Source organism: Anser anser (genome assembly GCF_964211835.1).
Source record: "Anser anser genome assembly, chromosome: 2".
NCBI classification, from domain to species: Eukaryota; Metazoa; Chordata; class Aves; order Anseriformes; family Anatidae; genus Anser; species Anser anser.
Window position 1 is genome coordinate 130,277,767 of NC_139721.1, and position 62,912 is coordinate 130,340,678.

The 62,912-nt window shown below is 38.0% G+C and overlaps 1 long non-coding RNA gene across 1 annotated transcript; it reads left to right on the forward strand.

Annotated features, from left to right (window-relative positions):
* Positions 1-10,532: 10,532 nt before the first annotated feature.
* On the forward strand, positions 10,533-41,185 carry LOC310895893. Its single transcript, XR_014581034.1, has 3 exons — positions 10,533-10,574; positions 12,761-12,950; positions 40,705-41,185. It is a non-coding gene; the product is annotated as an uncharacterized lncRNA (long non-coding RNA).
* The last annotated feature ends 21,727 nt before the right edge of the window (positions 41,186-62,912 follow it).

Genomic DNA, 62,912 nt, shown 5'->3' on the forward strand with positions numbered 1-62,912 from the left:
CAAAGGATGGATTCTATAACTGCATCTTGTGCCAGCAATGGTGGTAGAGAAAGCAATACTCTTCCAAAGTCCAGGCAGTTGAATTCCAAAAAACAGACTTAGTGAGAAATGAAAAACAGCATAGCTGACATATTTATTCTGGGAGCATGAAGTTAAATTTGTCCACTTATAGGAAAAAGAAACAACAGGCAGTGTATTTACATAAAATAACAAAAACCTGTGTGCAATTAACATTTGTTTCTGTGTGTGCATTTGAGCAAAGTATGTACAAGTCTGTAACTGTACAAGAACACAAACTCTAGTTTGTGTTCTAGACCACCTCCACTAGACCACCTCCTTAATCCGTTTTTTTAAATGTATTATTTCTCTATGGCCACCGCTATTGTCCAATGCTATCTGAAGCACATGCTGAGTGGTCCCCGATTCATTAATCTGAGGGAATTAGTCACCGTGTTCCACTGAGGTTGTGTATGGTTAGCATGTCAGTCGTCTCTCTTCAATTCAGCATACCTTTCTGAAAAGGCATTTCCTAATCCCCAGGCTATAATCTCATTAGCACTGCCTGATTCTAACCAAATAAATAGAAGTAAAGACTGATTGCCTGGTCAAAGCACTGTAGCTCAACTCATAAGCCAAGGGTTTCAGTTATTAATTTACCTCAGTGTAACTGTACTGATTTACATCAGCTGGAAGCAGGTTGCGGAAGCTGTCATTATCTGAGGTCCATATTACATTACACCAGAACTGGCTCGAATACCAGTCAGTAGCAGCGGAACACAGCATGGGCTAATTTTATGCAGGAAAAGCCAGGTCTGATAATTAAGGGGCACCAAGTTCTGTTTATGTACCCAAGCAAGCTCATTAAAATTAGCTCATGTACTTTGGTGCAACTCTGCAGTGAAGTATAAAGTCCAATTTTACTTTGGTAAGTGTGAATATAGTACTCCTGAAAGCAAGAAGTTAATCACACTGGCAGGAGAACCATGTAATACCCAACCTCCCTAACATCTAGACTTCCTGTCTGAATCTCAAGTACACTGAGGCACCTTTGTGCTTCTCTGTACTCGCAGAGCCATGCTAATTCCTGCTTGGCAAGCCACTGGAAGAGTGGGTAGAGGAATCCTCAATTTTTAAATCATTATGGAAGAAGCCGTTCCAAATGCTACACTGCTACTGTTCTCATGATGTAATAGAGTGGTTTTAAAGCTACCCCTTGCAACCGAAGCACAGTGTGCTGAGGTATTCTCGTGCACAACTCTTCCCTGGGATCTGGCTTGCAGTCTTAGATCTGTTGATCCCTGTGAGTATTTTAAGTTGCCAAGGGACAAATCTGAAGAGTGGTCTCCAAAGTATAAGCGGAAGGTGAGTACAAACTTGACTTAAATCTGCCTTTGTGCCTTGCAGCTAGAACAGCACTGAGTGCTTCTGGGCTATTGCCAATTATCTGGCCCTCAAATCAGTACTGATATGTCATATGCCTAACAGTCCCAAAAGCAGAACTGCTCATTTTGTTGAGCTGTGTAGTGGCTTTGTGAGGAATCCTCTTTCATTTATTTATTTATTTAATTATTTATTTACTTATCCTTCAGGGATTGTGATTGGGCCACCAGACTTATTTATACTTGTAATCTATTCAACACTGGAAGTTGTGTCACTGGAACTGAATAGCTTTCACGCTATGTTTGCTGTATGATGAAACTGTAGTAAACAAACAAAGAAATTGTGTGAAGATCAGGGAAATGAGTTAATTTCTTTTGTAAAGAATACATATTGCAGCATATCTTGGATCAGACCCTCATTCACCCTCTTACATCACTCTAACAACATGAAACAATCTTTATACAAAGGATTCTAGTGCCATTACAGATGTATTTGCCCTCACTATGAGACTCTGTTACAAGTTTTTTGTTTACGATAAAATATGGAACCACATTTTTTACCATATCTCCTCTTTAAGTTGCCTGTTTTCCCCCAAAGTTCTTCATCTGACGCTGTATCACCAATTCCACTACAATGACCCATTGTAAATAGAGAAATTTACACAAACCAAACCTTTCTATTAATAAGAATTTAAAATAAAATGTAAATTTGTGTCTCTGTACTTGTTTTTGATAAGGGCATTCTAAAACCCACCAGCACAGAGTGTTTTTGTAATAATTATTTAAAATAGGAAGCAGTTAAATGAATGTAATCCACCCTTTCCAGTTAACATTATACCATTTCATTTATTAAACAGGCCAGGTTTGTTATATTTATTCTCCATTACTACATGGAAGTTGTGGTTTTAACATTTACACATTTCAGAATATTATTTTTTAATGTTTAAACATGTCAAGTGATTTTGACCAGACCAAAATCCCAAATTCTCTAACAGGTACAGATTTGCATTTTCTGGATGCTTAAACTAAGTGTTGAAAAGAGCAGGTAATCAATGGTACAGAGTGCTGATGTTTTATTCTAGCATTTTATTGCAGAATTAGGTAATAAATCTCTCAAAAGTGGATATTTCCATTACTTAAAGCTAACCTGAGGCAAACCAAGGTCTGCATTTAACAGAATGGTCTCCACTGAAAGAGTGGTAGGAGATGCATACTAGTCATCAGTACATTCTTCATCTAATGCTATGTTTCCTTTAGGAGTACCTGTGTGTCCTCCATTGCTTCCTCTGCTTCTACACAAAGATGATAGATGGAATTTCTCAAACATCCCCTAGAGAGAACTCAACACAGTACTAGTTAATTGCTGTACAAGGAGAACAGACTGCCTGGAAAGTTGCAAGCATTACCCTTGTACATGAGTATAGTTGAGAAGTAAGTCCACTGCAGCCATCAGTGGAGTAGAAGTAGGCAACAGAAAGATTAATCACATCCTGAGGGTGCGCCCTTAGTCAGAGACTGTGCCTCCAAAGGTGTGAAGATCTGAACCTGAAAGCACAGACTGTCTACTCTACCAGGGCACAAGACAGTGAAAGTTCAGTACATTTCTTTTTTCTTCCTTCTCTCCTATTTTGCTTCTTTACTTCCTTCTTTCCTAGTGATTCTGCGACCTCTAAGTGCCTATTTTTTAAGTGTCATCTTTTTAGCATCTGCAGTTCTATTAGAAATGTTGACATTGACTTCCTTTTTTATTTTTTTTTAAACTTGGGAACTATTTGATCTATTAATTAATAGGTCTTTAACCAAACACTGTAGAAAAGGGAACAATTGGACTAGCTTTTGCATTTGGCAGGAATCTTTAAGACTCACTTTGAACAGCTGGACTCTTTACAGTCCTTGTGATGCAGATTAAATGAAAATAATACATGGCAGAAAACGGCTAAATCATTTGAACTTCGCAAGTTATAGCCTAGAGCCATTTCACTACAGCTCATTAGGGAGTTTATGTTTATAGTGTAATGCCTTTAAATAGATTTGATTTTTCTAAACAGGGTTTTGTAAATTAGAACTTTCCCAGGGGGCTAACACAGTGCAAGCTGTTCCAGTTGTGGGGCACATCCTGACTGAAGAGGCAGGACTACAGCAGAAACAGCTTGCTTAAAAATGTAGTCCTGTGCTTTGTAATTACATGAGGGTTTAGCAATGTCACAGTCATCTGATGTATGAATAATGCCCATCACTTCTGGGACACATTTACAGGGTTGCCAACCTCTCCTACTTGGAAACAAGAATTGTGCTCCCCTCAGAACTGAGATGGTTTTAAAAATCATGAGATATTAAGGATAAATACGGTATTGTTGTAATTTGCTTTTCAGCTATGAAGTCATTAGTTGTTATGCTTTTCAGTCTTTTATTTTGGTAATAAGAAAAGTTTGTAATTTTTTTTCCTCATAATAAAGACTAGAGATTTCCCTGTATTCTCCTGAATCCAATTAGCAGGGCCTAAAGAAACAGTGAAGTTTTAACTATGATAAAATTGCAGGAGTTGGTTACATGGTGTTAACACTGAAACCACTGTAAAATAAATTAATAAAAATGATCATTTTTTCAATACTCCTTAATAAAAGTCAGGAGTTGAGCTTTTGGAAACAGGAGCTGAATTTGATGTGAAATGTCAATATTAGAAACATAGGAGTTGTTTCAGTCTTCCCTCTACTTAGATTCTAGGAACACGTTTCAGAAACTTATTCTATACTGATTTTGATGTAATCACAGACTTTTCCTAGTGTTATTTTTTTCTTTCTTTTAACTAACTTTCTTTTATTCCTTCCTTCCTTCCTTCCTTCCTTCCTTCCTTCCTTCCTTCCTTCCTTCCTTCCTTCCTTCCTTCCTTCCTTCCTTCCTCATATATACTTCAAGCTGTGAACAAAACACAGGTCCAGCCCTGTTCCCCTTCAGTATCAATTGATATTGAAGAATATGTATCATTTTTGGAATATTTTCACAGTACTTGATGCACATTACAGTATTTGCATTGCTTTCACTGATAATTAGTTTTCCTGGATTTTTTTTCTGTTTCATCAGCTGTAGCTAGATAGGTCTTTATTTTTCTTTGTTGATAATTTCATGTTAAGTTTTAGCAAATAAAAAATATGTCTTTAATACAAAATTACACAAAAATAAAGTGAGAAAGACACCACCAACACCAACAATGAACTTCACACCTGGGGAGATCCATGTCCAGGATCCTGTACCTGTTTCCTTTTATATAGTGAAGTATGGCCTTGATGAGCAGTTCCTTCCAATACCTTTCCAAGATTTTGAAAGAGAAACCCATGCAAGCACAGAAAATGAAGCTAATTCACTCTGAAAGGAGATGGACAGAGTGACCCACAGAGCAACAGCTCTTCTGTCTCATGATCAGAAGCATTCCCAAAGGGACTTCCACATTCTACTGACTTTATTCCCAAAGCACTTTTCTAGGAAAGTCAGCTACAGAATAGAGCAAAATACTAGGTTTCCCTATGCAAAAGATCTTCGTCTGCTGCATCAAGAATGTTTGAAGTTTTAAAATGGGTAAATTGTGGGCTTGTACTACATGCACATTTTATACAGCCCCCTAAATTATACCCCTCTCTGAGACCTATTGCATCACAGGTAAGGCTTTTTACATCCAGATTCTGCAGAAATCAGACAGGTTCTGAAGTACTTGATAAATATGCCATACTTAGAGATGCGATGAAAAGGATACTTTCAGCTGTTAAAATCTCCACAGGCAAATTGCTAAGCAGAAAACTTTTTAAATGCACTTCTTGAAGAACTGCAATTGTCTTCTATATCATAGGAGTTTTATCTCTTCTTTCTGCCCCTTTGGCATCCACGGCTTCTCTTAGGAGAAGCAACATCATTGTTGGAAAGTCATTGTGGAGTCTGCTGGAGCACAGAATGCTGAATACATACGTGGCAACTTACTCTCTGTATCTCACCACTGCCCAAGATGCTGCTCACAAGCCCTTGCACCAAGTTAAAGTTAGTACTATACACTATCATTCAAACTTGTTTAGACTTTTTCTTTTGATTCATGCCGTTGCTGTATTTTGTACATCCTCCTGACCACTCTTAGCAGCTGTAACAACACTTGTGGTATTACCAGTAATTTGCAACTTATCAAACATGATTGAACCTTGTTCTTTTGTGTAAACGAAACAGAACTCTCTGGTTAGCTTTCTTTATACTTTGGAAATAGTGCAAAGGAAACCAAGTCTATATTTGCATGCCAGACAATGAAACATAACACACAGTGTATACATGCCTTTGACACTGTAATTACTAGCTGTTGTTTAGATTCCATGTATGGTCACTGGCTTTGGCTGTGTTGGAATCAGCTGTATCAACATTTAATCAAAGTCTTATAGATTTTGGTTGTATATTTTTCTAATGTCAAAATGGAAATGCTGAGACTAAAAAATAAGTTCTTGAGGAAGAAAATGCATGCCCGCTGCACTGCAAAAATAATGAACCTTTGTGGCACAATGAACAAAGCCCATTGGAGGTTTTGTCTACAATGAAGCACAACAGAACAGGCAATTTTCAATTTGATTTACTTCTTTAGGATTTCAGCAACTTTTGATGAATGCTTCTGGAAGTTGTACTTCCAATACTGCTCTCTTGTTTATCAGGCTTAGCTTGCTTATCTCTTCTTAGAATTGAATCCCGCTACAGCCCATCGAACTCCTGCCACACCTTGATCTGAACCATATTGGTAACTGAAAAATATGTTGGTAATGCAGACTCAGCATCCACCACCTCGGATTGCCATACAGAGTCTCAGTAAAGGGCACAGAGCATGAATGAATCATAAAACTATTGCTTGTGCTACACAGTACTCACAAACAACATAGCTGAACTCTGGGAGCCAAGTAACCAGCAGTGAACCCCTCTGAGAATATTCCCTGTGTGGTCCATGCAGCTCTGTACCATGCTCAGTAAGGTGAAAGAACACACTGTGCACTTAAGAGGAACAGTTAAAGTGAAAATCATAAAACAGAATGTGCATTTTGAGTAAGTCCTTGCTATGTTAGACTTACAGTCCAGCTTGCTTTGAAAAACGTTTGAATTAAATGAAGCAGTAGATGCTTTGCCAAACACATTTCAGTTAAATTCAAGGTCCCACTGAAATGCTCTCTCTGTGAAACAGTCTCCTTAAAGGTGTCAGTATCCTATCTGATTTTCTGATTTTTATGTAGAAATAATTCCTTTTGAAATCCAGTGAGGGGGTGTGTGTGTGTGTGTGTGTTGTTTTTTTCCTTTTTATTCTTTTGTGTGTGTGTGTGTGTCTTTATTGTTGTTGTTTTTATTTCTGTTTTTGTTTTGTTTTACTTTTTTATTTTTTTGTGATCACTGTAGGACTGGAAAAGCAGTGGGGATTACTGCATGTCAAGGACGTGGTGGAAAAAAGGATTCTCAGTTAATATTTCTTAAGCAAATACTTTATTTAAATCCAAATCAGCAGATATAAAGTCTTTGTTTCCAAATTTTTCAATACATCCAACACCACAGTAGAAAAATGAGAAATCTCTCAGTTGTTAGCTGTTAGAGAAGTTTTTCATCATTCCCAAGGAAAAGAGAGCATAGGAGTCATGAAACAACAAAGATGAAAAAGCAAGCAGAAAATGTTTTATGAAAAAGTGAAGGTGCTGGTAGAAATAAAATAATGAGTAAATACAAACTGTTCCAGGCCTTCAGGCCATATAAGTGGGTAAACTTTTTATTGCTCACAGTAGAAGTGGTAAACTCTTAACCTGCCTTTCCGCTTAAATTTACCAGTGAAAAATTTACCTTTTTTTCAAAGGGAAAGGAAGGGGAAGGGGAAGGGGAAGGGGAAGGGGAAGGGGAAGGGGAAGGGGAAGGGGAAGGGGAAGGGGAAGGGGAAGGGGAAGGGGAAGGGGAAGGGGAAGGGGAAGGGGAAGGGGAAGGGGAAGGGGAAGGGAAATCCTGATTTGATCCAGCTAGCCCTAGCTTCTGTTGAATGAGATGAATTGCTGTGAGAATGTAGGATGAGAAAGTAGTCAGCCACAAAAACACAGAAGAGCTTTGGGGAAAGAGCAGCATTTTATCAGTATAAAAACACTGCAATGTAATTAAAGGAATAGTGACTACGATCAACATCATAAAGGTAATAAATCCATTCATAAATGTCTAAACAGTAACAAGAGAAAAAACTCTTGTGATAGATTGGTGTTAAATGTTGAAAGATCCTTCACCTATCCCTCCTGGAGAGTTTTCTGTAGTCTCTGGCTTTCATGTGGCTGATATCAATACAATAATTCTGGATTCAAAACTTCATGACTGAGAGCAGCATTTGGCCTGATAGCATGTAGAGAGAACAAACGAAAAAGTAAAAAGTTTAAATAAACAACCAAAAACATTTCTAAGACATTTCCTTGTGGGCAGATTTAATTATACAAAACCAGTTGGGGGTAAAAGAAATCTCAGTAAAATGAGATTTTCTCTTAGCTAAAACATTTTTATGTTTGAACATTGTTAAGTACTCCTTAAGGATTTTATTAGGGGAGCAACGTAAGTAACAGCTGCTCCTATTGTTATTTACAAAATTATTTCCATTATAAAATACTATTTCCCCATGGAAAAAAATTGCTAGAAATTCACTCTTTGGACTACAGTGTTCTATTCTGACTATCTATAAGTCTGGATGCATATGATTTGGGCATTTTTGTATATGAGAAATCCGTATTAGAAAAGAACTTGTGCAATTTTTCCCCTGCAGACTAACTAGCTCCTGAATGGCTGTAGATTGTGCTTTTGAACTGGAATTGCTTCTCATTGAGAGGCCCTGTGCAACTTTGCTCCGAATAAAGCAGAGTTTGGGTTGGGCAAGTTTTAAACATTCAGAAATTGAAATATGAGTAGATGAGAAGAAAAGACTTTTCCTCTGACTGTTAAGGGGCTAGTCAAAAACCCATTTGAGAAAATACAAAGCCTTTAGCTGATTTTGGTAGACATTGGCTTGAGGTTTAAAAGCTCCACTCAGAAATAACAAGCAGTGTGTGAGTTTAACAGGGACCTAGGTAATCCTTAGAAAAACTCCAAGTTGTTATAAGCAACTAAGGTGCTGGGGAGAAAAGCCCATCCTTTCCTGGCTCTAATACTTTTCTCTCCAAAGCAATCAATTCCTAAACCCAAAATATAATGCAAAAAAGCCTGAGGTCTTCATTTTTCTACACAAGTTTTCCACTAACTGTCCTTAGCTGCTTTCTCATCATAATCCATGAGTAGCTGAGACAGTTGAAGTTGGAAACCTGTAATATAAGGTATTTGTTAATGGCCAAACCCATTCCCATAAAGGGTTTTCTTACAGAAAAATTAATGGCCTGTTGAATGAAGGGGAAGTCCAGGATTTGGAGAGGAGCACCATTTTGTGGGGGTTCCTCACATACCAGAACACAGGATGTAGTTAGGGCTACGTTTTTGTGGGAGGATCAGCCACCCACAGAAGCTCCGCATTTTGCCTGAGAGAAAGATGTGCTAAAAATAAGCTGAAAGAAGCAGCTCCCTGGAACAGCTATGCAGCTGGACTCAGGAGGTTTCACCTACACAGCTCCCATCTCTGTATGCCCATTCAGTGCCCTGCCCAACTTTTTATTTTGGACAGTATTTACCTGAGACAGGCTGTGTTGCATATGGGCTTGTACATTTATGTGAATGGTGAACTTCCCAGTGCCCCCAGATGGCAGATATATTCGGAAAATATTCTGAAACATTTTTGAAATACTTTGAGAGCTTAAGGGTATGGTAAAATGCCACTTCTGCTCTGAAAGCCACAGGATTATAGCAGCTTCTACTAAGGAACAGGACCTCCAGATGGTGTCTGGACAATTAGTTCCAGATTGTGGAACTTGCACGTTTTTATCTGGAAGAGGGCCGGGAGGGTGTTTCAGTCCAAAAGAGCTTCAAAGACTGAGCTTCAAAATAAAATAAGACAATTACATGTAAAAAATGTTCAGTAATGCACTCAAGCCCTCAAAAGTGAGGGAATAACCTGATTACAGTTAACATATAATTTAATAGTCATATACCTGATTTTGAGCTACATTGCAAAGAGTAACTTGCAGCTATAAATGATTCCCTTGGTCTTTTAGACACGTGTATCATATTTAAGGCTAAAAAAGACAGATTCCATGAGTGTCATTGATATGAGTAGAGGCAACAAAAGCTCTACTTAGGCAACATGCTATAGCTCTAACAGAGGAAGGAAAAATAACAAAAATGTTGGTTTAGTCAAGAATTTAAAATTGTTTCCTTCAATAATTATTGATGTAACACTTATGCTTAATTATTATTTTTTAATAAGATTTAGTAATGTTACTAATTAATACAGTTGAAAATTTCATACTTGTACACATACATGGCATTACAGCAGCATATGGAAAGTATCAATTTTCAATATATCCCTGTTGTGAAAATTTAGAAAACTAATGACAATACACTATTAAGTTACCTTAAAACACAGAACAAAACTGTGATAAAAAAATAAAAATATTTTTTATTGCTATTCAACTTCCTCCAAAGTATATTTAAGTAGAAACAAGGAAGGATAAAATATTATATGTATGTCCATCTTTTGAGGTCCCCAAAAAACTTGACTGTTCTATACATTAGATGGGTGTGTTTGGCATCTGTATGTTTATGTATATAAAGTAAGAATATAAAGCTTGATTCTTTGAGATGCTGGCAAAAAAATCCTGGAAAAAGTAATTAAATACATACTTGAGTGGCGTGTTTAAAGTAAAGCTGTAGACTTGCTTTTAAACAGTTTTGGCTATATTTTTCAGTACTCCAAGCCAAATTATTCAACACTTCGTGTGATCCAGGTTTATTGAGCAAAACTATATCACACACACACACAAACATACGTAATATATATATATATAATTTTGTTCTGAATTGTCCTTTTTTTTATTTTTTTCCTTAACGTTTTCATTTAAACACCACTCTGAAATGTGGACAATTTAATTCTACCAGAAAAACATAGCTGTTAGTGGGAAGCCTTGTTCCCATGGGAACTGTTGATTTGTCATCTGGCTGTAGCCAAATTCGTACTGGGCTTTGAATATCAGTATAGTATCATTGATCTGGACATTGTATTCAGCAGGGAAGCCAGTGAATGGAGGGGGCAGGGTAAGCCACCTGTGTTACTAAGCTCTTGACATGCTGCATTTTCAAATATCTAAAGGTGCTGTTTTTTTTTTTTTTTTCCAGTTTGACTGACTTTCTGAATGTATTAATATATAGAACAGCTGTATATAAAAAAAAAAAAAAAAGAGTACTTATGAATGAATGAGGATGTCTAGATCAGTCCTGTGTTCATTTAAATAGGATAGATATTCCAGTAGAAATAAATGAGAAATTTAGCCCAAGTGCTATTTAGGCTAAAGAGACACGAAAGTTGTTCCTCTTAAAATGTCCCCCAAAGCAGAGAGATTTTAAGTGACGAAGATCACAACACAAAGGACCTCAGTCTTTCTACTGGTATTCGTCTTTATTCTTGTACACTTCTAAGTGAGGAGTCAATGGTTTGCACTAGACACAATGGAAATCTAAACCAAGATATGTGAGCACTATCTCTTGTGAACAAGCTTGTGCTTATTCAATATTTTGCCCATGGTTTGTGTGGCCTAAAAGGTATATCTATTACAGAGTTTTTTGGAATGTGTTTCAATACTTCCTTTACTCTAAACAGACACTTTATATCTAGAAATATAATATATACCCTGGTTGCCAGCAAATTCAGCTTAATGTCTATGAATTTTGTTAATTAGTAAAGAAATTGGGAAGTAGCCTATGTAAAACTAAAGAGAATAAGGTGCAGCATATTTTGCAGGCTTTCTATCTCTGCCTATTACTCCAGTGGCTGTTAGGAGATGAAGACCAAAAGTTGCTAGAAAATTAAAAGTTATAGAACTTGTACATAGTGATAGTTTTAGTTAGGGTTGAAAATACTAGAAAACTTGACAAAAATATTTCATATCTACCAATATTGAAAAGTAATGTTCAAAGTAATTGAACTTTTATAGGCTTTACTTCTTTTCCACAAATAAATCAAGAATAAGTGAAATCTGATTTGCAGGAGTCGCAGCTAGTATAAATATGAGGAGAACCAGTTGCTCAGAATGAAAAAGAAAATTGAATGTAATGCATCTGGCTTAATGATCGAATCTGGTATGGACGACAATATTGTCAGTGCCAATGATCATAGAAAAGTGGGTTTCTCTGAAAAAAATTGTGAATAATCCATTGAAAAATTTTGCTGTGTGAAATACCTGTACATCAAGTACTCAGAACTGTGTATAAGGCATCTCTTAGACGTGGCAGAATGATGGGTCAATCCATCAGCATAAAACAGTTTTGCTCTTTCTTGTTGCTTTTCTTATATTTTTTTTTCTTTTCATTTTCTCTCCCCCACCTTCCCCAACCCCCAATATCCCACTGAATTCAATTAAGATTCAGAAACATGCCAAACTTTATAATTTCTTTTTTTTTAAATAAAGAAGTTTTCTGGCCTGGCAGCTCTTCCTAAGCTTGCCCCTTTCTGCTATACTTTTAGTTCCGTCTTTCAGCAAATCAAACGGTTGACATGAAAAGACATCAATCACAGATATTTCTTGGGATGTATAAAATATGTACATTCCAAGCCTCTTGAACAGCATTAAGCAGCTGTGGTTAATGTTTAAACTACAAATATGTTAAATATATTTTGAATTTTGCAACATTTGCTATTCCAGTCATTAAATGAACTTTGCAGGTGTTCAAATACAGAGTAATCCTGGATTTTTTACCAAGACTGTTAACAATATTAAACTGAAACTCTGAAACCCAGGAACACTAAATAAGCTAAAAAAAATAAGTGTTGATAAGTGAGTTGAATTATGCTACAACTGGAATATTTGCTGAAGAGGAAAAAATAAAGTTGCTTAAAAAAAATCTCAGCAGCTTCATTTTAAGCATGGTACCAGATTCAACCTCTTTATATGCCTTCCTGTTTCCCTTTCATGTAAAAACATTTCTTAAAGAAACAAGTCCCTGAATGTTTCTAATCACCATGCTTTGTATTGAAGCTGTTTTTATTAATGTTTATCTCTAAACTTGTCATTGTCATAATCTATGTGCAATGGAAAAGTGACAGGGGAAATTGTTGGATCCCATCAATGGAAATGCCAGGGTTTCATTCATCATCAGGAGTCTGCGACAGAATCATTCTCAATGCTAAAAATGGTCTGCACTTACACATGCAATTCTCCCATGGAATTCCCTTGTTTCTGGTTTGTTTGCTCAGGCTTGTGCTGCTGTCTCTGTCTGTGTAATAGGTAGAGAACTGGTGTCAGAGCAGGGGGATTGCACCCATCCCAGGAAGGCACATCCACCCAATGGAAAGCACAAGAAGAAAGGGAGAAATTTAGCAGCCAGGTGGACAAGAAATCCCCTTGCACCAGGCCAACCCAGCCAAACAACCACTGCTATCCATGGTAGATTCCTTCTGCCTTCTCCGGTTAGATGGTAAGATCCCTGTTCCTGGGATTATTTGTCCATCCTACAGTGGGTTGCCGGGTCTTTTCTAAAGTTCTTGTTTACCACTGTGGTGCAATTGGGCACTAGAGCACATATGAGCGTGAAGGTTTTGCATTGCGATTTTGCTCCATCACATTAGCCTCTTCAAGTTCTGGCGTGACCCAGACATTGCTTATCTTGTGAATGCATATCATTTCTTTTAAATATAAGTTTTTAAATGATTTTAAAAATCACTTAAAAGAAAAGTTAGAGGACTGTTAAAATGTATGGAAACATCCTTTTAACCAATCCAGTGTTAAAGGCATAATTTTGTACCCAGAACAGCCTTCCTAGATTTTTTTCTCTTTTTAGTGCAAAGAACAGAACAGTACTACAATAAATTTAAGATTTATAGCTGCTCCTCTAAAGCCAGCCTTTAAGTACCATTTTTGTTTATGCTTTTAATAAGGTCATCTAGTTGAAAAAGAAGTTCAAGCTTGTATGCAGTAGCCATGTGACTTGTTTAGTCAATCACAGCACAGGATATTTTAAACCCATTTTACAATGGTGTATAAAAGCTTGTCTCAATAACCATCTGGAGAATATTGAGTTTCATAACTGGTAGGAATTATTCAATATCCTTCTCCCCACAGGAATAACAATTTCAAAATCTTCAAAGACTGATATCTAACTGGAGAAAAGGTATTTAATGTTGTTAAAACTGGAAATTGTGTAGAACTAAATAACTCTTTTTGATCTACCTGAAAAATGACTTTGTAGGCCAGGGAAATAGTTTCCCCTACTGTCAAGTTTTATATATAATCAACATTTCTTTCCCTTTTCATCATTGAATTATTTATTCCACAGTGAACCCAAAAATGTTCTTTTCTGACTGGGGCTTAGGATACCAAGCTGATTAAATTAAGGGGAAAGCTTTTGTTTTCCTTTTCATAACTCGTAAAAACTATTTACCTTTTTTGTTCTTAAATTTGGGACTAGCTTCCTGGCATGTTTACAGGATCACAGTGGTGAAAAAAAAAAAAAAAAAAAAAAAAAGCCTTCCTCCTAATGCTAAGGACCACTGCAGAGTCAGGAGGTAGAACTGTGTTTTTGAAGTCAGGAGGTGCAGTGCTAGTAAAGTCAGTGAAGTTGTCTGGATCCCCACCAAACGATGCTGCAGGCAGCTAGAAGTTGGGGCAGCAGCCACAGATACCCCAGTACTGGCGGATGTCTCCTCTTCCAGCACCAGTGAGGGCTACAAGTTTTGGACTACTGAATCCTGCACTGCCCTGTGTGTAGAAATGGTTTCTCTGTGCTCCTCAAAAACAACAGAAATCACTATTTTGTACATACAAAAGAGGCCTTTTCTATCTACTGGTGCATGGCCACGTGCAAACACGCCCATAGTTTATTCCTTTACCACCTTGCTTGGTGCAGAGTAACCACAAAGTCCTGTTGTGCTGAACTCAGCTGGTAAAGCATCACATAGAAGTCTGTGTTTCTGAAACAACAACAACAAATAAATAAATAAATAAATAAATAAAATAAAACCTGCTACAACAAACAATGCAATAGAGAGGTAAATGACATTTTCCCCACCTATGATGGGTAACAGAATATTAAAATTTCAAAAAAAAATAACCAACCCTTAAAAAGAGAGATTCCTGAAACAGAATATGATGCAAAGATTACACCTTGAAGAGGGGTTTAAAAATTACATGACGTGTTAGTAGCTGGGCCACACAAAAAAAAAGCCTAAGATTTGCACACCTCACTGCAACCCCCTCTCTTTCTCAAACCAATTACCAGTTACTTGGCATCTAGAGCAAAACCAATGTCATTGAAAACACACTAGTGCATGAACTTTTTTTTTATTAATTTGAATGAGGACTTTTTATCAATATGAAAGGATGGTTACCCCCAGAGTAAACACTTATCTGTAAAATAGAGATTATGCGCTTAATAACATTTAATATTTTGGCATCTCAAACCTCCTGTGTAGATCAGTCTGGGAGAGTGGTGTTTATTTTCTTGCTACATGTGAAAGTTCATTCCCAGTATCAAGTTTGTTTGGTCCACTAACTTTGTTAACCTTTGCATTTACTTCTGTATTTGATGGCCTTTCATGAGCAGCCACTTTAGTAGCTAGGATAGAAACAGTTACATCAGGGTTAGAGGTCATAGCCATTATGGGATTTCAACTTAAAACAGTCACTGCTTTAGGGGGATCACAGTGTGTTTGTGATTAATTATTTTCTTTGAGAGAGTTTCTATGAACAAGATTATTATAGTAATATATAAACCATCTGGGTAACCTTTAATATCTACCTACTTTCTTGATGAAATAATAATCAAGACTTTGTGAAAAATACCTCCCTACCTAACCAGAAGCTACCAGAGCAACAGTGCTTTCCTCTGCCTCTTTCAAGGAATTCCAAGGAAGGATAATTGGGCAAAAATCCACACCAAGTGCAAGTATGTTTTTTGACAGAATACAGTTCCTTACATTTTGATGCAAATTTAAGAGCTTTATAATTTTTTTAGTGGCATACTTTTAGCCTTTTACATATTTTACAAACACACGTGTGGGTGAAAATGTCTGCATAAGCTTATTTTTATACACCACTCCAGAATGTCTTTACTGAAGTCAAAACACCAAATAACATTTTCAAAAACTAATAAAATTATATTTATATCTTTAAGAAATACATTCCCAATCACATAGTTCAGATTCACAGTGCTCCAGAGACACTGAAATCATTGCTTAGAAACAGTATTTGCTGACTTCACCAGGGTAACAGTTTAATCCTTAAAGTAATCAACTTTCGCCCTCTTCTTGGGTCTTTCAACTTTTAAGTTCTCGCTGGTCTTTTTGAGAAAAACAGCACTAGGAGACAGCTATTATTCTCCTCCATGGGATAGTCCACTTCATTCCAACAAGTAATATCATCTTCTGTTTACACTCATCTGAAACAAGTGCACAGGGTCACCCTCTACACTCTGATGTTTTAGCAAAGCAAAAGGAAAGACTCTGCAGCAGGACATAACAGAACTCTGAAACACGAATAACCTGGCAAGCAGACTTTGCATGCTTATTTATTTCTTGCATTTGCTTGTCTTGGGAAAATAAATAAATAAATCCCGATATCATTATTTCTAACAGGCTGAAGCACTGTAATAGAGAAGTCAGCTTTGGACAGTATTTCCTTTTGTCTGCTTTTATGTCAGGGACCAGATATTCAGCTGCTGCAAACTCCATTGACCTCAGCTTATCCTTTCACTTGAGGAGGTGAACGTCATATTTAGCAAGTAGGTATTAACATTTTCAGGAAGAAAAATTACTGAAGCAGTTTAGATGGAAAAAAAAAATACACAATGTTTTTCTTAGCATAGTCCTAGCAGAATGGCAACCAAATTATAGGAATAAACCACAATACATACACAAACAGAAGTCCACCACAATTAAATCACTAGCTCTAAGATCTACTAGCTAAACAGTAAGGAAACCAAGAAAGCTACACAAATTATTCTGACTGAGTCTGAAGCAATAATTCTTTTTGCAGTCTGCAACTCAGGGAAAAAAACAAACAAACAAACAAAAAAAAAAAACTATGAAAACTCCTTATTATGCCCTGCTGCTTTCTAAAGTCTGCCTTTGCCTTTGGTGAAAAAGCATCTATGCAAAGAATTGCTTGAGCTCCCATAACTCTCCAGGCCCAAAATAGCAGTAGTACTCCAATGTTTTGTAACAACTAAAATCCTCTGCCTTAGAGGAAGAAATGTACATTTTGATTCGTTGTAACCCACTCACTAACTGACTTGTCTGCTCTCTTCAGCCTCTGCTGAGTGATGCGGTCATTTGAAATAAGCAGGGAGCTGGCTGCTGGGGCCAGCAGCCCGAAAGGAAACCTCTGAAAGCAAGAAAGAGAATCACAATTTGGTTACAAACCCCTAGGCACATGGCTAACCCTGAAAGATATATTGAGGAGCACATACTGCAAAACAAAAGCCCACAGTAATTTAATCACTGGACCTAAATCTGCTGGCTGCACAGTAGATGACCAAAAAGTTTCCAAAATAGCGTGTCTAGAGGATCATCTTACCGGTCACTCACCCCAACTACAACCAATAAGGCTATTAAAAGATTTTAGCTGTATGATGTCACATCACCTTCCCTTTTTGTTGATTCTTTACAGAAAACCTTGAAAATACGTGTAGAGAGCTTTTCTTTTTGATAACTGTAAATCCTTCTTGGACATCAATATGATATTTGTGGACACATTTCCACAAAGTAGCTACTCCAGATAGTTTGCTATGTTGAAAGAGAGCACAGCTTCTTCACCCAGCTAGGCAGGTGCTTTTTGCTAACGTACTTAAGACTCCTCTCCTTGGCTGGATAGTGCAAAAGCTGCCTGTGTGACTGTGCTCTGACTCATGCATGGGCTACGTCCAACAGCTCCCAGAATCATTCTGCAGCTTCTAGAACAACACCCAGAGGGAAGCACCCCCCTTTTTTCTTCCAAAGTCATGTTTGAATTAGGATTGCTGTTAATCACTGCTTCTCTAAATTGGTTTTAAATATTTGAATTCATTCAAATGCAGGTGTCAAATCCCCAGCTGCGAGTTTCCTCTATGTGATGTGGCGGTATTTTCCTAAACTGCTTTGATGTGGTAATTTAACCATAGGAACTGTCCGCTCATTGATTTGGGTGCTTTAGTAGCACACTGCAGTCTGGCTACTCAATCTAAACTGTATATTGTTTGGTAGCTCTGAGTTTGCCTTAAATACTTGGTAGGGATGTATATCACTGATTTACATCACTGCATCACTGATTTAGCATTCTTGCTCAGTTTCTCTCTCTCTCTTTTTTTTTTTTTTTCTTTCTTAGATTGCCTTTTAATGTATTTAGAGCAAATAAAGTTTTGAGCAGGGGTGCAATGTTAGGAATAAGATATCTGCCCTGAATGTACTCATCACAGTCTCAACACAAGCACTGGCACAGTGCTGTTGGGTCACAGTTAATGTACTTTTTCCCTGGAGTCTTCTCTTTAGGCATGCTCTGTGGTGACCAGCATCATCTCTGCCATCACTCCTCTGGTTGCTGCATGCCAGTCTGGCATGGAGATATCAAAATTGAGGGCAGAGTAGTTCTCCTGATCATTTCTACAAAAATGGTGTCTATACTTGAGGTGTAGATGTGGAAGAAAAAAGTAACTTTCTTCTTGTGAAGACAGGTGTCACCATTCTTTTCTTACCTCTGATGGGTAAATTGAGACAGCTTAGCTAGAATCAGTGAGATTCCAACCACCTGCACCAGCTGAAGGTTTTTCTCAGCCTGTGAGGGGTCTCCATCCTATTTGTCTGGTTCTAAATTAAAGGATGAAGCTTGGGAATCACACTTTTTTTTTGTAATGAGATTTGCCAGGGGCAGGGGAGGCTGTGTTCCTCCTCCGCAAGAGGAGTCCTTCCTCCTGCAGGAAGCCATGGGACAGGGGAGGCACAAAACTGCATTCAGGTCTTGCGTCCCCCAGGGAGTGCAGCCAGGAGTCACATCACCCTTCTGAACATGTCTTAAAACTGCCACACAACTAGCTGCTTGGCACAGGAGTGAAATTTACTTCTGTGCCTTACACAGGACTGGGCACATTACAGGAAATTAAAACATAATCTATTACTATGATAATACATTCATACAAATCCAGCAGCAGTATCAGAAGACCTCCTAAACAAACACCCCTCAAAGTGCTACTTTAAATACTGCTGCTCTGCATCAAGTGCTCATGGTTTTTCTCTTCCTACTCCTCTACAGAGCCTTCTACCTCACCGCCCCACACCTCTCCAGTCACATCCACCCTCTTGCTCATATCCCGGTTGTGAGGCACTCTACCTTGTTTCTGCAAAGCTTATTTTAGAAATCCTGTCACATCTTGCCCACTCTATTTTTTACCCAGTAGAGGAAGACTTGACACTCCAGTTTCTAGTAAAGCAGCGGGGGAGACCATTTGTTTCTTACCACTATATTTATTATGTTCTGTCTGCCAAGGGAGGGAAGAGGAATGAGCAAAAGCAATATTTGTGCCCATTTCCAAGCAATGTCAACTGCTTCTACTTGGCAGCTGCTAAGACATCTTCTCCACTGGATATTAAAATATTCTGCCACTTTTCTGCTCTCTTAGAAACCCCGATGAGGACTTTAAAAGGTGAACATGTGTTCCTGCCCTGAAGTCAGACAGTTTCTTGTGGTGGCAACACTAATATGAACCTCAAAGAAACTTTCCCAGATGTAAAACGAGAGCTGTGTTCAGAGGTTTCCCCAGAGGTCGAGCCAGTCACCTCCTAACACAAAGCAGGCCCAACCACGCTGGGTTGTCACCAGAGAAATAGCTTCTCAGGCGGTGCAAATTTGATAGATCTCTGCTGACTTGGCTGCGACAAGGCTGACAATATACACCAGATGAGGACCTGCCCTGAAGCCTCTTAAGACACAGCCCAAAAGCATATCCTGGAAAACCTCAACTGCTGGGAGAGCTCCTCCTGTGCTGGGTGATGGTGAGGTAGCTTCCTTTCTCCACTGCTGTTTGAAGGAAACAGTGAATCTGCAAGCCCAAATGCAGTCACACCTCATAAAAAGGCAGGAACAGCAGGGCCTGTGGGCAGGTAGGAGGGAACAGTGCTCTCCATTGGCACCCAGATGGAAAGAACCACTTCCCAGAGATAAGGAACCCCATCCTGATGCTGCCACATCAATTTGGCCCAGGGTTGGGCTTGTGCTGTTTCATGGGGTGCTGTACAAGGTGCAGAGCCAGCCCTCTGGCAACCCAAGAATGATCCATTGCTTTTCTGGCTCAGGTGACAAGAGATGGTTCTTGCTGGGTACTGGTAGAATAACCTGATGGGGTGAGCCAGGTATTTATTTGGCATTTTTCTCTTCCATCACAGAAAATGGACAATTCTCTGTTTCTCTGCTCTCCACAGAAACTAATAGAAGCAACCTGTTTCCTTGCCCATAAATTCACCTCTTGCTGGACAAAAAATGCTGTGCCCAAAAGAACTCAACTCTCTTGACTTTGTTCTAATTAAATGTTCATTGCTGCTTCCTTTGCCTGCTTCTGGCTTTCTGCACCTTACAAATATACACATATCCTTCAACCAGGTACAGTTTATAGTCCACCTGTTGTGTACCTTGTGCTTTGGATGGAGACTTCCCATTGTTTCTTGGCTACTACACAGGTATTTAACTGGAGTTTCAAAACTACCTGGAAGTAGACTGGAAATTGACATTGCTTCACTTTAGCAATGTTTGTCTGCAAACCTGGGTCCTGAAGCATGACATAGCACTATGCTTTTTCATCTGGAGTAAACTGGGAGAAGAGGCTGCTTTTGTTTCTTTCAGTTTCTTCTGTTTGCATAATATAAATTAACTACAACCATCAAGAAAAAAAAAAAAAGGAATAAGCGAGGAGAAAGATCTCCTAGATTTTTATTGATCATGGAGTGGAGATTAATTTGCATGTTGAAACTGATTTGACAGCATTTTTATATGAGAAATAAAAGACTTACATTTTTCAATTATCAAAGCACTTCCTAGGTACTGATAGATGTCTATTTTAATTTTTGCACTCTATCAGTCATTCTTCAATAATTTCTTTTCTAAAAAAGGGGGTTTATTCTGCTTCAGATTTTCAAAGTGGTTTCTCTTGCTTGCAGAGATAAAATAATGTTTTTTTCTGTTGTGAACCTGAACATCCTGAACTTCCTTCTGTTATGAATTCTTGCCCTACAGCTTTTTCCATTGTAGTAAAAGTGATCTAATTGACTCCACTGCAGCTCGTCTGATCTTTCAGCTCTATGTTTTCTTTTTAAGTTCTGTATTTCAGTAAGAGTTAACATATAGCCTAGGAAGATATTTACTTGATGATCAACAAGGGCTCCCTGTTTATTCTTTATGGGTCAGATAGTCTTACTATTCATACTCTGAATTGTTTAAGGAGACTCCATGGCCTGAGAAGGTGTGTTACCTGCTCTGAGACAGACAAGGTATCTGTATCATAAATAGGTGGTGCTCCAGAAAGAAAATTCTACAATGCACCATAGATTAAATGACATAATAAATTATCTATTAGAAAAATATCATAGTTTGAAGGGTTTTTTTTGTTTGTTTGTTTTTTAAGAGTTCTTAAACATATATATCTGCTCCAGCAGATTGTGCTATGAAACGTGCAAATAGAAATGTAGGCTCTGTTCTTCCAAGACTGTGGGTTAAGGGACGTTCAAGATATATTAATTAATGTTAAAACCAGCTGCCTGATAACTTTACTCTCACTTAGGCTACTAACCACAGCAGCAACCAGCAGGGAGTGGCAGCTTTCCAGGCACTGACTAGAGGCAGCTAAAGTACACAGCAGCAATGTTAGGTTTCTCTTGCTCAAGAACTAGAAAACTTCATAAAGGATGCATTCATTCTACTAAACCACAGTTTATGATCATTTGCTTGTCAAAATCTGTAGCATCTTTCACTTGAATAAATAACAAAAAAAGAAAACATTGAAAAAAAAAAAGAGAAAGAAATGGTTCTAAAAAATGCTAAGATTACTTCTTCAGGCTGGCTTTGTATTGTTCTAAAAAATAAATAAGTTAATGAATATCTAATCTAAAAAAGTAGAGCATGGGGATAACAAGATCTGTCATCTCATTCAATATTGTATGTTCACAGTAATGAAACTGCCTACCCAAGATATATAAGATGTATCGAATTCCTCTAGACTTTTTTTGTTGTTTTGTTTTGTTTTGTTTTCTGTCCCATTTAGAAACACATCTAATGTTTCTCTCAGAAGCCACTTACACCTTTGTCAGAGTTCAGCCCATTAGGCTGAAATTCTCTGTGCCAGGACTCTGCCTCAGGTTGAATTTATTTTGAAGGTTTCTGCTAAAATGGGTTGGTGGTTTGTTTGAACAAGCTTATTGAAAATATAACTCAGTCAGGAGGCAGGGTAATGATCCAACTCTTTCCTCTCCCTGCCCGCAGAGGCTGACAAATGGTGAGTGGAAGCTGGCGGAAGGGCTTGGACCACAGCTCAATAGCATTCAGTTTCCCCAGGATAGTGCACCACTCCACTGCTCCTCCCAAATGAGGAAAATTAAAGTTACCATCGAGTTTGTACACCATAAAGTATGCATCCATATATTTATTTATTTAATGCAAAATGCACTTGGAGTTTTGCTTGGAAACATGGTTAATTCTAATGGCCATTCTAGAGCAAGATCTGGTCATAGGCCTCATGAAAAAGCAAAATGTATCACAGGTTTCTGGATTAGCTAAACAATAGTTCATGAAAAATGTGCAGTTATAGGAGCTGTTAGTGTGGAAACAGACAGGCTGGAGCAAGACACCAAAGTTTGTTAGCATCAGTCTTTACAGATGGAGAACTGGACAAAATCTGACAAGGTAACGAAAATTGTATAAATGTTAGTGTAATTTATAAAATCTTTTGTATTATGTTCACATCTTGTTTTTATACTTTTTCTATATAAGCACATTTTACAAGCTCAATATGTGTAATTTATCCCTTGCAAGTAGATATAAAATCTATAAAATGTAAAAGTTTCTAAAATATAACATGAAGCTAATCTAAAATTTAGCTTTTGTATTCATTTATATTAGTAAACCAGTAAAAGTTCAATTTTTTCTATGTAAAACAAAGAAAAGTATCATGTACCAGACCAATATAGATAATGGCAAATGGAACCATAAAGTGAAAGAAATCTACAAAATCTTTAGTGGACACAGGTAAATATGCATATATATTTAATAGTAATATTGCTATAAAAGCAAATGCTATCTTATTATTAAATTATTACAATGTATTTACAGATGAATGTTAGGTATGTTAATTAGTATCTGATGGCTTTTTATAACAAGTCATAATAAGCTTCTTAATGAATTTAATCTAAGTCTAGCCATACTAGTCAAACATAACAAATAACATAAAGAATGGAAAGAAATGGTCACCATTCATAAAACTATAACCATTGTAGTAATTTTTCTTCCTACTCAGAAGTGCCTGACATTTAGCACAAAAAGTATTAAGTAGAAGACTTTTGTTTTGAAAATTCCAAATATAAAAAGCAATATGACTCTTGTGGTCTATCTGTTTAAAGCAAAATTGCAATGTGATTATCATGGTATGTCCAAAATTACAAAGGAAAATCCTGACATTTCTCCAGACTTTTTCCCTGTGAATCAATTTTGGATCTTGTATTTACCCAGTATAACCTTTCAACCCATTAGTTCAGCTGCAAAAGTCACATAAGAGCTAATTGAATTCCAGCACAGTCTCTAACAGGTGCATTTTATAACATGTCAGATCCCACAGTTAAATGATTAAAGGACAGCTCTCCACTGGGTTTCCAAGTAATAAACACCTATTTTCAATGCAGAAAGCATAGAGAGGCTATACCAGCTGAAACAACCTACAACCCAACTCTACTTATGCCTACATATCTCAGTGGAAAGTGCACAAACAAACCTGTTCACCTCTTCCTACTGGTAGGATTTCAGTGAAAAGGAGACCAAAAGCCTCTTTTCTAAGGTGTTACACCAAAAACGTGAAAGAATGGTCTGCAAATCAGATTAGTCTATTGTCAAGACAAAAAGTAGCTTATGCAGTCTTCCACACCTTTGAAACATTATCTCTCACTGTGTTATGGCTAAACTGCTGTAATCTGTTGTGGGCAAAGCTATGATCAATATATATTTGACCCTTTTATTTCCATGTTTATTGAATGCCCTTTCTTAAAAGTAAAACAGGTGGAAGTACAAGCTCTTTCACAATGATCTCATCAGATACTACAATCACAAAGGTTCGTTCAATGCTAAATAGAAACATTAAACAAAGACCAATAATAAACACAGAGTGAAATTATACTGATTTTCCAAGGATTAAGAAAACTTTGTGGAAGAAAAACAAACAAACAAACAACAAACACAAAACAGCCTCGTAAAATATAAGCAACTGTATCTTATCTTGACCAGTTTTCTTGTATTTCTGCTTGTCTGAAATTTTGCTCTTTTTATGACTGTATCTGATCTGACCTTCCTTTACTAGCAATGCCAACTCAGCATCCTCATCACTTACTTAGCTTGGGGAGAACTTTAATTTTCCCCATAAAATATGTTTTGCTTACCTAGATTTATCATTACATTTTGTCTCTTATTCTGTAGTCTACCCTTATTTGTTCCATTTTTTCCAACAGCATTGTCCAGAAATACATTCATATTTACTTGAACTCCTTCTCAGATGTGAAGTAATTACATGTATATATTATCCTGCCAATGGAAAAATAATTTTAGGAAAACGAGAAATACATGAAAGCTGTCTCTGAGTTAGGGCACTGGCAACTAATTCTAGTTTAATTATACTAGTTTAAGGTGGTACTGTTGCCCGCTGTCCAACCCAGTATCAATCAGCATATAGTTATACAAATGTAAACACATAGATCTGTGCTTTAGCTTTTCCTAGTACCTTAATCTTAACTGATAGTGAAGGTGGAGTTATTCTGAGACACTAGACTGATCTGGAGCAACAGTGACCCATCTGTGTCCACCCAGTAGCTGTCCTGTGTCACCACAGAGGTGCAACCTCTGACAGTAAGGCAAGATAGACATGTGGATGAGAAAGAACATCCTGAATAGAGCAGCATTATTTACCAGGCCTGGTTGGTACATTTTGTGAAACTGGGAGAAGTGACTGCTCTCTTTTGGGTTCAGTACCACTTGGGGGGAAGAAAAAAAAATCTTTAAGAAAAGCACTGCTACAAAGTACACAGAGATGATAGGTAATAAAGAGGTAAATAGGAAATACACAGGGATAATCTGACTGATTTCAAGACAGACTGAGCACTCAGATTGAATTGAGATCTCAGAGGATTGCTGAAAGTCCCGGGTATTTTATCCTAATGCACCTACTGATGACATTCTGGCCATCTTCATGTCCATAACAGGAGTCAGCACAGTCACAGCCACAGCTACGCTTGCAGTGCATTTGCATTTTTATTTTCACACTGCTAACTAGATTGTAGTGATGTTTCTTCTCTGAATTTAGTAGGTGACACCTGTAGATTTTATAAAAACATCGCAGCTTAAGACAAGGAATACAAAATTTCCCATGTGTGAGCAGTGTGACCAAGAATTTTCTCTATAAATGCCATGAATCATGTCTCAAAGTATCCAACAGGTTGTATGGGTACACATGTCCACAACTGGAACTCACTCGTTGTGCTAGGGTGTCCTGACAGAATGATCCTCCTACATCCCTCACAGTACAGGGATCTGACTTTCACATTTGCCTTCTACAGCATTCAGGACAGGCATTTGCATTGATGAAAGGAAGGTAGGAACTAATATCTTTTCACAGTGCAATTGATTTCTACTAAGGTATATTGGTGTATGGCTCACTAAAGCTATTTCAAGACCTATTCATTCTTCATTGAGAATAATGTTTCTTCATTGTTTGCCCCAGTCTGATGGTTTCTATCCTGGTTTCTCTCAGGTGCCTGCCATTGTCCTCCATCCCATGTTTTAATAAAGAATATGCACCTAATCAAGCCAATATGCCCAAGGAGTTATAAACCACAAACAAATACTATATTAAGAAAAAAGTATATTGCAGTCATTCCTGGGCTGATCAGATTCCAGAAAAACTGCTTATTAATTGGGGTGTACGCTGCATGAATTTTTATAGCTCCTGATCCTGTAGTATATCATGAAGCCTCCTTGTGTGCCAGGCTTTTGGTGTGACTCATAGCCCAGTCCTCCATGGTCTTTCTGATTTGCAATAAAAATCACACGTTTTACAGGGAAAAAAAGCACACACATACACACACAAAAAAAACCCTCCTTTCTCTCTGTTGAAGGTATACAATGAGTTCCTTTGAAGAAAAAGAAAGAATTTATCCTCATTGAATTTGGGGGCGGTTTGATGCTGTGGTTAGGAAATTAAATAATGAAAATTATGGTTACTGTTGCCAGAAATATAAGACACCCCCCCCCCCCCCTTTTTTTTTTTTAATACTGGAAAAAATCAGCTTTTTACATGAAAGAATGGGAAAGCCTATATTTCTTTGTCAAGCAGGGCAGCTTTTTTTACTTTTTCTCTCTCCCCCCTACATCCTTTGAGGTTCTTCCAGCAAGTTTGCTGTTATCCTTCACACAAAACAGCATCAAAAGTAACATTCAAAGAAAGGAAGCGGCAAAAGATAAATTGCTGAAAATAAAGCCTGTTACTGGAAAATGTTCTTTCAAAGTTTCTGCAAGGGTGTAAAGTCTATTTTTCTCCAGTGATGCTAGATTGTGAGAAAAATGGTATGGACAAACCTGTTAATCTTTTTCAAAGCTATTGCATACAAAGGTATTTTAACGTGTCATACATTCTTAAAAAGGCAATCCTTTTAGAATCACTATGTATCTGAGAATGGAATATTCTTAATTAATATTTCTTTGCAATATCATATATATATATGAGTATTCAATTAATTTGATCATTAAAAATTGTCCTAATTTTATTTATTTCCTTCAAAAAATAATATATATTTTTTTCCCACAGGAACAGCAATACTCCATGAACTCCTTTCTTCTTCTTTTTTTTTTTTTTTCCCTCCTCTTTTGTATGGTACAGTATCCTTGAATTTCATTCTGATGTTAATTTTTTTCTTTATGAATACTGAAATAGCACTGCCACCCTTGCACTCTTTGTATACACCCTGTCACTACTAATAAGGCACATCTGGAAGTATCACTGTGTTCCAGCAGAATTACACTGTCATTTAAGGTGGATGGTGATACCATTTATGTTGCAAACACTGTCTGTGGATATGAAGGAACAGGGATCTGAGCCTGGTATTTTCCACAGAGGAAACCAAATTAACAATAGATTTTCAAACAATCATATTTTCTCTTTGGGAATATGCTTTGTGTGTGTGTGTTTTTTTGTTTTGTTGCTTTTAAGAAAAGGACAAAGACTGAAAATCAACTTCCTCCTCATGTCAGCTAAAGTGTCTGTATTTTTTACTTAAATCTCATGGTTGAACTGAAGGAAAAGTGCTTGCATCATCCGAAGGTTTTGTCCCAGCACTTTGTCTGGTGCAGCGTTAATTGCACTGTTTGGCAGGCTGTGTTTGCAGGGTCCACTGCATCTGTGTTTACACATCGCCTGCAATCCGCCGGGGGCCTGAGCTGGGGCCTTTCAGCCCCTTTCAAAACCTGTCCTCGAGGAGTTTAACCAAACCCCGTGCTGCTGAGATCAGTTACTCCCAGGAGCCGATCCTGCTAAATATCTGCCTTCCACCGACATTTTGACATAAATAGGCAGGCAACCATTCACTGGTCTGGAGATACGATGGCTGAAAGAAGTGTGAATTCAAACGGCTGTTGATAAATTACTCTATGAGGCCTTCACTATTAATTTCTGTCAGTAGACAGTAAAATGGCAATGGCTGCTCTATGTTGTTCCAAAAACAACACTTCCTGGTAGAGTATAGACCACACTACACTGACAGATTGGGATTGGTCTTGCTCAATTGGCTATTGAGTGCTATCTGAAGTTATACAGCTGGTGTTGAACAGGGTTATTGTTCTCACTCCACGTTACGAAGCTAAGCCCCACATAAATAACAAAGAGGGGATCATGCCCACATATCAGCTCACCAGAGCAGATGGGCTTTTGTAGCCTGCCTGTGACAGAATTTGTCTTTTGTGAAAGAATTTCCATACATTTCCTTCTCTCAGCCCTTCCCATTGGTTTCGGCTCTCGGAGTGGGTGACGTGACCTATAGATCTGATTTTGTAGTTGAGATTGACTTCAAAGCTGACAAATAGAGGCAGCTGGAAATGCTTTTAGGATACAAGTGCCAAATTATTTTCATAATTTTCTGCTGTCTTTGGATTCTCAAAAAGATGTTATATGAGGTATGGCCTGAGGACAGAAAATAGCTTGGTTTGGAAAGCAACGGACAGAGGCCATTCCCATAGCTGGTCGATGCAGACAAGCTGTCATCCTTCACACCACATATATTAAACAGAAAACAAGATAATGTAGAAAATATTGTAGTCTTCCTAGTCAAGTTTTATGTAGAGAGAAGAGCCACCTTGCAAACTGACAAACAGAGATGACTGGCAGTATTTTCTGGATACATACTGAAAAGTTCAAGATTAATGTTGTATAGCTGCAATAAGATCTAATTCACTGAACTACTAAAGTAGTGCTTATCATCAAAATACTTATTAAATAGACAGGATAACAACAGTTAAGGACCAAAGTAAAAGTGATCAAAAGCTCACTTTGTAAGTTCAAGGAAGACTACCAGACAAAATGTCTACTTTTATCTGCAACGTGGCACTTTAGCTTGGGATCATGAAGAAATCCACTAAGTGTCCAAATTAAGCTACCTGTACATTAATTAGAGTAAGGCAGTGTAATCTGTCATTAGTGTTTGCAAAATAAGCCTTCGGAATGAATGTGCTAGATACTAGTGACTATCAAATATAACATTAATTCACACCCTTCTTTCACTGGGGTTGCTTAAAGTCTATGAATAAGGGCCAAGATGTCTGTGAAGCTCTAGGTGCCAGAAACAGCCCCACCACACAAGTGTTGTACTCTGCCTCGGGAAATCCACCCTGCTGAGGAGTCATGTGTTAACACAACATCTCAGCAGGATTAATCCCTTGATTAACTTGGGAGCAGCAGTCCTATGTTGACTTCTTTGGGTCTATTCTGCAGCATGTTTATAGGCTTACCTGCTCATGTGACACTAGATTGAGGAGCTCTCTCTTGTGCTGCACTTGATGGTGTAGACACTCTCTTAGTAATCTGCATCTAAGGATAAGTTAGCATCATGCATCATTTTAAAGCAATAGGCTGTGAATTAGATCATTACTTTGGACTCTTACCCATCCAGACTATGAAACTGGGTGTTTTATAAAGGCTTGTTCTCTCTAAAATTCCAGCAGTCAGTAACAGGTTGCTAATCATAAACGAAGCAAAAGACCTTCTCTCTCAGAGTAAGAGTTTAAGATTGCTTTGTGGGAGTGTAAAAGGAAAAAAGAATTTGTGCCAGAGATGGTGAAAGTACAATCAGTCAATTAAACAGACTGCTTTCTGTGAAGCAGTTGGCTTACCCTTGGTGATGGCCAAAGCCAGGTGATGCAAGTGAAGAAATACAATGGCTGGAAATTTTTGGTAAATTAAAACATCAGATTAATAGTTGGAAAATGGAACTGACATTCACATGCCTTCCTTTTAAAATATATGTTTTTTTAACAGGCATTCTTGCAAAGGCTATTTCATGCTGATTCCTGCAGCAGTGCCATTTGCCAATTGCTGCATAAAAAATGTTGTGACACTATGTGAAAATCTTCCAATAGCATTCCTGGGAGACATAATTTTGTTTCTTTTCCATATACCTCTCCCAACTTGTTTCAGCGTTCGAGACATTTGTATGGAAACAAGACTTACTCCCTAGGGCTCTATTTTCTTAAACATTTTGCCCCACAATCAAGTGGGGCAAATTTAAAAATGCAGAGGCCACTATCACACATGCAAATAAGATGACTTCACATGCAAATAGCTAGGCCAATTGCCAGCATGTACAATTAGGTAAGTTGCACCTACAATTGTAGTGATTATACAGCTCAGATGGGCATATAATTGTTCACATACAGTGAACAGGCAAACGCATACCTGAGTGATATAGGATTCTCCCTTTAGATTTGATCTTTTCCTGCTGCTTATTGTGCATATAAATTAGTACAGGTACACTTCGGTGAAAAAAAAAATGTGGTGACTACTTCTATCCTCATGGTCATTTCTTATAAAAATTATGAAGTGGTTAAAAATCATATATGAGCCAAACTTATCATATCTGGCATCGTCTGAGTTCTGTGATTTCACATGAAAACCAACTATTGGTAATTTAGAAACTCAAATAATAATTGCCTTAACTTCATATATAAGGAACGGGAAGGGAAGGGAAGGGAAGGGAAGGGAAGGGAAGGGAAGGGAAGGGAAGGGAAGGGAAGGGAAGGGAAGGGAAGGGAAGGGAAGGGAAGGGAAGGGAAGGGAAGGGAAGGGAAGGGAAGGGAAGGGAAGGGAAGGGAAGGGAAGGGAAGGGAAGGGAAGGGAAGGGAAGGGAAGGGAAGGGAAGGGAAGGGAAGGGAAGGGAAGGGAAGGGAAGGGAAGGGAAAGGAAAAAATATACCAATGTTTTTCTTTTTTTTTTTTAAATCACACTGTAGGCCAAACTCAAGCTTTGGGATCCTTAGCTAGAAATTCTTATGTTACAAGTTGACTAGACAGAATATGAATTAGATGCAAGAAACTGAAAAGAGCTTAGTTTGAAGTCATAAAGAGATTCAGTCTTGCAGTTTATTCCTGCTTCTGAAAGACAGAGCAGAATGATAGCATGGCAGTTTCTCATTCTCTCTGTAAATAAAAGTATGATGTTACCTTTGGATCTAAGAATTAGAGTGGATATGCTGAGATCTTTAAATATCCAGTCTGAATTTGTACCTCTGTAGTATATAAAGACATCCATGTGAGCAGATGAAATTTCTGCAAACTTCTGAAAGGAAATTGAATAAAAAAATGGTCATTGTGCCCATAATATAGCTAGCTCATTTCTTTAGTTCAGAAATGTTAAAAGAAGAAAATAAAGCTAAGACCAATAAATCACCAAGATCCACTCTTGTGTAGATTGACATGTATTCACATCATCTGTCCAGAAGTTTGGTCCTAACTTGCAGCTCCCGGTTAAAAATTCTTGGTTTTAATTAACTCTCAGGAAGACAGTTACCTTGCTGGACCTGGAGACTGACATTGTATTTTGCTTATTGTGTAAATTTTCTCACTGTATTGCTCCTCTCAACCTTTCTGGAGGATGTGGAACCACTCAGTTTTGCTGATGTCTGCTTTTTCTTCTGCAGTACTCTCTGTGAGATACAAAATAAAAAGAGTTTCTGCCCTAAAAAACAATCTCATAGGAGAAAAGAATATGTGGACAGCCAACAAGACCATGCATTCTTAATTCAAGTTTTTGATTGCTGTGCTCTTAGTAATTCTTAATGGTATGCGAAGCTGTGTTACTTTCCCCTTCTAAAGATATGTATGTCCCTTCAGAGCACCCATGTTCATTGTGAAATTTGCCCGAGGGACTGCACTGAGTTAGGTCTTACTTTTGAAACATCTCCGTCCAAAGCCAATAGTCACAATACCTGAATACAAATTGATGTTCAGTTGATGAGTGGTGTTCTGCAAGGGTCAATATTGGGACCAAAACTATTTAACATCTTTTTTAGTGATATGGACAGTGAGATTGAGTGCACCCTCAATAAGTCTGCCAATGACACCAAGCTGTGTGGTGCAGAAGAGAAGGGATGCCATCCAGAGAGTCACTAAAAGGCTTGAAAGTCGGGCTTATGTGGACCTAATAAAGTTCAACAAGAGAAGTGCAAGGTACTGCATGTGGGTTGGGGCAATCCCAAGCTCAAATACAGGCTGGGGGGAGAATAGATTGAAAGCAGCCTTGAGGAGAAGAACCTTGGGGTGTTCGTTGATGAAAAATGCAACATGAGCCAGCATGGTGTGCATGCAGCCCAGAAAGCCAGCTGCATCCTGAGCTGCACCAAAAGAATTGTGGCCAGCAGGTCAAGGGAGGTGATTCCCCCCTGTACTCTGCTGTCATGAGACCCCACCTGGAGTACTGCGTTCAGCTCTATGGCCCCCAGCACAAGAAGGGCATGGATGTATTAGAATGAGTCCAGGGCAGGGCCACAAAGATGGTCATGGGAGGGAGCACCTGTCCTATGAAGACAGGCTGAGGGAGTTGGGGTTGTTCAGCCTGGAGAAGAGAAGGCTCTGGGGAGACCTTATAGTGCCCTTCCAGTACCTAAAGGGGACCTACAGAAAAGTTGGAGAGAGTCTCTTTATCAGGGGGTAGAGTGATAGGACAAGGAGTAATGGCTTTAAACTAAAAAAAATGGTAGGTTTAGATTAGATATTCTGAAGAAATTCTTCACAATGAGGGTGGTGAGGCACTGGAACAGGTTGCCCACAGAAGCTGTGGATGCCCCATCCCTGGAAGTGTTTAAGGCCAGGCTGGATGGGGCTTTGAGCAACCTGATCTAGTGGAAGTCCCTGCCCATGGCAGGGGGCTTAGGACTAGATGATTTTAAGGTCCCTTCCAACCCAAAATATTCTATGAATTTCTAACAGTAATTCTTTCACAGCTATTTCAGGACTTAATCTCTTCCTATAGAAAACAAACAAACAAAAAACAACAACCAGACAAAAATCATCATGTCTAATATCCTATTGCATGTCCTCCAAGCAAAATATTCAATAGCTTTTGCTATGAACGCTAACGTGTCTGGTAACAAGAGGTGCACTGCGTCATATCATTCATAGCTGTCTAACCTCCTATCCATCTCCAAGATAAATAACAACCCAAGAGTGACTGAAGACTTTAGAACCAATATGGGCTAGGTCCAACAAGCAGAGGACTTGGACATTATATACTGTTAAAAAATCATCAGGTTTGCCACCATTATTAGAACTGAAACTTCAGTTTGTGCAATGAGATGTTGCACTCAGTAAGAAAACTATAATGGACAAATTGGCACGTCTCTGTTAACTGCTTTAAGTAGACCACTCACAATAAATTCTTGCAGGGTGTCTTTCTGCCTAAAAAAGCCATTACATTGGACCCTCTACTGACTCTTAAGATTTTCATCATGATTAAAGAAGGCTAGACTGGAAACAGACTACTTTGACAGCAGTGCTGCTTTCAAGGATCTGGAGGATGAGGAAGAGAGTCAACTGTGCACCTACAAAAACTGCTGAATGACAAATTCTCCTTCAACTGTTTTGCACATTTTAATTCTAATGAAAATTAAAAGATAGCTAATTCATGGTGCTTTTTGAAAATATTTTGAATTATTATTCTACATTACCTTGCATAGATATATTTACTTATATATAAAACCATTAAAAATAAATATATATAAAAATCTATTATGAAATAGTGACTCGTATTCTGTTTTATGTTCATAAATTTAAAAAATAGGCTTAGGTAAACATTCATAAAAATAGCTATGCTTTACCCACTGCAAATTCTTAGAATTTTCTCATCATTTCCTGTCACTGTTCATTATATACTCACAAACTATAATTTTACAGTTTTTAAAACAAAAGTTAAAACCTAAACCTAACTGAATTTTACGTATGGGTGTGACAAAAAATATTTCTTACGGTTCTAGTTCTTCATTAGTAGAATTGAAAGTTGCTGCACATCATTGCTCAGTGTGAGATAGTTTTCTGGACTATGGTAAATGGTTATAAACCCCACAAACTAATCTTGCATCAAGGTGTTTCAAATATTGCATTATTATTATACATGAGTGTCTTTGTGTTAATTTAATTTAATTTTATTTTAGCAACCAAACTGACAAACTCCTTTGCTATTTTAGTGTTTGTAGGGTTTTCCAAGTATATTCAGAGGCACAGAACATAGAAGAAAAACTTATTAATAAGGCTCCAACACAGGAAAAGTTATTCAATTTAACTCCCACTCCCAGTGGAGAAGCTTCATCTTCAGCAGACCTCCTTGCTGGGAGTTGCCTCTTCCAGTGGAGGTTACAGTGCAGAGCAAAGTAAGGTTTGGTGATCCCTTGATCTGTTAAAATCACATCCAGGACTTTTGGTGGTGCTTTTTTTATTTCCTATCTTTTTCCTCTCTCCTGTTTTCAGATGAATTCTTTCCTTCTTCTCCCACTCCCTTCTTTCCTTTTGTCATCTGTTTATCTGAGCACCAATAGCTATTGCTGGAAAATCTGTTTTCGGTACATATAGGGAGATATCTCTTGTCTCCCAGGGGGAATCACTGCTACATCACAAAGCTTCAGTAAGAATTTGCTTCTGTTTTTTTTTTTTGTTTGTTTGTTTGTTTGTTTTGTTTTGTTTTTTAATACCCGCTTCTTTTGTGTCTCTTTGATTAGATTTTCTAATATTCCTAAATTATGCCTGCCAATCACCAAACCCTGTTCCCCAGTATGACATATTTTCAGTGGCCTTTTCGGATCAAGGTGTAGATGACAATGGATTAACAGGAATAGGTTTGAAAGCTACATTGGTAGTGAGAAGCACAGAAGAATACAAGGTGAATGAGCCCTAAGTGAAGCACTTTCCCTCTTAAAAAGAGGAAAGAAAGATTGAACACATTTTTTATCTAGTTGTTGCCAACATGAGAATAGTATCACTTACTAATTATAAAGGTTTTCCGGAGTTCTCTATGAATCTTGAAACCTCACAAATGCCAGATATAAACCTTAAAGGTTGTTGTTCTTGTTTTATCTACTAGGATTGATAACAACCTCATTGTGTGGTTTGTAATGTGTTCTTTAACTTACAAAAATGTGAGTTGATACCATCTAGTTGTACTGGACAGATCTACAAAATGATATATTCCTGTACTTGGGTGACCTAAAGGCAAAAGCTAACTCACTGTATTATCCACTGTTCTTCAGTAATGTTATCCCCAAGATAGCAGCATGACAAAAGGGTTATTATTCAGTCTCAACAAATTTTCCCTTCAGAAGCCAAATATCTCCAATCCTACTAGAAGCCTGTAATTGGAGATGACCTATGAAGACTGTATGTGTAGCTCCATAGGAGTGTGAGGAAAACAAGCAGATTATAATTAAGACTTTCAGTTGTGCTCTGAGAGCTATTAACATGTTTGCAGGTGTATTTTATTATGTGTTGCAAGCAGATGGAAGCTTCCTGACAAGATATGTTCCCTATAATTTCCTTATAATCAGTATAAACATGAGTTTGGTGAAAAAATATCGCATACTTGGATTTTCTTATATTTTTAAACTCAACATGGACAAAAGAATTAATTAGGTGGCAGGTAGCATATTTACATGGTTCTAATTCCTGTGTTTATAATATTTTAATCTTTGTTATTCAGGTAAGTGAGGCAGGTCTAAAATGCAGTGGTATATGGAAAATGAATAAAAGGAAATGAAACTTCTCTGGCCTAAGTAAATTATGGACTAAGCTTCTAGAGATCTTCAGAAATACACGTAGCTTTTAGTTTTGCATTGTTGGGAATACTTTTTCTTAGTTGCATGCACAGCACATCGTGGATTTTGCATGCATGGCAAGAGGAGGCTTCAAACACGTTCATCTTTTCCCAGACACATTTGTGTTTAATCCATGTTCACTTACTTGTTCTATTCCAGATGTTTGCAATACTCCCTCTCGCTAGCAATTTCCTACAAATTCTTGCACTTAAATGTCTATCTTCATATGTTTTGATTAATATGGGAGGTGGATCTTCTGTAACACTGGAGAGATTTGTATTATACCCACGTCCTTTTTCTGTTTTGCAGTCTAACAAACCAAACAAATGGAAAGTCAAACAAAAACTCCTTCAGCTCTCCCACAGATCTTTTCCAAATGTATCTCAGGGGAAGGGCTTGAGTTTTCCAGTCCCTCACCCCTTTCCTGTACTGTCTGCTTATAATCTAACTTTCTTCATTAACTCAAAAAGATTAGCTTCTTCTTCAGTTATTCATACTTTCAGCACTGAACACAGTTTATCTTACTTCCTTAGTGAAAATATATAGAATTCAACAATCTATACTGCTGTTTGAATATTAGTCCCCCCTCATTTTATCCTGAGCTTTGGCAATGCAAGTCTTATTGTCTTATCTCTGCCATGTCTCTGCACTTACTCCCAGGATCTAGAGACTCACTACTAAGTCCAGAAGCAGGAGTGTGCAAACAGAGATCTCCTGAAGGTTTCTTATGCATATGTCAGTGGAAATAAGCAGTTCGTGTAGTCACCTGCTAAGTATAACCTTTGATTCAGTATGGCATGAAGCATTTGTTTCCAGTCCCCCATGGCCTAAAGCAATGGCACTGTGTGTTGACAAAACTTTTTAACTCAGGAAGTTAACTGTAAAAGGAAGAAGTTTCAGCCACTGAAACTGGGCAGGAATCTTGAAAATATGAACCTGAAAAGGTACCTAAAGCCAAAAGGTAACTTCTCTCCCCACTGCCACTCCCACCAAAAAAGAAAAAAGAAAAAAAAAAAAAAACAGAAGAACTAACATGCATTTTCTTACTTCAGGCTTCTGAGTCAATCTCAAGATTTTCAAAAGTTTCCGTATAGCAGTAGTATAGATGATTGCCTGGAAGAATACTGTGTTTGGAGATTTCTTAACCTTAATTACATTTCTTAGTGCCGTGTTTCTAATACTTCCCAGGGATTTCTCACATGCAAAACTTTAATGTGGTTATTCTTGCATATCCATGTCTCCTCTGTCTGCTTTCACTTTGTTTCAGCTGGCAAGCATCTTACCTGATGTGTAAAGAGTGGGTTAATCTGAGAAAACGTAACTAAAACAGGAGATAAGAACACCCCAGGAAAGATATGGCAACTGAGATCTTCTATTTCTCTTTTTAAAATGTGCCAGATTTACCCATGCAGTTCTGAGTGCTGCAACAGAACCTGAAGCCTCACTTTCTTTCTAATCAGAAAAACCAATGTGATTTTTGAAACAGGGACATGATTTTTAATCCTCTACCTGTGAGTTCAAAATCTATCTTCAAAATGATTGGTGAGTTCTCTTTTTTAAGCAGGTGTCAATGGAAACAACTCATAAGGTCTCTGTTTTCACGTTTCTGGAGTTATGAAATGAAAATAAATAAATAAAATAGGAGTGAGGATCAGAAGAGTAAAAACTTAAATGTATTTGCCTCTGCAGGCTGTCTGTGACAGAATCTGTCCATCCCCTGCTCCCACTCCCTCTGCTTGAATTTCTGCCCTCAGAGTCAGCCTGAACGTGGATGTGCGTCGCTACTTAGCTCACCGCAGAGTGGAGGCCTAAATGCCTGAGAGACAAAAGGAAAAAAACTTGGCAGATTGCTAACATATCGAGTGTTAATGAATACAGCTCTCTAATTAGAAATGTCTGCAAGAACTGAGTAATAGGATCCTTTGAAAATGTGACAGTTTTTAATTTCTTGTGTTAGTAGAGTTTATACTTTTCTGAATTAGATCTTTTATCAAATTGGCATCAGACTTTAGGAATGACAATAATACTTGAAATACAAATAGAGTTTCTTTTGAAATCACTAGCTAAGTTACTATTTTATTGAAATCCTGAGTTCTGGACTTTATTAGGTTAATTGATATAATTTAAGAACCTTTTTTTTCCCTTGTTTTCTTTTGCTGTTTTTTGTTGTTGTTGTTTTATTTTTTTAATCCTAATTACGGTAAGATTGACTGGAATTTGCTAGCTAATTTTCAGAAACATCTTGACTTTTCTTTAATATTATTATTATTATTTAATTTCAAATGTAATACCTCCCCAGATGGCAAACTTTGTAATTCATGGCACCAGTTCAAAAACGTATATTAACCACCTCTAAACTGCTCAGCATCAAGCATTTATGGGACTTAATTTTGAATTGCCTTAATACTAATTAAAACAACTCCCTTCCTCGCTGTGAAGTTTCAGGAGATGTAGATGTTTTTATTTCTGGGAGTGCCCACCTCTATTTTATACTAAACCCCCAAACCAGAACAAAACACTGAAGACCCAGAATGTATGTCCCTTGAAGTCCTCTAAAAGAGCACAAAAGGGATGGTTTCTTTCATTCTTGGCCAGACAGTAACAGACAAACAGGTAAAAAGGCAAGGAGAAAAATACCCTTTACTCACTGTAGCAGCAGGAAATCAAGCAAAGAAAATAAACAGGGTTTGAATTCTAGGCCTTTAACCTGCTAGTCAGACAGTTTTCTACAGTTTCATTCTGTGCACATTTGTGTGCTGGTAAATGATGAAGGGGAGGTAGAGGAACTGAAGGCTTGTGGGATCCCTGGGACTCCCACAGCTATGAGCACAGCTGTACAAACACACGCAAGCTTTGTTAAGGTAGGGTGGGCAATAGGCTGAAATTGCTGAGCTGATCTGACCTATAAATCCCTTGTAAAAGCTCTGCCTGAGAGAAAGCCAGAAGTCATGTGTAAATGTTTTATCCAGCCAACTGTTATTGGTCCTCTTCCGTATGAACACAAAACCTCTTACATCCTCCTCAATAGATAATTTTGTAAGTAGGTGCTTCGAGTGTCTTGGCCAATTGCTGATTACCTGGGGCAGAGGGAGTGAAGGGGAGGGAGCAGTGGGTGGGTAGAGGAACTAATAACTCAGGAACTCATTCAAATGAATGCAGAGTTTTAAAGGATACATGATATATTGCATAAGCTGACGTAGGGCTAATGGCTACAGGAAGCCTATAAAAAAGAGAATGTGACATCCAGCAGCTTGTTTGGAGGAGAAGGATGATATGAATTGGTCAGATTAGTAACAGGAAGATTACATTAATTATTCTGCTTTGGACTGATAGAGTCTCTCTCTTCCCGTCCTCCCTGCAGCCTCCCCCAGTCGATCTTCCTACACCACTCTTGCAAATGCTCGTTGGCAGATATGATCTCATGCAAGGACACAGCACTGCAACCCTGCACTGTCCTGAGTGCATATGGACAAGCCAAACCAGAGCTAGGCCCCAGTAACACTTACTGTGCAAATCGCAGAACTATCAGCACCCTCTGTGGAGAAAAGAAAAGAAAAATAGGGGGTCTCTCTCAGGCTTTCTTTTTTTCCTCTTTCCCAAACATTTCTGAACTCTGTGTGACCTCTTTTACAACTGGATCCCAGCACCTCTAACTATGTAGCAAAGATAGACAGCAGAAAGCAGGGTAACACATCACAAATTGAAGGAAGTTACAGAAAGCAATGGAGGTGAAACAAACAAAGCTGAAGATGAAAATTACCCACCCTAAGCCAGAAAAAGTTGAAATAAAACACATGGATTGGAGTATTAAATGTAGTGTGGACTGTGCAATCTGCTCCCCACTTTCTTCCTCTTCACCATCCTTCCCACCACCTAAAAAGCATTTAAACTGCAGGGGGATAATATCACACTTGGGATTTATGAAATAAAATCAATGAGAGCAATGGGAGCAACGTCACTCCTGTAAATGATCAAAATTCACCAATTACAAGGAGGTGTTAATCCTCATCAGACCTGTTTGCTGCCGTGGCAGCATTTGAAGTAAAGCTGCTCTGGGAGTGTTAGGGAACCAGCTACTCTCACAGTGTTTGGAGGAGTGAAGGTATTTCCCCTCAACCTTCTCCAAAAAAAGTTTGAGGAGGAGGAGAGAAAGCAAAGACTAGGACCAAGAAGGGTGTCAAACAACATATGTGGGTTCATTTGTTAGGTGGGAATAAAAAAATCTAACAAATGTTGGGTGATGGGCCCAAAGTTCTCTGGCTGAGTTCTGGTACTTAAAGTGCTGGAGTTTTTCTCACACCATTTTCAATATATCTAGACCTGCTCGGTGATCTGATAGCTCAGTAACTGGAAGTGGCTGCCTTTTATGCTATATATTCTTATGCTTTTTATCAGAGGAACTTTGAGCTAAAATATTGCTAGACCTATATTAGCTTTAACTTATAACTGAATTGCATTGCTAGATGAGTAGAGATCCATATCTTCTAAGCTGGTGTTTCCAGGAGGAAAGTCTCTAGGATCAAGTCCCAAAGAAAAGAAACAAATCGAAACAAAACAAACAAAAAAAAAACAGTAGTGAACCAACAAGTGAGGTGTTTGAGGGTAATTTTGGTTTGCTCTTTCTCTTTTCTATTTCTAGAAATGCAATTTGAGCTGGTAAATATGCATAAAATAACTGAGGTAGTCATAATATTTCTGCTTAGGGTGAAGCCAATTAGACTAATTATGCAGTGAATCATAAGTAGAGATTCTACATAGAATAGGTATTTTGGTCATTCAGATTTTTTTTTTCTCTCTCTGTGTTTTAAAGCAACAGACCCAAAGCCTAAAGCTTCTCAGAAGCCAGTTTTTCTTCCCTTGAGGTGGACTGTTTTCTGCTATGACCTGCTATGGACAGAGGCAAAAGGGGAGTTGGGAATGAGCAGGGCTTACCCTGCCAGGGCTGACAGCAGCACTTGTCAGGCCAGCTGCCCAAGCTCCTGCTTAGGCCAAGTAGGCAGCAAGGTTGTGGTCATCTTCCACCCCTTTCTGCTTCTGGCTAAATGCAAGAGGCTGTGCCCTGGCCTAGTGTGGTAGAGACCAATGTCCTCTAGAAACCTGTACAGGTACACAAGAGGTGAAGAGCGATGTTGTCTCTGCTGAAACTACAGAAATGTAGGGAGTTGCTGCAGAGCAAAGGGACTCCTGTCTGTTGCAGGTTCAACACAAACTAACAGGGTGCCCAGAGGGGCTGTGGAACCTCCATCCTTGGAGCTACCCAAAGCCTGCAGCTGGGTCACTCTTTCTCACTGACATGGCAAGGTTTCTCTCTGCACTACTCTTCCACATCATCAGGCAGCCCATCCAGCAAGCAAATGGCCCTGCCCAGCATCACTCTTTGCCTGCTGGCAGGAACTCCTCATGCCAGCATCTGTCGTCTGCAGGGTCAGGCCAAAAAGGCAGGGCCGAGGGGTCCTGAGAGATCACCAGCTATGAAGTGATCTTCTGCTTGCTTGCTTGTTTGTTTTCCTGTAGGGTAAAGCACAGCAAAATGTAGTGTTAGCAATACTTAAATATTTTGGTTTGGCTTGTTTTTGTTGGTTGTTTCTTTTGTTTGTTTTTTCACTAATTTTCTTTTTGGTCACACAGAAATCTTCCTTTCCACAAGAACAAACAATGGAAATTTTTAAAGCATGAAGAGTGAATCACAAAGTGCCAACTGTCCTCAGACTCTGATCATACAAGAAATTGCGTTTTATTGAAAAACCTTCTGACTTTGGGCTCTCACCTGTGAGCACTTCAGCAGATGGCAGCTGGGCAATTACAGCTGAACCTCTCCAATGTAACCAGTAAATATTGCTAATTCTTTCAAAATGTGCCAGGGCACAGGAGGCAAGAAATGAATGATGTGTTGCAAATTTTCAGCATAATCATTTTATGCTATGTGTAATGTTTTACTGAAGTCTTTGCTTCTTACTGTGCTAACAAAGCGAAAATACCTGAGGACATGTAACCTCATGATTATATTAGAATATAGTCTCCTCTCCATTGGGTCAGTATAAAATTGTGAGTTGAAATTTCAGTTTCAGGCTTATAACAGTGCTCCATACTACCATGACTTCCATTCATCTCTGAAAAGTGTTACCAAATGCTGCCTGACAAAGAGAAGTTACTTACTGATGGAAATCGGTACTTATTGATAATATCAAATTAAAAAAAAAAAAAAAAGTCAACTGAAAGTGGATTATATTCTTTCCCTGTGTATCTTTCTCTGTTTCACTGGATGTTCAAGAAGTCTATTTATTATCCAAAACATTTTACAGCTGGTGGATTTGAAGGTGTTCTTCATGCAATGATTTTCATCCAATGAGCTTCCAGAAGATAAAATCTCTTTTCTAAGTCAGAGAAAACAAGGACAGAAGGAGTCTGTCCGCCACTTTTTGGTCCACCAAAAGCAAATACAAAACTCTGACTACTCTGGAGCTAGGATTTCATCCAATAGACAGCTGTAGCTCTGTTTTAAACAATTATCAATAGGGATGCAAGGGTTTTACTTGTAGCCACTGAATATCCTCCCAATATGATGAATACATTACTTACATATTTCATAGTCTTCGTAAAGAATACTTAGCTTGCAACTTGTGGTGTGTAGTTCACGCCCAGTGGAAACTACGTTAGGTTGAGGAATCAGAGGTTTTCTCCAGAAAAAATACACACGTTGGTTCCAAATATGGACTCTGAGAGCTAAGGTGGAAAATTTGTGTTGTGTAGCCATTAATAACGTTGTGCAATGATCAGTTCTTCCCATTTGAGAGCTTCCTTGTGGAGGAAGAAGCAGTCATGAATATTTGTAGCAAACTTAACTGAAACAGATTTGGTAAATACTATTGAAGAAAAGACTTGTTGTTTTATATCAAATAAATACAGGAAAATATGGTTTTAACAGTTTGGTTTTATCCAGTTCTCATGAAAAGCCAATTTTTTATTATTTTTTTTTCTCAGCCTGAAGCAAGCTATAGTATTATAAATCTAACTGATAAGGAATTGGAAATAGACATTTTTCTTTCTAAATCCTGAAAGTATTTCTTATAAATGAACAATTAATTTATTTTTTTTTTTGTAGCATGTCCTTGAGTAGGGATTTTCTTCTGTTTTTTAATGTTCTTCCTTTGCTTCTCCTGCCACAATCAGATCTATCAGCTGGCACTCTTCATTCTTAAACAATTGACTGAAGACAGGAAGTCACTTTGTTTATAGAAATGATGAGTTAGACTTCTAAAAGTGCTATAAAACAACAGATAGGGAGGTGATCATGTTAAAAATATTTTAACACTTTTCAAGGGTCAAGTTTCATATAAGAAGTGGTGCTTTCCTTGGGGAACTTTAGCTGGACCAAATCACTCAAATTGTTTGAAGTTCTCCCTGAGATCCATGTGCTTGTCTACACTGTTAATCTCCTGTCTACTTTGATGTTTCACCATGACTAAGCTATATGAGGTCCCCAAGCGTTTTTAGATCAGTCTGAATGCTAATAAAAGATGAGAATGTAAAATGATGCTTTCAACTGGTAACTTGTTCAGAAAATGTGCTGACAAGGAACACAATGTACAGTATTAGTGCATTTATATGTCTTACCAAAGGCTGCTTTTTTCCAAGCCAGAGGCATGAGAAACGTGTTTAATTCTTCTGTATGTCCACATGTTTTTTGTCCATGTTATTTTATAAATATTTCCTCAAGACATTAAAAGAGAAATTCAGAATATTTTTGTTTAACTGCTAAAGCTTATGGACTGTATAATGCAGGTCTAAATGGAACAGAATAGAAATGGAAGGGATGTCATTTTTATGCTTTTGCTCAGAGACTGTCCTGGACCGATTTTGAGAGCACAGAGCTGTCTGCTGAGGTAAAAAATAGAGGAAGTTGTATTTCAGACCACTCTTCACCAGTTTATCATGTCCATATCTCTGCAGGGAAAAAATTGGCAAAACCAGGTGAAATGTTAAAAGCTTCATCCGCTTCACAGGGGCTCACAGAGGGAAGTTACAAAGAAGTCGGTGAAGCTCTGTTGGCTTAATATTGTGAACAGATGAGGGAGAGGTGAGATCTCCTGTTTCCATGTAAAGGGGCCGCGACTGACTGCCTTTTCATAGCTCTGACTGGTCAGAAAGATGGCACTTGTGCAGGCTTAACGCTGAAATCTGCTACTAGGACTGCTACCTGCCTGATAGGTGCTCATTCTGCCATTTGCAGCTCTGAAGAAAGCTTCTTTACAAAGCTGATTTTCTGGACTGTTAGAAATAGTGACAGGGAACGCAGAGGCCTTTCTGAAGGCTTGACAGCTAGGGAATTTTTAAAAGATGGTGCATCAACTTAGCAGAACACAAAAACCTACACTGAAATATACCATTCACCCACTAGCAGAACAAGATAGCCAAACTGTGTCACTTGAAAACTTCAAGTATGCCAAGTTTATATTTGGAATAAAACAAATACTTCCTGAAGGACAACACAGATGTTATGAATTATCACTTATATCACTATAGCACTGAATAATTCCAGCCATCAGTCAGGACCTCCCTACTCTGCACAAGGCAGATCCCATGCCCAGGCTCCAGCCAGCTTGTAATCCACACATTTTAAAAAAATAATAATAATAATGAAATAAATAAATAAAGAGAGAGAGAGAGAAGAAGAAAATAAATAGAAAAACATGTGAAAACATTTCATGATTAGTTCCCACTTTGTCTCTTATGACAGAAGTCCTGGACAGACACTTACTTCACAGGGATGGTGTTAGTTTGAGTACCCTTGGTTATGACACCAGGGTTAGTCCAAAGTAAAATGGGGATACTCCAATTCATTGCAGTATTTCTGATTGACTGTTAACGGTGAAATTAGTAAGCTCAGAATGATTTCTGAAAAGCAACCTTTGACCAACTGGCTCACAGTATTTCCAAGTGCTGCTCCAAGATATTTTTAATTGGCTTTTCCACTGCATTTCAAAGTGTTAAGCTATCTGTTACAATTTATTGGCAGCTTTTAAAAGTACTCCACATACATAGGCAAAGCTTACAACATAAGATAATATTTCTTATGCATTTATTCTGCTGTCTAAATGGCACAATCTTTATGTCAGCCAGACTATTTATGAAGTACTTTTCTCAAAATGGTTTAAGTATAATAACTTATATTCTTATATCATGAATTAAAGTCTTGAAAACTGTAGCAGCAGCTAGTCTCTCCAGTTTTTAGACTGCAGACATGATGAGCTCATGAGCTTCCCCATGAAGCAGAAGATTGTGAATATCTGGATAAGAAATAAAATATTTGAAAAGCTGAACTAAGCATAGGGGAAGGAATCAGGAAGATAATGTATAAATTTAACATCTGGACACCTCATTTGGAATGATGCTTTCTGATGCAGCAGTGGATAGAGTAATCTTTCCTGGAACTGCTGGTAGCACAAGTGCCAAGAGGCAATTCCCCTGTGTTTAATTTTTTAAAGCATCCATTCATTATTAAAAAACACAAGCTGATCAATTGCCTAAAATTAAGTGTGAAGACTCAGACCCAGAGCATCTAAGCAGGAGCACTCATTTAACATTGGAGACTTGCAAAACTGCTGTTAGGGCAGTGGGGTCCTCCTGGGACTCAGCACACACGTGGCTACACAGTCTGGACCACGCCAATCAGACTCTTGCTCTGGACTGCCCTAGCTGTAGCTGCGGTGGCTCACCATTAGAGTTCAGCTGAGAGTAAGGTTGGCCCCAGCTGCAGATTTGTGCATGCATTCCTGGATTTAACATTTCTTTGCTCAAATTCTAATCTGATTTTGTTTTCTGGTGGTGGTGGATTTTATTTTTTTGGGGGGGAGGGAGTAAGAGAGGGAGGGGGAGGATGAGATGGATATTAGGTTGAAATGGGCTGAAGAGAAGACACAGGTCTCCTCTACTTTGCTGACATAATCCTTCCATCATCTGAGGATTCTATAAAGAAGCATGGTGGATTCATCTTTTTGATAATGACTACAATTTATAATTGCTCAGTGGTGCCGTCATATAAGAAAACTAAAGCTTTCTAACATCAGCATCAGATGATAGAGATATAAAAAGCAATGCATATAGCATGTATTGTCTCTTTCAGGAAATAAAAAGCACTGTAATATTAATTTTCACCAGGGTCTCCCTGAATCTTTTTAACCCTCTACTTATTTCAGATATTTAACCAAGATGAATGGAATTAAGGATTTACAGGTGATTTAAATAATTATTTTTACACAACATTAATTATAATGGAGAGATGTTTTGTAGCATTCTGTTGACAATTAAGACAAGAAAAAGTACATTTTCCCCCCTGTAATAAAGACTCTTGGAATTTATGGAGACCAATGAATGTAGCCCTGCAAGGTAAGAACATATTATAGCATTATAAAGACATCAGTTTAGCTTTTATCTACCTTGGCTCAGTGTATTTCTGTTTTCAAACACTTGGACTTCGATTGCATACAGTGTACTTATAGATTAGTCCTTTTATCAAACTTTTTTTTTCAGTTATATTAAACTTAATGTCATTTGCAACTTTTCAAAAAATGTCCGCATAGTGTGTGTTTTTAAATTAGACATGCTTCCAGTCAACTTTCCAAGCTTCAGCATGTTGCTGATAAATGTTTTAAGAAAAATATCACTAACAGTTTGATTTGGATTACACAAACACTTCACTTGTTTAGATTTTACAACATTTTATAAAGTGTTTTCCTGCCTAAAATATTGAGCTCTTTCATTCTTCCAGCTTGTGGCCATCTCTGTTCGATTACTTTTAAACAAATTACATTTCTGAATGAGGCTTCATTTGTTTTGTCATTGCATTATTCTGCCTGAAGCTTAAACTAAGCAAAGGGATCTCTACTTTTACCATGCACATTTTACCTCTGACTCCTTCATACAGTCATGTTAAGATTTTCTGGAAGTCTTCCATAATTACAGTTTCAAAATATGCCAAGAGTAGTAATAAACTGTCTGTAGGCTGTTGAAACACCTCTTAAACTCTTTGAAACTGATACATTTGTGATTCTTCATCTCTGTTTATCTGGAGGGAAGAAATAGGACATAAATTCCCATTTAGTGCAATGGGTTTCCCTTATGTGCTTGTGGCTGTGTCTGCATGCAGCACAACACACTCATGAGTATGGGTGACCTGTGCCTGCTTTTGAGTGCCTGCAAAGTTACATTGTACATAGTCAACCATGCATATGTAAAATCACGATGGCACTTCACAATGTTAAGCAAAACAGGACAAAATAAGTGGATAAATATGATGGTAAAGTGTCTGAGGTAGCTGCATAGTTCATTTATCATCTTAGTATGTATCTGCTGCCAAAGAGTGATACACTAAGAGACATACTGTCAGCCTTGCTGACAGTGGTCTGCATCAACCGCTTTAGAGAGCATCTCTGTGTCCCTTGTATAAGAGGATGGTGGCACAAAGAGACAGCATTCAGTCAAATAGTCCAGAGATTCCATAAATAAGTCAGTGCCAAGACTGAAGCTGATACAGTGAAAATAGCAATCATAACAATAACACAGTAATAGTTATTTATGTGTGTTTCTATAGTTCACACAAACTTTCCACTTATTAAAGAAAGACCTCAATCATGTTATATGACCATATTCATCATCTTTTTTTTTTTTTTTCAATAGATCATTTGCTTCAGATCCAATTGCCAAAAAAAAATCTGAAGGCATATAGCAGAACTGTTGCTGTTTCAAATCTCCTGTATTTTTTCAACTGTTAAATGTAAGGCTTTATGCTTTAGATTTTCATACAGAAAATATACAAGAGCTTCATGGAAAAAGTGTCGGGCATGTAGTAAAGTATGCTATGCCAAAAGTATGGTATGTTTCTTCAGATAGTCTTCCTTAGGGATTTTATTTGCATTGGTTCTAGTCTATATTAACATGGTTTTGTTAAAATATTTCCTTTTCCACTGTCACTGGACCATTGGTAGAAATCTTATTGGCTAACATCTTTTTTATTATCACTTTCACTTGAAGGTCCCATTCCAGCTAACATAATAATAGGATATAGTGTCAGGAGATTCATAAACCATAAGACCACTACTTCTAACACACTGCAGGCAAGTTATATGTATTGCAACATAAAACAGAATGACGTGCAGTATTACAAAAGGTGTCACAGAACTGGGGAACACGTATATCATGCTATTCACTAATTTTCCAGCTATGACAAAAATCATCCTGGGAAATGTATATACAGCATGAAAAATAAGCTTAAAGCACCATCAGAAGAAAATCCTGGCCTCAGTGCAATTGTTTTATTTAACATTCTGAAGATGTGATATCATTTTTACCTAACTGTAAAAGAGTGAGCTTTGAAGTAAGACTTCAGAAAATACTGAGTCATTTCCTGATTCAAATATAAATTGACTTCCAAAGTTGTCATTGCCTAAATCAGCTCTGGGGTGCCACTAATCCACAAGAGAAATTCCTTATTTTAATAGATTCACAGTAGAAACAGATACAGCTATAAGAACAAAGTATTTATTTTCCATAATAATATTTTTCAAGATCTTTGACATCAAAGCTAGCATTAATGATTTTTTGGTTGAGTTGCCTTAACACAGTGCAAATTTCTTCACACTGCCTTAATCATTCGGAGTAGCATAGATGATTACAACAATAATAATACTTCTTTGCCTTCTTATAAAACCTTTTGCTTAATAAACACAAGTTACTTTACACACATAATATGTACAAACACCAAATACTTTTGTCCTGTGGCTTGGTATCTTCTCCATTGTAAAGGAAGAAAAGTTAGACACGTAAAAGTAGCTCTACAACACTATCTCCTGAAGAAGTGTTATGCTAACTACCAAAATTGTACAAGATATCAACAGAAGAGTAAGACAAAAACCTTCTTGCACTCTGTCATTCACAAAGAACTTGATTAATCTTAACGGAAGGCAGTAGGAAGAACATGTCAAAGCTGTGACAGTCTGGGAAACTGTTCTTGAATGCAACACTTATTGATACAATATTTTTGTGGATGTAATAACAGCCTGTGCATTAATTCTGCCAAGCTTATGATAATGTGGCTAAAGCAAACAATCACACTATTTAATTAGCATTCCTTACTTAGTTAAATAAGTGCAATGGACTCTATTTCTCTTTCCTTCTTATTTTTTACACTTACTTTTCTGGAATATACATTGCATTAACATACAAAGATACAAACTCAAGCCTAGGAAGTCCACAAAGGCTGGAGGCTGGAAGAGTAAGCCAGGGAAGATGCAGGGCATACCCGTTCTGCCTTTATACCCTTCCCTACATTGGCTGCTGTCAGCAGCAAGATACTAGTTTGGATGGACCTTTGGTCTGCCCCCAGATGGCCATTTTTAAGAACTGCTGTTTTACTAAGCTGGCAGTATTCTTAATTCACTGTGCCTATCTCTACGCTATTTAGTATCTGAAGGTAAACATGTGTACAATTATTTTCAGAGAAGTGTGGACAGCTTTTGTGACTTTTTCTTTAGTCTCATAAAATGTGGTGCTTACACTAACCCCAGTATCTTGAGTCAGATTATGTGAGAGTTTTGGCCTGAAATCGAAAGAAGGAAAGAAAACTTCTAGCTCGCAGAGCCATGAAGGAAATCTTGAAAGTAGGGGTCCACAGAGTTCAAAAAAGGAGGTCAAGTCACAAGAATAGCCTGCTTTTATTATTATTTTTCATATTCTTCTGTGTTTTAAGTCAGTCTCATATCTGGTAATTTCATTTATTGGACCGCTTTTATAAAAAATAAAAATAAATATATATTTTTTTAAAATTCAAAATACTCTCCGGAGCTCCAGATGGCAGATTTGAATTTTCATTGAACTAGTTGGCATTTGCTCATATTGGGAGGACCTTTGGATCAGTGGTTCCCAAACCACAGGGGTTTGTGGGCCACAGCAAGTGATCTGGTGTTAACTCTCAGCAAAAGGTTAGGCAGAGTTTTCAATGAAATGCTTGACAATAGATGGTCTCGCTATGACTTGACAAAACAAGCACTGTGAGAACTAGCACTTTAGATATTTTAAGCCAGCCTTTATATTTGCTGTTGACATCAACTGGCAGAAGGATTACAATATTATCCTAAAACATTGCTACATTCTATGCTATAATCTCTTTTAAGGGTTTGTTCTAACATCTATCATCATACTAAAATCCCTGATTCCTGCCTCTAGTAGTTTGCCAGGTTATATATAAATAGTATCTTCCCATAGAGATCAGGAACTTACAGCATTGTGCTTTGTCTTATCTCCTAGGATAGCAAAATGAAAAGGGGGAAAGGGCAGGAAATAAAAACCCAATTATATGCTGATTTGCTAATGTTATTTTTCAGATTAAATGCCACTTTCTGTTACAAAAACTGCAGCAGTTGAGGCTGTCAGTTTTCTGAATGCTTTCACATGAAGCCCTGTCATAGCAAACAGAACGTTGGATAGTCAGGCTCCGTAGGGGGCCAGCAAAACTTTGACAGAGGTTTAACAGCCCTTGAAATTATATCCCCAAACCTTGAAAAGCCTGCTGGTTCAGTGGGAAAAGACATAAGCTGAGCAAGTTATAAATAAACTCTTTTATCACAGGCAATGGTGTCTTGGTGACTTCAAAGGCCAAGTAAGAAGACTGATTTCTCTGAAGTCCCGTAGACAGTAAGAACTTTATTGTGCTGGACAGGCGAATCCTAGTCCAGACCTGCAATTTGATAATACTAAACTTTTTCCTTTATTTCCCTCCTCTTGTCCTGTTTTGATATCATCATTTGAATTTCTGATAAACTGAGATCAGAAGACTTTCAATCTACATTTGATGTCAAATCTAGATGTGTGTAGTTAACACTTCGATTTGCTGTGCAGATTTTCTCTAACCTTGGAGCCAGCGATATAAACATATTAAATGTAATGAAAAACAAATCTACAATTACATACACAGCTACTCACTGTCACCACTCCTTCTGTAGGTGAAAATGAAATGATGTTCCTGAGCATATTGCAAGCGTTGTCTTTTTCCATATGTTCCATGTATGTAGATCAGTGTGATATAACTACATATATATATATGTATATATATAAATATATACAGTATATTATATATATAGTGTATATATATATAGTATATGTATAGTATATAAGTATATATATAAAAGGTTAAAGTATATTTTAACAACAACATTAGGAAAAAAAAAAATAAAAAAAAAGGTTCTGAAAACATGAGATAGTCTTTGAAACTATCCTGGACTTCTTATTCTAAATATTACAGATGTGACCCAAGCAGGGTGAAAACTAGAATGCTTTAGGGTGACAAAATATCAGAAGATCCCAAAACACATTACTATTTTCCAAATCTTAGCCCTACTAACAGTGGAACTAAAAGTATGCCACTGTGAACAACTGCCTTTTTAAAGGCCTAAATATGCACTTGTTTTTTTCTTTCCAGGAAGACTCTACTACTAGTCATAAGGAACCTGTTCATAAGAATGAAAAAAAGTCCATCCAGTTTCAATATGTGTATACCTTGCCTTGTCTGGAAGGGAACTGGTGCCTGGTGAATAGCTGGAGAAAGGAGACTGGATATGGACAGATAAAGTAGGACAAACAAGACAGCATCAGCATTTGAAGTGATTTGCATTGCGGTTAATGATGCACTTGTGTTTCTGACATAGGCATCTAAACAAAAAAGGAGAGTCTCAGCCTTCTTCCTCCCATCTTCCTCCAGTAGAGTGATTGGGATAAGGGAAGGTCCATATTTGTACCAGCCCATTTCAGAGTAAATTTTATATTTAGACTAATTTGTGGACACCTTCTCACTATTACATATGGCAATTTTTTTCTGTGTAAAGTGTGCAGGCAATTTGCTTTAATTGCAGTATTCAAATCAGAATACTGTATACTTCTCTCTGTATGCAAGGAAAATCATGTCAGACACAGATACACAAAGGAAATACTGAAACACAGAATATTGTCATTGGCAAAGCCAAGGAAAGAAGTTGACCTGCTGCCAATATTTGTGGAGAACCAGCGGAAGGGGCAATACTCCAAAGGACACATGCCTTAAAGTTCAGAGATGCAGCAATCTTTCATGTCAGAAAAAGACAAAGAAGAAATGTTCCACCTGTTTCATGTGCCAAAGAAGCAGCCTCAATTTTATTTTTGTTTTGTGTCTTGATGGTAGATAAGCATTAAAAGGGCTAGACAGTATGATTTTCTTTAGTAAACAACCCTGCCAGTAGAGAGAAAAAAAAAAAAAAAGAGAAAAAAAAGAAAAAAAAAAAAAGACAAGACGATTAGAAGTCTTCTAGCGGAAGGTAACTCAGTGAAAGCCTTCCATGTAATATTTAACACTAAACAATAATATCTCTACTTTTTTTTATTTAAAGCTGCCTTTACTACCTGATCTCTCAGTCTGTTCCTGAAATTCAATTTTCTGCATATGGCACCATAATGTGTCATAAGGGAAGGATTGCACTAACTTGGGATGTCACAGCTTAATTGTGTCATTGGTACCACAGAATTCTGTGACAGAATTTGTTTAAATACTAAGCTGCCAAACAGTTGAAAAGCAAACAGTGACTTTAAATGTGGTAGGCTTTTTGAGAACTACCAAGTACTTCTGACAATCAGAATCGAATAGATTGAACTAGAAAATGGTGTTCAGAGAATCTCTCACTAGTGGTAACACGTACAGTTGAGTCTTGCATCTGTAAGATATATTTGTGACAAGTTATTCACAGTACAAACCATGGGACTGATAAATTATGTGCTTTAATAAATATATCTATATTTTGAATAGTTGTGCATGTGTGTGTGCAGCTTTTGAATGGAACAGAAAAGAAATCCATCATGAGTTTCTTTGAATACTTTTCTTGTGCTTTTCTTAACAAGGAGATCCCATTATTGTCCTTCTGCCATTCCATCACCATCTTGACAGCTCCTGAGCCACAGTGTACCTTTGTTCTTTTCATCACCCTGCTAACTTTATGTTTTCCTTCAAGATACAGTGACTTATTTTTCCTCACATCCCCTCAAAGATCACACAAGCCAAAGTCTGGGATCAGTTTATTACATTCTCAGCCTGATAATGTAGATGAACACAGTCGATCTGTGTGTGACCATGTTCAGGATATGGACTCTGACCATGCATCATCCATCATATGTTCTTGCTGTTGAACATGATATTCCCTGGTTAGAGCATAGACATTAAATTACTCAAAGATAGCTCAAGGACAGTACATAAGAGGTTATTTCATGGAGTCACTCAACAGCTGGTAATAGCCTAAATTTGATCACTACAAAACTAAAACAAAAATATTTTTAGAGGGTATTTCAGGAGTATCCCTTTTATTCAAAGATTTTCATGTTGAATTCCAGTTCTAAATTCTAAGCCTGTAACCAGTACTATGCTAATTTCTTGTTATGCTACTCTAACATGCTTTGAAGATTACTTTGGTCACCATAACACTAACTATTTTACCATTTTAATATTATTATAACCCCAGCCTAGCCTTCTGCACTGATCCTCCTTTACCTTTCACAACTGATCAGTTTGATATACATGTATATTTAAACAAACACATAGATAACTTTTATTTTCTTCTAAAATATATAGTCATGACAATAACATTTCATTATTTAGTTGGTATTCCTTAATTTTATCCTCAGTTAATCTCAATATAAGCACAGAGTAAGTAATAAAATATAAAACAAAAATCACACAGTGTCTCCCAAAATATTCTGAATTACCATGCTAAAGTTTCCAATTCTACTTCTCAGATTATAAATTCTCCTGCAGCACTAAAAAAGAGGTTACGTATAAAGGTGCGTTTTTGCTATTTCAAGCCCTTATGCTGATCTCCTGCTGACTACCTCTTGTCCCTCTGGATTCAATGTATATTAACAAAGCGGAAAAAAAAAGAAACAAAGTACCTTTAGAATTCAGCTGTCCACCTTTCACCTTTTCTTTTAGTGAAAATGATAGTTTGCTGTCTTATCTCTTTTCCATCTAATTCTATATTCTGCCTAATCATCTCATATCAGACCATTATTTCTGTTCTAACATTTTCTGTTTGTCTTCAACATAGAAGATAGCACATATCTTTAATGCTATTAATATCATCAGTATCTCCTTATATCATCATCTTGCAAAACCTGAAAATGCAATCAAATGTTCATCATTTCTAATTTTAAAAGCCTATTCTGAGATATCGATGTATGTAGATATCTTCAAATATGGAAAACGCCGTAGTTTGAGATTATAGAATCATACAATCATAGAACAGGTTGGAAGGGACCTCAGGAAATCATCAGGTCCAATTTTTCATGGGAAAAGGGAGCCTAGGTGATATGATTGAATGTGTGCTCTAGAGAGAAGATGAAGGGTGGGAGGGGAGGAGCAGGAGAAGTGGTGTAGTGGTGACATCAGAAGCTCTAGGAAGAGGTCACCTGTTCTGAATCTGCCTGTGGCATCATGTACCAGCACTATCCTATGTCAACTACTGGATTTCCTACTCTCAGATTATTTTTTATGCGACTTCTGCTTGAAAATCATGAAATTAGTGTTGAATAGACAATTTGGATAATGTCATCAAGGATGGTAAGGAGCAAACTGACTGAAAAGTGCTATGGAAGTGCTGCAGTAATATTTTTATTAGTTGGGAATTTTAAAAACAAAAAAAAGAAGGAAAAAAAAAGCACAGATTTAGCTACTTAACCTACTGACATGCATTTGGCAAGAGACTTTGCCATGTGCTCTAGCAAAGGTATTGCTGAGACCCACAATCTTAATTTGTATTTAGATCCTGGTCCAGACCATGTAGATCCTTTGTCTTACTTCCACAGCCTCTGAACTACACTGTTGATTGTATTAGTATAAAACTGTATTGTAACCAGATTTTTCCTGTTTTTTAAGGAATATTTTGCCCTTAAGTTTACCTGTAGTTATCTCATTACTAAAGAATATCACATTGTAATGCATAAGCACATTATAACAAATCATTTTTAAGCCTAGCACGGAGAAGAAAGACCACAGAGGAGGCTACAGTCAGGTTTTTGATGAAGTACCCATACAGTTGCAGTTTTCCACCTTCCTCTTTCAATTATATTTCAGTACTTCAGTTGCCAGCACTATCACCAACGTGGTCACAGATGGAAGGACATTTCCAGAACCAGGAAATTCAGAACTCAAAATACACTAGAGGGTTAATTCCAAATACAGCAATTGGCCCTCACTTTTCCTTTGGTAACTACTTGGTCGTCAGCACAAAGTGCCTGGAGGTTGTTAGCACTGCCTATTGGGAATGATCCCTGGCTCACGTTAACTTCCAGACTGGAGCCTGGGACGTGTTCACGTTGGCTTTCTAGCAGCATGCATCTCACTTGGACTGAAATGGTGGTTCTGTTTTCCTGGCAAATCCTGAAAGAGAAAGCAGGTGTTGATATGTCCCAAAATGGAAGATTTCACCCTGGCACACAGAGATCCTTCTTTATCGTGGTAGCTTGAGCCAGAATGTATACAGCTTGGTTCTGTCACTACTCGGTGACAAATCAATAGCAATGAATAGCATAGAGTCTTATGACTTGGGCAGGCCTTGGAGAGACAGAGACCAGCCTTGCCTCTGATCTGCTGAGTGATCTTGGGAAAGTCACTTTGTTGCTACATGTATCAGTTCTTGTTTTTCAACTATGTGTTATAAGCCTATAGCACCCTGCTTAGAAGGTGCCTGAAGATTTATTTGTAAGAGTGCTGCAGAACAGCAACGTGTTATTCATTAACTCTGATTCATTGTCGTATAAATTAGACTACACTGTATTTATGGTTATTCTATTTTATTATCTCCCCAGTGCTAGACAAGTGTACCAAAGCAGGGTATAAAATACTAATACATATTTAATACAATACATGAACCTTTGGTCCATATACATAAAGAGAGGAGGAGGAAAAGGCAAAAGTCCTAAAACTGAATTGACGTGGCATGTATCAAGATATGCCCTCACTGAAGTTTTCTGGGTGTGACATGACTGCTTAAGTGTCCACACTTGTAACATGCCTCTCTGGTAATTCAGCAAATGTTATTATTCCTATTTTAGAGTTTGGAGACTTGAGGAGGAGAAGGGAAGAGATTTGCCAAAGAACACTGGGTAATGTAGCAGATAAGGCTGCTCGATGATCCACGCCTTCCTGTGAGCAGCCCTTGCGTGCTGGGCTGTACCCTCTGCCAAGAGCTGTGAAGAAATGAGGGACCAAGTTCAGAAAGACAGCTTTTGTTCCACAGGTTCCTGGCAGCAGTTGTTTTCTAGGCTTTGCTGGCCAATGGGTACTGCAGTCAGTCTTCTTTAGACAGTGTCTCTCTGTTGTGAGCTGGAAGTAGAAAGCCTAGCACACAGCATTCTCTCTCAAGCTATAGGTTGTCAAAGACACTGAGAATACCTTTTCACATCACAATTTCTATTTATCACAAATACCTGCCAGGTCTTCATCTTTCACGGGCCACAGCATTTACATGGGCAGATATTTACAGGACAAGGGGGAATGATTTTAAATTAAAAGAGGGGAGATATAGATTAGCTGTTAGGAGGAGATTCCTTACCCAGAGGGTGGTGACGAACTGGAACAGGCTGCCCAGAGAAGTTGTGGATGCCCCATCCCTGGAGGTGTTCAAGACCAGGTTAGATAGGGCCCTGGGCAACAGGACCTTAGAATCTAAGTGGGAGGTGTCCCTGTCCATGGCGGGGGGGCTGGAATTAGATGATCTTTAAGGTCGCTTCCAACCCAAACCATTCTATGATTCTATAATTTTTATCTTCACTGTTCAGAAGCTACTTCTGTTGTAGTATAAGGGGGAGAACAGGGAGGCTTTAGGCCCAGAGAGTGGAAATTTGTGGACAAGTCACAAAACAGGTGTGGCAGAAGGTGATCTAAATGCAGGTCCTCTGATGGCAAAGCAAGGGAAATAGTCACAAGGTCTCCTAACTTCACCTCCTCCCCCTTTTGTTTTTTCTGTTGAATTTTCTTTTCCTTCATTTCCATTCCTTTTTTCACTTACATTTTGAATCTGTTTGGATGTTGCTTGTTTGTTTCTAGAAAACTACTTCATTGTTAAGGAAGTTCTTGTAACACTTCACTGCACACTTCCCTTCACCCCTCCCAGATTTTGCATGGTCATTTTATCTCTCTGGTCTACTGGGAGATGGGGTGCACCAGCTGGGAAGGGGCCAAGGACCAAGGCAGGGGCCAGCTGGAGTGGGGGCACTCCTGGGCATGTATGTGACTCCACTTCACAGAACACTCTGCTTCTCAGGCAATTCCTTTGATGTTTGACAATATATTTTATTCAGGGGGTCACATTTCACCTCTGATATATTTAAGTTTTGTCTGTGTTTCAAGAATCACCATTAGAGTTGTTGCTTTTTCAATGTTTTGGTCTTGGAGACCTAACAAATCTGCAGCCAATAAAAACTCATTTTTTCTGTTGTATGCCCAAAAAATATCATCATGTAACTAACAAATATCATATTTTGGTTACAATATCAGATGGGCAGAGCTTGTTACCTCCCAGCAGATTAACCTTTGAATCTTTACCGATTCATTAACTGTGCACATCAGTCACTAGATTTCAGTAAAATTTATTGCAATTAAGGATTGCAGTGCTGTGGAGGCTGAATAGGATTCTCCATTATCAGTACCATTAATGGCTTTCTGAACTGTTGCCAGTTCATTCACCCCACCCAGCTTTCAATAATAAAATAATTTTGACAGAGGGCCCATGTTTCAACATTTTTAATAAAAACAAAATAAAAAAAATATCAGTAACAGAGCAGTAAAGTTTTCCCTCTCTTTCCTCTTTGCCAAAACTAACAGAAAGGAAAATGTCAGCCTGGCTTGCCTCCAAAAAAGGAGGAAATTGAATGGTCTTAGTTCTCATTCTTTGACTAGTAGCATTGTGTACATAGAAGACTTGACTCTTGGGCTCATTTTGACGGATCTGAAACACAGATAAGAATGTAGAAGACTAGATTCTGTAATTTATAGCCAATGATTCTGTTTAAGATCTTTCAGTACCACATAACAAATCAATGTGATTTAGAAAATAACATGGTTTCTGCCATTGACATAAGCCATATGTGAACTGCTAAGCTACTATGTAAGCCACAGCTATAAATTTTAGTCAGTAGGAGGAGATTCTTTATGCTTTTCTGCTCAAAATAATTTAATCCATTATCAACATTTTGAATGAGTCCTTTCTAAATTGTAGTCTGGTAATTTGCTGGAATGTCTCTCTTACACTAAGGGAAGATAGAAGGCTGTCTTCCAAACAGTTTTCTATGTAACTCACTCAAATAAACTTTGTAAAATAGGATAAAAAATGTATCTTACAAGCCTGTTAATATGCTGCAGTCACATACTGATTAAAGATTAAAACCTGCCTGATTTTTTTGCATATGATCTGACTGAATAATAATAATAATGGTTAGTCAGAAACACTAAGCTCAGTGAGTAGAAGAGTTAAGTAGCTCTAACAAGATTGAAACAGCAAGTAGCCAGTCTTACCCAAAAATAGTTTAATGTTTCAAATTCAACTTGAACTTCTTTGCAAACTTCATGCTTGCTTGTGCTTTCCTTGTACATCTGAGATTTCTGATAGTTTGAAGGCATAAAAGTATAAATGTTCATATAAAAAGAAAAAAAAAAAGTGTATAGGGCTTGTCCTGATCATTTGTGATTTTAAATACTGGTGGAGGTTCCATTCATCTCTAAGGCTCCTTTGAAGGAGCACAGTCCCATTCAAGACACTCTCCATCATATTTGAAAAATCATGGCAGTCAGGCAAAGTTTCTGGTGACTGGAAAAAGGGAAACATCACTCCCATTTTTAAAAAGGGTAGAAAGGAAGACCCAGGGAACTACAGACCGGTGAGCCTCACCTCTGTGCCTGGGAAGATCATTGAATGAATTCTCCCGGAGGCAACATTAAGTCACATGCAGGACAAAGAGGTGACATGTGACAGCTAGCATGGCTTCATCAAGGGCAAATCATGCCTGACCAATCTGGTGGTCTTCTATGATGGAGTAACTGCGTCAATAGAAAAGGGAAGATTGACAGATGTCATCTACTTGGACTTCTGTAAAGCCTTAGACATGGTCCCACATGATATCCTAATCTCTAAATTGGAAAGATATGGATTTGAAGGGTGGACCATTCGACGGACAAGGAATTGGCTTGATGTCCATACCCAGAGAGTGATGGTCAATGGTTCTATGTCCAGGTAGAGGCCGGCGACAAGTGGTGTCCCTCAGGAGTCTGTCTTGGGACTAGTGTTTTTCAATATCTTCATCAATGACATAAACAATGGGATTGAGTGCACCCTCAGCAAGTTTGCAGGTGACAGCAAGCTGAGTAGTGCGGTTGATACCAAAGAAGGAAGAGATGCCATTCAAAGGGACCTGGACAGGCTGTAGAAGTGGGTCCATGTGAACCACGTGAGGTTCAACAAGTCCAAGTGAAAGGTGCTGCACCTGGGGTGGGGCAATCCCAGAGAAGAGTATAGACTCACTGAGAGCAGTCCTGCGGAGAAGGACTTGGGGGTTCTGGTGGATGAAAGGCTTGGGTCAGCAGTGCACATTTCCAGCCCAGAAGGCCAACTGCGCCCTGGGCTTCATCAAAAGAGGTGTGACCAGCAGAGTGAGGGAGGTGATTTTCCCCCTCTAATCTGCCCTTGTGAGGCCCCACCTGGAGTACTGCATCTCCACAAGAAAGATATGGACCTGTGAGAGCTAGTCCAGAGGAGGGCTACAAAGATGATCAGAGGACTGGATCACCTCTCCTATGAAGAAAGGTTGAGAGGGATGGGGATGTTCAGGCTGGAAGAGAAAAGGCTCTAGGGAGACCTCATTGCGACCTTTCAGTATTTAAAGGGGTCTTATAAAAAAAAAAGATGGAGAAGGACTCTTTACTCGGGTAGATAATGATAGGACAAAGGGGAATGTTCTTAAACTAAAAGAGGATAGATTTAGACTAGAGATTAGGAGGAAATTTTTCACCATAAGGGTAGTGAGGCACTGGAACAAGTTGCCAAGAGAAGTTGTGGATGCCATATGTGGAGGTGTTCAAGGCAAGGCCAGACGGGGCCTTGGCCAACCTGATCTAGTGGGTAGCATCCCTGTCTATGGCAGGGGGGGTAGAGTTAGATGATCTTTAAGTTCCCTTCCAACCTGAGCCGTTCTATGATTCCATGATCTGACATGTATGAGGACAAATCTTGAAGTATGTGAGCACCTACCAAGAGACAAAATCCTGTACTTTCACACATTCTCATTTGCACATACAGATATGCAAACATCAGGCTCCACAGGCAGGTGAGGGCCTTTCTTTCACTAAGACCAAAGTATGAGGGAGCTCTGTGAGACTAGACGGAAAAGCGAGATACCATGGAATGATCTCCTACCCAATGTTAGACACTTGCTTGGGTTGCTCTATTTAACCTCTGCAGTTATTGATGAGAAATATGTACTCTCTGAGAGTGATTGGGGTCTTAATTTTCTTAATTACTCTCTGGAAGCACCTCTCAGAGCAAATAGTTTCCCTGCTGAAGCTGCCTCAGGTTAACTGTCTTCTGTGGAGTAGGATAAATCTGTGCCTACAAACCTCTGCACTGTTCCCCTAAACAGCAAGCACTTAAACAGTATAAGTAGTCAGGGTGGGAGGAAGGTTCATCTCCCCTACATGGAATGCTGTAGAACTGGTCTCTCCCAAGGGGCACCACTTACTCCCTACTGACTAGACAAAATTGCAAGTAAATCCTACCCAAAAACTTTGGAACCCAATACTCAGGAGATCCATGCCATTAAAATAGTGCCTGAGTGGGAAGTGGGTGGAATAATCAGTTTATTGGTCCCCAAGGAAATGAGTTCCTAGAGCTGTGATTGCTTTTTGACTCCTGCATTTCGCTGTACCTTCTCACTGCACTGAGTTTTCATACTTGGAGAAAAAGGAGGCACAAATTATTCCCCTTTCTACCATGTTCTAGTTTATAAAGAAAGAAACAAACAGCAGCAAAGATCCAAGCACATGAGCTGGAGGGAGCTATGACATGCTTTGCCCTGGTCCACTGTCTGGATGAATGGTGCTCACCGACTCTGCAGTTTAAAGGCAATCCATGCAGTTGAAATGCAAAGTTGATTGCCTTAACAGGGCCATGTGTTGCTTCTGATGCAGAATTACCAGAGCACCCTGTCTTGTAACATGAGAGCCCAAGGGATTTACAGTACAAACTAAGCCACAATTTCTCGAATCCTAGCTCAGCAGCCACTCAGCACAGTTACCACTGCACATGTACACATCCCTGGTGTAGCAAGCCAGATGCATGCAGTGCAGCTTTGAAAAGGTGATCTGCAAATCTCTTTGTGATGTGAATAAAATAAATAGCTAGCACAAACTCAGAGTATTTCTGGTGTGTACATTTATTTTGTTTATTAAAAAATCCTGTGCTCTTGTAACAAAACACAGCATTTGGAAGCAGTTCTGGTGTAAGGAAATGAGAACAGATTTTCTAAGGTGAAAGGATGCTAGGAGAGGACCTGTTTTAACTCTTAAACAAACAATACCAGAGGTTGAACATTTCTTTCTCATCGCTGGTCTATGAAATAGTTTTAGGAAATGTACTGATTAGGAAAGTATTTGGTTTGGCCATGTAGATGTGTTACTGACCCTGGCCGTTTGCAGAACACTGGCTTTTTCAGTGTGGATGTCACTTTGGCTATTAAAATATTGGTATGAGCAATTGAGTGTTAATGCCATGCAACTTCAATAGCTTGTGAAGATTAAAGGAAAATTAACATTTGTATCACTTCCATGAGACAGACTTTCTTGAGGAGCCATTCCGATCACATGGCATAATCAGCTCCTGGTTTTGCACCCCCCCCCCCCCCAAAAAAAAAAAAAAAAAAAAGAAAGAAAGAGATTTCAGTGGAATAATTAAGTGAAGAAAATATCAGTCTCTCAAAGCAATTAATTTCAGGACATAAAATGCCCTGTGAAAATGACTTACACATTTAGGAAAATATATTAGGAGGCTTAAAGTTGAAAACAGGCATCTGGTGAGATTTTCAAAAATGTCTAGCCTAAGAACTTCTAAAAGTCTCACTTGTCTATAGAAATCTAACTCCAATTAATTTCAGCAGAAGTTAGGTACTGACCAGACAAAGGTCCAAACCACAACAGACTTTTGGAATTATACCCAGAGGAAGAAGAAAAAAAATAAAAAGAAAAGACAGTGAAAAATATTTTTATGCATTGAAGGGTTTATGTATTGTTTACACTACAACACAAAGCTAAAGAAAAGAAAAAATCTGATGCTGATGCTTTGTTTTGACAATTTACCCCAATGTGTCCTTTCAGCTTCTTCTCAAAATGGACACAGAAGCTGCTTATGAAGAAAGCAGAACTATAAACTCAACATCTCAGTCTTCGCTGGATAATCAGGAGGACAAAGATTAAGAGTTTTTCTTGTATTGTGAAACTATTCATTTTTAGTTGGTTTTTGACTAGAATATTGAAGATAGCGATAACATTAGTGATACATAAGCTTTTAAAGTAATAAAATCAGGCATTAGATTTTTAGAGATTTTTTTCTATTCTAGTATAACCTCCAAACATTCATGAAGCTACTGTAGAAGAGGAAGAGGAAACAGCACTTTGTTTCACTAGTGTGACATTGTGCACAGCTAAAACTGAAGAATGCTCTTCCCCTTTCTTTTACTGGTGGGTCTCTCTATAACACAGAAATAGTTTCTTACATCAAACTTTCTTAACATGTTTAAGCACTATTTATTCAGTTAGATACCTGAGTTGATTTTCAAATTAGCTCAACTGAAGTCAGACATTTTTCAAAGTCTTGTTCATTTCTGGATTTGTCATACCTAACTTTAAGCTATTACCTGAGACACTTAACTTTAATGCCCAGTCTCTTTTTATTTTCTTTACAGTCAATGAGCATAGTAAGACACCTACAACTAAATTATAGGAGAGCTCTCTTGCCCTTGCATGTTAAGATTACCTAAGGCAAATTAACTTTTTGTGGCCTAAGAGTATGAACAATTAGTAATATAAATAACATAAAATAGAAATCATTCCTGCCTAGGAGTATGGGCAATGAATTGTGGTCTACAACTGTAAAAGAACCTTAACACCTTTCAAAATATGGCCTTGGACCACATCACTGCATCACAGTCTGAAAGAAGAGAGTCTTTGTTTCATACCAGGGAGAAGCACACAAGTTGTGAGGCAATGAGAGCTGTTTAAAAAGAAAGATTGTACAGTCTCCTCAGTTCCACCAAAGCAAGATCCTCTCCTGTGGCCAGCAAGAGCTAATTCTTACCTAAGCAAAAGCAGGGCTTTTGCCTTTGAAGATATATCTCCAACTGAACATATTAAAATAAATAAATAAATAGTAGGAGGTAAGTAAAATTTACTATTTAATAATTTAATTTACTATTTAGTAAGGCATGTATGTTTTCTATAACAGTTCAATAGATTTTCTTAAATAAAGTTTCTCTTGCTGGAGCTTCAGTTGCAAAGGCAGAGCACCCCCCTGTAATAAGAGCCAAAGGTTCAAGCACAGACCACTTCATATCTCAAAGCTCCGTCTCCTCCAAACTTCTTGAATCTTTGCCCTCTGCATGGTATTTACTACAAGTTTTGGTTCAGAGCAAAGCAGATAACAAATGGTTCCTCTTATTGAGTATTCTACAGTCTTTGTGTGATGTAACATCTGTCAGAAATTTATAGATTGATGTTTCAGTTTTATGTA